Source organism: Cavia porcellus, unplaced genomic scaffold, assembly GCF_034190915.1.
Source record: "Cavia porcellus strain 051 isolate PalLab524CR breed Dunkin Hartley unplaced genomic scaffold, mCavPor4.1 scaffold_12, whole genome shotgun sequence".
NCBI classification, from domain to species: Eukaryota; Metazoa; Chordata; class Mammalia; order Rodentia; family Caviidae; genus Cavia; species Cavia porcellus.
In genome coordinates, this window is record NW_026947495.1 from 76,521,149 (window position 1) to 76,592,425 (window position 71,277).

General features: G+C 44.3%; 1 protein-coding gene and 2 long non-coding RNA genes across 6 annotated transcripts; 1 reads left to right on the forward strand and 2 right to left on the reverse strand.

Annotated features, from left to right (window-relative positions):
• Nucleotides 1-25,855: 25,855 nt before the first annotated feature.
• On the reverse strand, nt 25,856-27,148 carry LOC134478337 (uncharacterized). 2 transcript variants are annotated; one of them, XR_010050932.1, is made up of 2 exons: nt 27,010-27,148; nt 25,856-26,390 (listed from the first exon to the last, which is right to left on the reverse strand). It is a non-coding gene; the product is annotated as an uncharacterized LOC134478337 (long non-coding RNA). The 2 variants fall into 2 exon arrangements; XR_010050933.1 differs by having other exon boundaries at nt 25,856-26,395; nt 27,010-27,147.
• A 13,897-nt stretch (nt 27,149-41,045) lies between these two features.
• Nucleotides 41,046-44,153, reverse strand: LOC134478338 (uncharacterized). Its single transcript, XR_010050934.1, has 2 exons — nt 43,340-44,153; nt 41,046-42,566 (listed from the first exon to the last, which is right to left on the reverse strand). It is a non-coding gene; the product is annotated as an uncharacterized LOC134478338 (long non-coding RNA).
• Nucleotides 44,154-44,178: 25 nt separating this feature from the next.
• On the forward strand, nt 44,179-52,010 carry Nabp1 (nucleic acid binding protein 1). Of its 3 annotated transcripts, XM_063259464.1 has the most exons (7): nt 44,218-44,333; nt 44,512-44,698; nt 44,887-45,025; nt 47,502-47,597; nt 49,155-49,230; nt 49,649-49,715; nt 50,707-52,010. In XM_063259464.1, exons 2-7 carry the CDS (start codon nt 44,608-44,610, stop codon nt 50,874-50,876), a joined length of 639 nt encoding a protein of 212 aa, XP_063115534.1. In that variant the 5' UTR covers nt 44,218-44,333; nt 44,512-44,607; the 3' UTR covers nt 50,877-52,010. The 3 variants fall into 3 exon arrangements, with proteins under 3 accessions (XP_063115537.1, XP_063115534.1, XP_063115536.1); XM_063259467.1 differs by lacking the exon at nt 44,512-44,698 and having other exon boundaries at nt 44,179-44,333; XM_063259466.1 differs by having other exon boundaries at nt 44,234-44,698; nt 47,526-47,597.
• The last annotated feature ends 19,267 nt before the right edge of the window (nt 52,011-71,277 follow it).

Genomic DNA, 71,277 nt, shown 5'->3' on the forward strand with positions numbered 1-71,277 from the left:
CTGACCACTCTCTTCCCGCCTCAAAAGTCTTGGCCAGTTCCAACCCAAACCTTAACGTTTAGTCATCTTGGCATCTGGACATAAGTGGTGGGCAAAGCTAGTGTTAAAAAAACAAAGCCCCGACTAAAAGGACTGTGTTGAAAACAATAACCATAACAAGTGTTGTAGATGTAGAAAAACTGGGTCACTCATCACTTGCTGGTGAGAATGTGGAATGGCATCCTGTTTTGGAAAGTACATGACAATTTCTAAAATGTTAAACCTAAACTTGTTAGATGACCCAGAAATTCTGCTCCTATATGTCCTCCCAAGAGAAATGAATGGGTATATTCCTACAAACACAGGCAAAGGACTCTTCAGTGCAGGTTTATTTATAGTAACCTCCAACAGGCAATTCCATTTGTCTATCAGTTGGTGAATGAAAAACCAGAACCGATGTACCCATTCACTGACACAGCCTACAGCAATTGTAAAGAAGTGCTGATACATGAGATAGTCTTGGAAAACCTCAACAGCATTGCTCATGGAAAGACGTCAGACACACAAAAGAACTACATATTGTATGATTCTATTATTTATCTGAACTCTCCATGAAAGGCAAATCTATAAGAGAAAACATAATAGCAACTGTTTGGGGGCTGAGCTAGAAATAGAGAGTGGTGGTAAACACACATGAGAGATGTTTTTAAGAGAGATGGAAATTACACAACGGTAAATTTACTAAAAATCATTCACATGGGTGAATTTAGTGTATGTCACTTATACCTCCACAGAGGTATTTTTAAGAACAAAGCAATAAAGGCCCCGGTTAATTCTCTTTGGTAGCAGGAGCTCTTTGACTACAAATCCTGAAGGGTTACATGTCACCCAGTCATATCCTTTTTAGAACTGGTATTAGAGGTAGGTGAGGAATTTGGTCAACTCAGAGACAAATCCAAAGACGGCTTCCCAGACTTTTCCTCAGCCTTGGTCACGTGGTCTGCAGGAAGCTGTGGGCTTAATGTGGAGTTGTGCCCTGGGCCTCCTCACCTTCCTCTCCTGTGGTTGGCTATCTCTGAGAGGGGTGCATGCTCTGGTAATCATACACATTTTGGGAACTGTAAGGCACATGTTATGGTTTATGTCTGGATGTCCCCCCAAAGCCTCATGCAGTCATGGGGGTGGGCTTGTACAGTTTGTGACTGATTTATGGTCCAATGCTGGGGCTATGGGGTGAGTGCTGCACCCACCCTGGGGTGGGTGGCCTATATATAGTATAACAGAGGCTTGCTCTCTCACTCCTCCATGTTTGCTCTTGCTATTTTGCTGTCTTTCACTGCCATGAACTGTTCCTCTTCTGCCATGTGCTGCCTCTTGGATCTGGCAGATTATGAACTAAAACCTCTACAAACTGTGAGCTAAATAAATCCTTGCCTCTTTAACTTTGGGTGTTGGGCATTTTGTGTCATCAGTAAGAGAAAAATAAGTGTGTAAGGAGCTATAACATCCTGACCCTTGGATACAAAGACTTGTTTAACTAGGTCCTATCTCACTTTAAAGGATGAGATCATTGCTTTCTAAAAGACATACTTTTCAGACCACCTTCTCCCAAAAAAGGATAGGGAGCCCACAGGGACTCTTGTGATATTTAACTTGGTCTTTTGATTTTGCCTTGGAAAAACACTGTAAATCTAGATCCAAAACACCCAACTATAAGATGGCAAGGAGCCCGTGAGTGTCTCCCAGCCTAAGCAAGAAAGCAAAATTCTATTTTTTGCCTGGCAAACTGGCAAACTGGCACGATTAGAATGTACACAGTGTACTGAAGGGAGCTGTTGAAGCTGGTGATTGAGCACATGGTGGGCGGGGGCTGGGGCTAAAGCAAAGCTAGCCCTGAAAACACAGAGAGCCCAAAACAGCCATGTAAACAAGATGTTCAGCTGAAAGAAGGCAAGGGGCCCAGGCCAGCGAGGCAAATAAGTTGCTAGGCCTGGGTTTGCAATTGACATCCTCCTCCTGAGAGTATAAATAAATGTGGTACAGTGGTTGAGCAGTTCCTTTCCTTCCATCGGGAGGGTAAGGGCTCCACCTGATCCCAGCTTTTGTCTCTTTTCTTTGTTTTCTCATCCTAGCACCGTCCTTCCCTTGGGAACATCTAGAGCTGAGGTGGTCACTACAGTGTTCTAACTTGGCCTACTTAGAGAACGATAGTCTACACCAGGCTGCTTGATTTGCCTCCGGCAGGACCTCAAAGCTGTGTTGCCCTGATGGTCTCATTCTTCTTCTCTGTCTCCTGCTACTGCTCAGTGGATTGTGTGCATCTGATAGTTTAAAAAGATGCATTCACTCTTCCTTTTTAACTTTTTTTTTTTTTTTTTGTCTTTTTCGTTTTTATCGGTACCAGGGATCAAACTCACGACTGCCTGCTTGCAAGGCAGATGCTTATGCCGCTGAGCTAAATCCCCAGCCCCTTAACTTCATTTTTTATAATGTGTGAGGAGTATGTAACATGAGGTCTATCCTCCTGACAATATTTAAAAGCATGATACAGTACCATTAACTACCAGGCATTATGTATACACCAAGTCTCTGGAACTCGTTCACACATACCCAAAACTGCATACTATTGAGTGGCAGCTCTTGATTTTCCCTCCCCCAGTCCTTGGCAACCACTATTCAGCTTCCTGTTTCTGAGTTTGACTGTCTCAGTTACTTCATGTAAATAGAATCATGCAGCATTTGTTAGTCTGTCCTTAGCTTATTTCACCTAGCATGTCTTTCAGGTCTATCCATCTTGTTCCAAATGGTTGAATTCCCTCTTTTTTTTTTTTTTTTTTTTTGAGAAAAGTCAGCACCTCCCAAGAATCCGCCATGCTGGGACTGGGAGGATCCAAGGAGAAGCCAACCAGCCAGCCTTTCTGGGAAGCCATGCAAGCCATGAGGCTTCCAGGAAGAGAAAACTCAGTGCCTCCCATGAGCCTGCCAGCAGGCGACCTGGAACCAAACTCCCACCCATAAGCAACCTGCTGGTTTGGAGGACAGGCTGAGTTGAGAGCAACTAAGACACACAAAGCAACTAAGTGCTTGTATTGTTTGGTTGGTTTTGCAGGCCTGGGGCCAGCAGTCTGAGCATCTCTTAGGAGAATGACAGGATGCAGTATAGCAAATATGGGGGATTTCCTTCTGTCCTGTCTTTAAAATCCAATATTGTTCTCACTGTTTTGTTTTGTTCTTATTGTTTTGTTTTATTCAATATTCTGTTTTGATTGGTTTTCTTCTGTTTTGTCTTTGGTTTGATTTTGCTATATCTGAAGGAATGGACCACTATTGTAAAGGTAACAAGATATACTATGGTAGCCATTGTTGTTTTCCCAGTGTCCTTTTTAAAGTATAAATTTTGCTGCTTTGTTTTGATTGGCTTTGTTCTTTTTTTTTTTTTACTATCTTTAAAATAAAAAAAAAAAACAGTTCTCTCTTTTAGTGCTGCATAATATTTCATTTTGTGTCTCCACCATGGTCTCTTTATCCACTTATCCACTGGTGGACACTTACGTCATCCCTATATCTTGACTATCGAGTGTTACTGCAGGGAACCTGGGAGCACAGCTGCCTGATTAAGATCCTGATTTCACTTGTTCTAACTCCATACTCACGAGCGAGATTGCTGGAGTGTGGTAATTCTATTTTTAATTTTTTCAAAAGCCTCCATACTCTTTCCCATAGCAGCCATACTATTGTAACTTCCCATTAATAATGCACACAGCAGGGCTGGGGATTTAGCTCAGCGGAATAAGCGCCTGCCTTGAAAGCAGGTAGTTGTGAGTTCGATCCCCGGTACTGATAAAAAGGAAAAAGACAAAAAAAAAAAATGCACACAGGTTCCAGTTCCTCCCTAGTCTTGGTAACACTTACTACTTAATTAATAAATTAATCTTATTAGTGCGTGCCTGCTGTACATAGTGATTACTCTGCACACACACAAAACTCATCGCTAATCTGTTTCATCGCCGTTCCCTCTTCTCCCTCCATCTCTTGGTCTTCCCATCTGAGAAAGTTGTCTTCCACTTCCTTTTAGGCATCTTTTGCTTTACTCCTTGTTTGTGATTTGGGTTTCTCATAGAAGAGAAACAATGGAAAATCTTGTGTGTCTGAGTTACTTCACTTAACATTATGGCCTCAAGATGCATCTGTTTTCCTACAAATGACTCCAGTTTATCCTTCTCTATGGTAGAGTGGTACTCTATTTTGTTCATTTTCCTTATCATTCATCTTCTGATGGACATCAGACCCTGCCAAGATTTAGCTGTTATGGACAGCACTGCTGCGATCATAGATACACACGTATCACTGTAATACGATGCCTTTAACATTTTCAGGAAGATGCCTCGATGGGGAATAACTAGGTCAAGTGGAATTTCTAGTTCTAGTTTTTTGAGGACTCTCCAGACTGATTTTTTAAATAATACCCATCTTAAGAGGTGTGAAGTGATATCTTGTGGTTCTAATTTGCATTTTCCTGGTGATTTATATCGACCTTTCTATTACAAGGTCTGGCAATGTTTGGAACCCAGCAGATAGTTGCTTCATAAGCAACTCCGTCTTCGGTGTATGACAAAAATTGATGCTGTGTGGATTGGGGGAAGGGAAGGGGGGTCTGTGACACAAAATCAGAGGTCCTCAGGCTGGTGAGACTTCCCTCTTTTCATGTTAGAAGTCTACTGAAAGTGGCTGGGACCTGGGGACTTCGCATACACTCACCACAGTGGAAGGAGGTGTGTTTTCTGAAAGAGTGAAATTACGTTCACCCAGGTGCATCAAACATTAAATCTCACAGTTCCCTGTCCTGCAGCCAGGGCATTCTGAGGCACAATGTTAACTCTAAAGGGCTTGAGGGTCCGGACCCTACAGTGCTACTACTGCTTGTGACCCTCACGGCTTCTTCCTTGGGCGGGCTTTGCTCACTCCTGCAGCTTTCCTCAGATGTTCTAGGTTCCTGGCTTCTCCAACATCCCGGGGTCTCCTCTGAACTTTTGGCTTCACTCTCACGGTTCACTCTTAGGCACACAATGTGTGCTATCCCTGGCTTTCTTCTTAAATCTGCATGGAATTTGTCCCGTCCCAGTCTGCGTGCACGTAAAATCAGCACTATGTGGATGACGACAAGGTCTGCCCTCAGTGGGAGCAGAAGACGAACGGCTTTTCATCTTTCAGTGGTTGCAGAGGCCTCTGAGTACACAGATGGCTGAGGATGGTATACTGGAATCCTGGAGTCCAACTGTCAATGCAGTCCTTCTTCTGAGCTGGAACTTCCCGAGCCTGGGCTTTTCCAAATGCATTACTGTTCACATTTTGGTCTTCAGAGTTCCAGCTAGAATTTCCCATCAAGCTCAGCTCACATAATTCTAGTGCTGCTTCTTAGCCCACATCTCTGAACCTTTCCAGACTCCTGTGCAAGCCAGTTCCCAAGGCAAAGTCAGGCAGCATCACAGTAACTAGTGCACTTCTCTGATGCCAGAGCCTATGTCTGTCAGTTTCTGTTCACTGAGACATTACACCTCACACCCAAAAGTTGAGAAAGAAGAGGTCTATTGGGATTTGCTGTAGAGTTTTGGTTCATAGCTGGTTCCATGGCAGTGGGGCATGGCAGAAGCAGTGCTACAGAGGAGAAAGAGCTGATGATGTGGTGCCAGGAAGCAGACAGAGGGATCTAGGACAGAGGAGGGAGCTAGACCCTGCCAGGCCATGTCCTCAGTGATCCACCTGCTCCAACCAGGTTTCAGCCCCAGATCCCATTTAGCTGTAAACTCATCAGAGGACAAACCCACTGATGAGAATCTCACTCTCATGCTGTAAGCACCTCCCCAAAGCCCCATCTGTTGGGCCCAGGAGGCTTTGAGGGAGGTCTACATGAACCAACAACAATCCAGGATGGGAAGGCCTTCTGCCAGGCGTGGGGTGGACAGTGGTGAGAGGAAGACCTAAGAACAGGCGGAGGCAGGGGCTGGAGAAGAAGTGATGGTAAAAACAAGGCAGGTAGCCTGCCAGGTGACCTGTACCCAGGGTGGCTGGCCTGCCCTAGGACTGCTATGAGGACTTGGACCCTTATGTAATACCCTCTTGCGTCCAGTCCCTCCAGCACGCGAAGTTCCTTCTAGCAGCCCCATTAGGGGCTGATTCCAAAGCTCCTTCTTCCAGAGGGAGGAGCAGATCTTCTGGGGAAAGAGCAGGACAGCGCTGTGAGCCTAACACGAGCACAGGCTCACTCTCTCCTGCCTCCATCACGAGCAGAAGGCCCTGACAAGAGGACTGAGTCCAAGAAAGGGGACCATGGATCTTCAGCTGGAGCTCAGGTACTCCCACCGGGGCCACAGCGGCTTCTTCCCCATCTGGGGCTCACCTCTCATCCCAGGCCCTAAGATTGTCCATCCAGAGTGTCCTTCTGTGAGACATGGTAGGACCTCAGGGAGGGAAGCAGGACAGTGTCCATCAGCCTGGAGGACAAGAAAGATAGAAAGAGGAGGCAAACAGACTGTGCAACTTTTGCTACTTCTTGACCTTACTTGGGAAGCCCGGGCCTCCTCTCCCCTTCTTTACCAACTCAAATAAAGAAGGCAGTTGGTGGTGTTTGTCCATATGCCTGTGTCCATATCTCAGAGCAACAGCTTCTCTTACTCATTTTAAAACTTACTCACCTTGGGGCTGGGGATTTAGCTCAGCAGCATAAGCGCCAGCCTTGCAAGCAGGCAGTCGTGAGTTTGATCCCTGGCACCAATAAAAAAAAAAAAAAATTACTCACTTGAGTCTTTTCTTTTTTAGCCTTGGCTAAGAGCTATGAATCTAGGTCTATCACCTCCGCTTGTCTGCCCTAGCATTTGATGGTTTAAAGCCATAGAAGCAGACAGGTTACTACTTCCTAAAACATTCTTCACTCCTCCCCTCAGTGGGCTTTTTTTTCCCACTCATAGAGGAGAATACTTCTACAATCTTAAGTACTACTAAAGTTGATGCTTTGCCTTCCCTATCCACCTCCCCAGGGTCCTGCATCCTGGATTCTTCTGCGGGACATTATTTTATTTAGAGTTAATGTGGTGCTAAGTATTTAAACACTCTATTGCTTCTCTTCATGTTGGGAAAATTGTAGGAAAAATTGCCTTACATCTAACTGCAGAGACCCCTTTGCCTCTCTTCTTTAACAGACATTTCTATTTTCACAGATATCAATGTGGTTCTTATAATAACCATACATCTTTTTTTTGTACCAAGGATTGAACTCATGACCTCGCGTTTGCCAAGCAGGCACTTATGCTGCTGAGCTAAACCTCCGGCCCGAGCATACTTCTTTTTTACTATGGCATAACTTAACTATAGTTATGGAAAACCCCTAGAGCACACCCTGCTGTATTCTCTTCTCTTCTCTCTCTCTCTCTCTCTCTCTCTCTCTCTCTCTCTCTCTCTCTCTCTCTCTCTCTCTCTCTCTCTCTCTCTCTCTCTCTCTCTCTCTCTCTCTCTCTCTCTCTCTCTCTCTTGTCTGTCTCCCTCCCTCATTCTTTGTATATTTTAATTTCTCTTAACTTGGGAAAAAGGTTTCTTTCCAATGCTGCTTATATTTTAGGATATGTTTGTTGAACATTTTATTTTTATTTTTAACTAATTCTTAAATATTCTTCACCTGGCTTCCCTTATCGTTCACTTTGCTCTGTTAAATGTATTTGTGAGAGTCCCTGAACACTTCTTTGGAACAGAATGTCACTAACTAGACCACCCAGATGCTGTGTGCCTCGGGACAAATGGGTTGGAAATGACTGAGCGACATTTCAGTCATGGTGGCATTGAAAAGATGACCGAAATCTTCCAGTGATTCGTTCAAGGGTGATTTGGGCTGGAGATTTAGCTCAGTGGCGTAAACGCCTGCCTGGCAAGTGCAAGGTCAAGAGTTCGATCCCTGGTACCAAAAAAAGTGATTTGCTAACAAGATGTAGAGATCACAAATAATTAGCAAAACAAAAAAAAAGATAGTGGGTTCCATCCTCAGCACCAAAAAGGAGCAATTATTACATTTAAAGAAAAATACTCAAGATACACAGAGAGCTCTAACACTACCTCCTCATATATACTATACATATATACGTATATACCAGAGTTCCAGCCTGAAAGACCCAATGATTATGTTTACTTATTTCATTTACAAATTATTCATGCCAATTGGTCTACCAACCAAATTACTTTAAAAATCATTTTTAAACTGAATTACAAATGTTTTCTATCTGGTCAATCATATTTGATGAAATTCCATTTGGCTAAATCATTTTCAGCCAAACAGCTGGTGTAATTTGTGAAACTGGAGAGACCCTTTTGCTCCTCTTCTTTAACAGACATTTCTATTTTCACAGATACTGGCATTTCCAGTCAGGGTTTGACGTGCTGATGATTCACGGAGTCCAAACATGGGGTGCAAACTGGATGCTCCCTTCCATCCCGGTCCCCAGAGCCAGGGGCCGCTCTGCTCTGGAATCTTTACTCCGTGCAGCGTGGCTGGTCACTGTGATCTCTGGGGAATGACCAAGAGCTCCTTGTATTCTGCATAACATGTCACTCGGGTAGGAACACAGTCAAGTGAGCACTGGAACAAGAGTCAGCCCTCTCCCCAGCATCTACTTTGCGTGATCAGTTAGAGCACTTGTGTGTGCTAAGTCTGGGGAGGGAGGGGACTCTGCTGAGTGTAACAGAGACTTACCACCTGATTCTAACCCTGCAACATTATATTCTCACTGGGATCTTATAATCTTGCTTAAATCAGAAGCGACTGTGCTCTAAGAAGAAAGTAACGAGGATAATCAAAATACGTGGTGTTTACATTTTAAAAATATTATTGTAAAAAAATTCAAGACAGGTCCCCCTCAAAGTGTTCCCCTTTAATATTAACACTCTTAGCCCAGCATTCTTGACACTTTCTGAAGCACCTCTGGAAGTCCTCTTTCATGAATATAAGACAGCACAAAAAATACAGCGAAGCTCCTGCTGAGCGCTGTCCAATGGGAAGGCAGCCTCATAAAAAAACAGTACCGTGAGTCTTCAGCTGCCCCATTCACTAGGTCAGGTCCTTGTGACTCCCAGCCCCTCCTCAAAATCAGAATGACCAGGATAGGCAGGCATTGTAAGGTGACTCAGACCAAGGTGGCAGCTATCCGCAGCTAAAGATGCTCATGAAAGCAGACTTCCAGGATGGCTTTGGAAACCGGCAAGGATGGGACAGGCAGAGGGAAGAAAGGACTATTTTGAGGGGGATTCATGTCAATGTTTTTTTTGTGAAACAATTTTTTAAGAGCAGAATATATTTGAGAAAAAGAAACCTTCTATCTGGGAGGGGGGGTCCCCAGTGGGTTGCTAGGACTCTACCTTTTCTAGGGACTTTATAGAGCAAGACCATGAGATGAGCCAGGTCCACGGTAGGGAAAAATGGAAACTTTTCACAAGGTGGGCATGAGGTGGGACCAAACTATGGTCAACCAATAAGATTAATTGCACAGGTAAAATTGATTAAATCAGGGACAAATGGGGAAGCGACTTGAGTAGCAAGTGGGCATGACAAAGAGCAGGGAGCAGTAATATAATTTTTAAATTCAAATACTCACTTTTAAAAAAATCTCAACTTGTATTTGTTGCTGGGACATTCCTGTCCCTCCATACACTTGATGACAGCTGTTTGAAGGGCATCCGGCTTCGTGAAAAGCCATAGCCGTCTCTGCCCCTCTGCCCCCTGGGCAGAGTCTCCCCTAGCATTTCCCTGGTCCTGAACTGTGCAGCTGTGAACCGTTCAAGTGTCAAGCGCTGACACCGAACCCAGGGTGAGCTTCCTCTCCTTCTCCTGTACATTCACACCACAGTAATCTTCGCTAAACGCCCCTCGTTACTAGTTGATTTTATCTTAAAACAATACTTCATTTCCTAAAGGGGATCTGTTCCAACTGTGAACTAATTACAGGCACAGATTCAAATTTAGAAAAACTACTTTTAACAAATCAAAAGTATCCGATTCCAATTTCGGCACATGTTGCTGTTGGCTCCCCGGGGTCCACCTTCCCCTGCATTAAGAGTATTCCGATTTGTTCCAGGATGTATGCTAATGAGGCCAAGCCAATTACAGCATGTTTGCACCTGTAAGGAGTGGCTGGGACAGGAAAGGGCAATTACGGGCCTGTGGGGGAACTCCGCTGGGGCACCTCTGGAAAGCATTTCCTTCTCCTCACAGTGAGACACAGAAGACGATGTTATCTGTCCTTCCTTGGAAGCGTTTCTGGAGCCACAGCAGCCATGTTGGCACCAGCCGGAGAAGGAAGCCAGCATGGAAGCCAGAGCTGATGGCATCATCCAGGACTAGAACAAACTGAAAGTACCATGTCCAGACAGCACAGGGAGAAATGAGGGTCTTTACCGTGGCCGCGATGAGGCAAGAGTTCCAGTTATTTGCATCCCAAATCATTCAGACTCATAGCCAAGTGGGCCCAGAAGTTTATTCACTTGGCTCATAAAACATTACGTCAGGCCCTGAAATCCAGTCTTAAGCTAATTTCCCAGTTCTGGGAAACAGGCTTATCCAATTTCCTAGTTCATGGAAGATTAGAAATAGCAAGTGAGGTGGCGGAAACAAGGACAGCTGGTCAGGGAAGGAAAACACACAGAAGAGAAACTAGAACACAAGACGTGGCATTGGTGGCCAGCAGATGTCCAGGCACCTGACCTCCCCCTCTGCAGATACAGACAGTGACTAAGTCACACCCCCGGCCCTGTGTCGCCAAAGGAAGCTGGATTTCTTTCTGTTGTAGGAGGGGGATGAGGGTGAATAATGTTTGATAACGCTGCTGTGTAAACAAGGGAAAGGTTAACCGATTAAAAGAATAAATTTATCTGCTGTCACACGGAGAACAAACTCTCGGCTAAGCTCAGCCAAGTGCGGTATGCACACACAGACGCGTGCAAGTGAGACCTGCTGAAAAGCCATCCAGGGAACAGGAGGGACAGCAGGGCAGGCAGAGGGCTGACTGCTACCTGGAGCACCCTTTCCAGGGTCCACTCGGGCAGCCCAGCCTTGGAGAAGCCGCACTGGAGACCCAGGACAAGACTGTGCTCTTCAGCCAGTGACTTGATTGGGCTCCAGTGGCTCAGGGAGCTGCCAAAGCGCCTCCCTCAGAAGCCTGCCAGCGGGGAATAAATGAGCTGCCTGGCTTTTCTTGGCGGAAGGAGATTGAGCACTCCTAATTAAATGTAAATAATTCTCAGAGCCAAGGCTTGTAGACAAAAATGACTGAAAAGTCTCCAGCCACTGAAACTGCACCACGCAAAACAGGTTCTGAGGTCTCTGCACAATCTCAGAGCCCACAGATGCTGGAGCCATTGCGGGAGAAATCACCCCAACTGAGTCACTTGCTGCCATGGGCCAGAAACCAGGTGGCTGCTTCGCTCTGATGACGCCAGGGTGGCTTGTTTACCAAGGATGTGGGCGCACACAGACAGCACTCCATGCCCCCCAGGTCCTGCCCAGGCTCAGAGGGGAAAGACGGGCCATGGGCACCCCTTCCCCCAATCAGTCTCACTCTGGTTTTAACACAGAAACTTAGATAATTTGCAAATCAAGGTCAATAAAAACAAACCTTTTCTGATTACTAACACATTTGTGTGTATCTTACACACAATTTTTTTGTACTGGGAATTGAACTGGTGACCTCGTGCTTTCCAGGCAGGTGCTGTGCTGAAGAACTATATCCCGGCCCTTAAGCATAATTATTAAATGAATGGTAAGTGATGCTCTAACCTCAGTGTTATTTAAGGAAGATCTGTAAACAATGAAATACGTTTACCAAGAATGAAGCCTAACTCTGTTTGGATTAGTGGCTTTTAATGGTCTATTTTTTCTTCACACAAGACTATTGCCACCTCCACTGAGGCTGGGCTACTAGTAAATTATGATTAGTATCAACAACCTATTATTAGCCAACAATTTGCTGGCATAGTCCTAAATGGTCTACATTCATTACCTTACTTTATTGTTATCATAGCATGAGTACAAGTATTAAGCCAGTTTTACAGATGGAGGAAATGAGGCTTGGAACTGTAATTTGCCTGGGGACCCAGCACAAGGACAGTCTCAGGGTCCCAGTAAACATAGACCCGTGCAGGGGGAGAAGCTTAATCACTCCACAGTTACCACAGTACGTTCATACCGAGTATGCTGTTTCCAAGACTTCGCTATTACGAGTTGCCCTGCCGTAAAAGCATTTGGTGACTCTGTAACACGATGTCTTCACTTCTTGCAGTTTGCCCACATTATGATGGTGTAGAGTGACATCAGCTCAGTGGCCACCATGTTTGGAAATTTGAATTTTGATGGCAGCGTATGTGGGATGACAGCGTTTGGTGACACCGAAGGACCCCAATCCTCAGAGACCACAAGGTTAACAGTTTCCGTGCTGTAACACGCTGTGATCCTGTAACACCTAAGAACTGCGATCTTAGGTGAGCCGGGCGTGTTCAATGCTTTTCCAGCGTACAATGCACTTGCTAAGACATGAGGCCTTTGCAGGAGGGGGATCCTCTGTATTTTGTGGGTGGCTTTGTCTTACACCCTTCAGACACCGTGTCACTTCCCTTGGTCTAAAGTGCATGGACTGGTTTAGTGTCATCTACTTTGATTCCATGGACATAACCTTGTACCAGGATCGGTTGCATATATTGTCCATGGGCTGCTGTGCTTAGTTATTTTGTTTTTATGTAGAAACACAGAACGATCCAAAAGCTGTGTCACTGCTACTGCAACTTCACAGCGTATCTTTCCTACTGTAAATAACAGGAGAATGCTAGCTACAAAATAATACCAACATCATCCTTAATTGACCTCAGACTAAAAGATAATATTCTACACAAGACAATGCTTGTTAACTTGGGGCGTACATTCACAACACTTTGGCACCGTGATGTGCCGATGCCTTGGTCTGCACCCCACAAGAGCCTCTGATTTAATTGGTCTTGTGTAGGATACCTCCAGGAGTCTGTAAGGCATATCAAGGTTTGGCAATCACTAATATGGGTAAAAACCATTGTTAGACACTCTGCTGAGACCAGGCCAGTAGCTGTCCGTTCAGTCTGCACAAGTGAGATTCCTTCTCCATGCCTAGCCCACCTGGCTCCAGCGAGATTGGTCCCATTGCCAGCAACTGGAATAGTCAGGCTCACAAATCTGGCCAATGCGGGTGCTCTATTCCTGTCCAAGGACAGGCATGTGACCCGGCTGGCCCAATGAAAATCCGCCCTGAGATTTCTGAAAAACTCATCAAAGCGTTGTTCTTTTTTTCCCCTAGAAATTGAGCTTCAAGGTCAATGTAAATCTTTAACTTCCTTTTGCCATCATTAGCCAAGAGAATCTTAGAATAAAGCTAAGGGCAAAGAACATCGGTGAGAAATGGAAAGAGCAAAAACTGTATCTTAATGGGCCTTTTAGCGGTCCACAGTGCATACTTCTTTCCATCTGAATCAGAATGAATGGGGGACAGAGAGATGGAGAAGTCAGGTAATTGGAGAAAAAGTAGTTTTAGCCCTGAGGAGCTGACTGAGCTTGTGGCTTTAGATCCTTCCCCAAAAGAACTGCTTTGCTCTCTGCCCCGGAGTTCACCTGATTTATAACCAGTCACGGGGTGGCAGGGGTCTGTGGACCTTGCCCTCCAGGCAGACTGCTCAGGGAAGGGAGGAGGGCAGACTGCAAGTGGGGAGCCTCTGACCAGATGGAATACAGAGAGCTAAACCAAGCCCACCACGAGTGCCTGCTCATGTCCCCAAGGGCCATCGCGGGATGGTGAACTAAGCTTCTGCCACCTGGGAACCTGTCACCCCCTTTCTGCACCAAGGCAGAGTGACCCTCTACTCTCGAGAGGGACAAATGGGGGATGACAATGTGAGGGTTCCCCCAAGCTCCTTCACCCCAAGAGAGAAAATGGAAAAACTCGGTCTTCTTTTCCTCTCATTGGAGCCCATGGGTCCAGCTGTGGATGCAGCCAGATGCACTCTTGAATTTCCCAGCAGTGATCAAATATGTTTTCTTTCTTTGTTTAATTAATTTTTTAGGCTTTTGTCATTTGTAACATTTGTCTATCTAAGAGACATTAACTTTGAAAGATTATTTTTTCCCTGAGCCATAAGACATAAGAACACCTAGATAGAAGTATTAGCGTCCCTCAGAATTTTCCAAGTGGTCAGAAGACACTTTCAAAAGCTCTTACTCAGTCAGCGAAAGCTGTAAATTCAGTTTTGAAGTAACATGCGAGGAAGGAGTTTGAGATTAGTTTTCGCGCGTGGGAGAGGTTATGAGGTGCTACGGTTTTCGGCGTACCCATACCGTGACTCCCGGACAGGCACCCTGCCTCCCTCCACTCTCTCCCCCTTCCACCAAGGGGAAAAGAATCTAAAATGCTCTCTGTGGTCTCTGTCTTTTCCTCTTCGCACGTGTGCTGATTTCATCTGACGTTAAATGAGCACCATCTGCGTTTGAAACCAATGTTTAGTGAGGCCTCGTAGATGCTGCCAAAGTGCTGCTGAGGTTCTTGTAGCCTTGAAGTATAGACATTCCACAGTTTTGGCTGCATCGCAAAACAGCCAATGAGAAAACATCGTGGGAATAAAGAAACACTCCATGCACGATAGCACCTCAGGACAGAAGGTATTTGGGGGGGCCTTAGCAAGACATGAGCTAGGCCTACGTGAAGACAACTATGTAACTTTATTGAGAAAACAGAGAATGCAAATAAAGATAAAAAAAAAAAAAGCTGGCATCTCTGCATTTCCACTCAGGACCTGTGGGCTGTGCTCTGCAGGGTCACCTACTCCCCCACAAAGCAGAGAAGGAGCAGCACAAGTGGCCCCTGTGTGGCTTGGGACTTGGATCATTCGCTGACCACCTCTGGGGTTCAGCATCAGCATCTATAAAACTCGAAAAGGGACAGTTCGTTCTTCCCGAGATTCTGGAGTGATTTCAGCAAACCACCACGAACAAAGTGCTTAGAACAGAGGCCGAAGATACCACGCCCGAGATGGATTCCTGGTTTTCACCATCTCATGAAAGAGCCCCTGACACAGGCAGCACTGTGAGAACTGTGTTAAAGAGGAGAAAACTGATTTCAGAGAAAATGATGTCATCCAGGAATGAAGTGCCAGAGATTCCTAAACCCACTGTCCAACTGGACAGCTGCTATTCCCTCTGCACTTTTAGATAAGAAGGCAAGGATGTGTGTTTTGACATTCTGTGGAGTAATTCTACAGTTTACCTAAAATAAGTAAGAAAGGTTTTGCTTAGAAAAATAGAGAAATAGTAAGTGATAAGTGATTGCATCAAGAAGGTAAACACTTCTGTGTTAAAATAGAAGGAAACTGGGGTGATACAAGTGTTCTTTATCTTGATGATGGTGGTGGTTACACAGCATTAATTGTGGCCAAAATTCTGAAAAATTTTAAGAGGACTGAATTTTGGGTGTGAAAAGTATTCTGCCATAGTAACTCAAGAAAAAGATAATTATAATTAAAAAGAGAAGAAATCAACTAAGTGGAAATATGCACAAAAACAAGATGCTATTGCACCAACCAAAGCCAGAGAGTCATGACCTCTGACCGAGTGATTCTAGCCTGAGTGTTTGCTGAGAGATGAGCATTTGTATCTGCCAGGTGAAACGGAAAGACTGCCTCGCTGGCTTTATTGGTAATGGCTCAGAATTACAACCAACCTTAATTTCCACCAATAGTACAATGGTAAATAAATAGGGAGTAAATTCAGACAACAGAAAACTACAGAGAAATGACAAAGAATGAACTCTATGTGTAACATGGATAAATTTCCCAAGCATGATATTTAATTTGAGAAGCTTGGCTCAGTCAGACAATGTAGGATGCTTCTGTTTGGCAGAAGTTCAGGGTGATCTTGAGCTCACTTTGTAGCCCAGACTGGTCTCAATCTCTGAATGGTCCTCCTGCCTCAGGTTCCCAAGTGCTGGGATTACAAGTATGAATTTAAAAACACTGTCAAAGGTCTTGAGATCCTGAAGGAAGTGACCTTAACTTAACTATTATGGATGCAAAGACACCTGTGCCAAATCACTAAACACACAACTGCAAAGCAAATGATTTTCTGAAATTATAATACTTCTATTTGAGGAAGACGAAGTTAGGAGTAACTCCTTAAGAATCATTGGCCTAAGGGCTGGGGATTTAGCTCAGTGGCATAAGTGCCTGCCTTGCAAGCAGGCAGTCGTGAGTTCGATCCCCAGTACCGATAAAAAGGAAAAAGACAAAAAACACAAGAATCATTGGCCTGGTGGTTTTCGGGAACTTCTGAAAAACAACCCAGAAAGTGGAAGAGAAGGAGGAAGAAGCTGAGAAAGAGCACAGTCAGGTGACCTTGCCTGCTGGACATTGCCTGGGTGGGAGCTGCAGCGCCTGTAGCCTCTGCATGGCTTAGCCAAGGCCTATCCTCTGGGCTTTTTTAGCCTGTAGACTTGGCGCTGGCTCCCGACAGCCGCTGACTCTCTGCATGGGACTCCTGGTTCTCAGTGCCGTGGGCAGATCTCTGAAGAAGGAGTCACCGGCTGCATCTGGTGCTGACCTGTGCCCTGGGGGGATGGGGAGCCTTCTCAGAGATTAACAGCCCACAGATTTTCTCTGTGCAAGAGAGTGAACTGACCAGATCTGTGAATGAATGAATGGTCTTTCCTGGAAATGAGCAGGTCTTCAGTAAGCTCTCCCTACACTGTATATAAAATAGGTGCTTTGTACCCAATGTTAGCAGGAGGGACCTGCAGGAGATTCATAGACAAAGAAGTGAGAAGCCAATTCATTCAGGAAGCACTCGGAGCCTGTTTAAATCCTGGAATCCGAAGCCTCAAGGCTGAGTCACAGCAAAGCATTTGGGGTGTGAAACTGAGCCTGCTCTCTGGCAGGCCTGTTCGGCTGCCGCCGCCACTCTTTTTTCTGCTCTGCACTGTTCCTTTGTGCTTTACCACATTTGATTTTCATGCTGCTCTGTGGAGCACAAAGTCACCCGTTTTCCAGATGAGTAAACTGAGACGTAATTGGTTAAATTCTTGTTTCTTAAATTTAGCCGCACATCACAAATACAGTTCTGTAAGCTGTCACTGGGAATGATGGTGCCTGAGGACCAGTTGCTGCTTGGAACAAAACACTTCCAAGGTCATCCCAAAATACAGCTGGGCTTGGGAAAAGAGGAATTATATGACATTTCCCAGTGCCAGAGGAAATAAGAAAAGCCTCATTCCTAGGACATTCATCTGTCTTTTTCATTTGTCCACCTCTATGTTTTTGCTTTTGACAGAGGTCCTGCTGAATACTAGGGATGCCATGCCAAGGATTGTCATGTCCTCTTGGGGTCCCGCCAGACGCAGTGCAAGACACCGAAGCCCTGCACTATTCCCAGGAAGCCATTTGTGCCGCCGGCGCGGGGAACTTGGGACGAGACAGGCACTGAACTAATAATTCCCAAAGTGACCGTGCACTGGGAGTGGTGTCACTGGTTATCTCCACACGCAGGCGAGTCATTGGTCACTGGTCACAGTGGCCATTGGCATTGTCCGAGAAGACAATCAAACCCTCTCTTTTATTAAAGCATCTCGGAGGCCTCAGGGAGGCTCAAGGACAGAGCTGTTTATGACATTTGCTCTCAAATTCCACAGCCAGATTCGGCTACTTAAAGTAGCCCAGAGTTTTATCCTTATCAGACAACTTGCCCAGACTCCAAACAGACACACAATTCATCCTTTGTTTCCCGTCTTCTAATGAATCAGCAGGGAGCTGCAGGAACCTTTCATTTCAGATAGGGCAGATAAAGTCTGAGTGCTTTAGTTTTAAGGTTTGAAGGCCTGGAGACAGGTATTCCCGCAAGCAAGAGTGAGCCAGGTTCCAGTCCTGCAGCCTCTGGCCCCTGCCATGGCACAGGGGGGCATCAGAAGAGTGGGGGACCTCAATTCTCCCCCCACTTTCCTTGAATGCTCTCTTGCTACCACATAAACACCATCTGCCCCAGAAAGTTGGTATTGTTTTGTTTTGTTTTGAGACAAAGTCTCACTGTATGTAGTTCTGGCTGGCCTGTAGTTCAGGGCAGCCCAGGCTGATCTTGGTCTTACACTCACAGCAATCCTCCTGCCTTGGCTTCCTGGTGCTGGGATTTACAGGTAAAATAATCATACCAATTTTTAAAATTCTTTTTTTTTGTCTTTGAGACAGGGTCTCGCTATGCAGTTCAGGCTGGCCTTGAGAATTTATAAAATTTTTGTCCTGTATTTTTCTCCTTTGTTTTTTTTCTGTTTGTTTGTTTGTTGGCTTTATTTTTGAGATGGAGTCTTGCTAAGTAGTCCAGATTAGCCTTGAGCTGGCTATGTCTCGAAGGTTGGCCTTGAATTTGTGACCCGCCTACCTCAGGTGATCCTGAGTTCTGGGATCACAGGCATGGGCCATCACACCAGGCCCTTGCATCATTTATGATCTCATACTTATCTGGGGAGGGGAGAACGGGTGCTATGAGTGGAGGTGGTTCAGTGCTAGGTTGCAGTATGTCCTCCAAGGTTCATGTACCTGAAACTCCATCCCCAACCCGACAGCTCTGGCCGGTAGACCAGCACGCCTCGGCCTGTAGACGTGGGTTGATGACGTTGATGGAATAAATTCCTGACAAAAGGATGAGTTCAGCCTCCCTTTCCTCTAACCCTCTCTTTGCTGTTTTGCCGTGGAATGACATAGCAAGCCAAAAGCTTTTGCTAGCTGGGCCTGGAGGCACATACTGCAGTCCCAATGTTCTGGGAGGCTGATGCAGAACTGCAAGTCTGAGTCCAGACTGGGCAGCTTGGTGAGTGAGACCCTGTGTCAAATGAAACACCAAAATGGTGAGTGATGTAGCTCAGTGCTAAGGCACTGTGTGAAATTTTCAGGATGGGAGAAAAAACAAACAACAAAGATTCCAAACAACCAAAACCTCCCACTAGATGCAGCCCAGCCTCAGAGCTAAGCATTGCTGCACCTCAGTTCGTCATAAACTGCCTGGCTGGGATAATGCAGAGGTGACTACATTAACTGAGCATTTAACTGGACGAGGTGTTGGAGACAGGAAACACAGTCTGTCAGGCCTGGAGGACTGGGAGAGACTTCAAATTATGGTGAGGTACGTGTGGTACCTGTAACACTAGCCGAGGAGATATGCAGCTTGTTTATTTATGTAGGTACCAGGAATCGAACTTGGGACCTCATGCTTGCCAGGCAGGTGCTTGTGCTGCTGAACTGTATCCCTGGCCCTTATGCAGCCTCTTTAAAAGGCAGTGGGGTTGTGTTTCTAAGTGCTTCTTCCTTGTGACCAGATGGAGCTTCTCCCCAAAGCAAGATGGTTCTCCTATGGTGAAACTATCTAGCTTTTCAGTAGGCACTGTGAACCGCTTTGCCTGTCCAGGGTGAGCACACCAGGTCTGGGCCCCAGGGCCCTGGGTGCGAATCTCAGCTCCAGCCCTTCTGCCCACAGCCCCACAGCCAGGCTCTTCACTTGCTGGGCTCCCTCCCGCTAGGATGGAAACACCCCCAGCCGGCTGCCCCCGGGGTCTGTGTGAGGACTTTAGGTTGGGAGGGGTAATGTGTTTCAAGCTCTTGCTGACTTGTGTGTGCACAGCGCAGACACCCCAATAATAATAGTTAATGTGATTATTACTAAATATATCTTACCATCTTTGAAGGTGGCGATCACTTCATCTTCTGCTGGGCATTGAAAAATTCAAACTCCCTTTGCAAGATTTTGACATTGTCTCACTTTCCCGTTGCACCCATCTGAGGTTATCTTGCTTTGTAACAACACGTGTGCAACCCACTCAAAAGACTGGGGAGCTGATTCTGTTACAACACATTGCCTGCAAATCAACGCGCTTGCATTGCTAACCGAAGGCTGTGTGATGGAAATGGGGTGGGGGTTTTGGCTGAGACATTGTTTTTCTTTTTAAAAATCAGCAGCAAAGGGGCTGGGGATTTAGCTCAGCGGCATAAGCACCTGCCTTGCAAGCAGGCAGTCGAGAGTTCGATCCCCGGTACCGATAAAAAGTTAAAAAAAAAAAAAGTAAAAAAAAAAAAAAATCAACAGCAAAAGAGACAATCGACTGTGGATGAAGCTCAAGTGCCTCCAGTTTGTGAACACCTCCAAGGAAATAATGAATATAAAATAAAGACAAAAGAGACAGCACGGAAGCAGGTCCTGGCAGCAGAGGGGGAGAACCGACAGAGGTGTGGTGTTCTCTGTCCTCATGGAGGTTACGGTCTGTTAGGCGACAAGAATCTTATCAAATAGTCATAAGAAAGGATTAATTAATAAGCCAAATAATGCTGTGATGAAATAAAATGTGTTTCTCTATGAGGACACTGAAAAGAATCTTGGGTTCCACCAGGCTTCCCTGCGGAAGGAGTGGGGCCCAGACCAGGCCATGCACAGGAAGGGGGGATGGTGGGGAGCACTGGAGAGGGGAGCACTTGGGGGGACAGAGTATAAGAAAAGAAGATCAGAGAGCGAGGCCAGGGCTTAGAGGCACAGGCCTGTGATGCCAGCGACTCGGGAGGCTGAGGCAGGAAGATTGCAGACTTGCAGGCCAGCCTGGGCGATTTTGCGAGCTCCTGTCTCAAAGCAGAGGAGAAAGGGCGGAGGCGGCAGCTCAGGGTCCTGTCTGGCTCGCAGGTGTGAGGCCTCAGGTTGCATCTATAGCTGAAAGGAAAGAAAGGAAGAAATGCACACAGCATCCCTGCCACTGCCACCGGAAGGAGGAGCCACCCCTGCCCATCCAGCCCTCGCAGGTTTGCCAGGCAGTGGGGAAGGGGAGAGCCCCTCAGACAGCAGCCAAAGTTGGGGAGGCAGAGGGCAGGGCGGACTCCTGTGAGGACAGGGAGGCCTTGGGGTGTGGGATGAGCACCAGCTGTCCACCGAGGGCCACTGAAAAGCTGGGGGTGTCCTGCAGCTCCCACACTTGGATGTAAGTGTTGAATTTTACTTGGGACATGCTTAGCTGGTTCTAGAAGATTTCTGGTGGAGATGGACTAAAAATAAACATACAGCCACAACCAGGCATGGTGGTACACGCCTGTAAGGCCGGCGCAGGGGAATCTCAGCAAATTCCTGGATTACTAAGAGAGTTCAAGGCGAGCCTGAACTACAAAGCCAGATCTTGTCTCAAAACAAACAAACAAAAAGCAACAACAACAACAACAAAGCCAACTGGGTGTGGTAGTCCATACTTGTAATTCCAGGGAAACTGAGGTAGGAACATTAAAGTTTGAGTCCTGCCTGGAAAACTTAGTCAGACCCTGTCTCAAGAAAATAATAAAATAAAAGGAAAATAAACAGAGTTGGATATGGAGCTGAGTGGTAAACAGCCCCAGGTCTAATCGTTGGTCCCTCCCCCAAAACAAAAAACAAACAAACAAAAAATTGGAAGGCTCTGATGGACGTTTTGTCCAATCTGTGGTCATCTCATTTCTTCAAGGCTACATTCGTGTTTGTAGAGGACTTGGCTAACTAACGCACTGGCAGCCCTGTAAGCTCTGTGGCCGGCCAGGTGACGCTGTTTGCTTGGACAGAAGCATTCAAATCTCTTTCCTCCTGGATCCAGCTCGGAGACAACAAAATGACTTTTAACAAAATGTAAATACACAAAGACAAAGGCCATGGGTAGGAGAGGCAGCAGTGACACTTAGTAAGGAGCCGCGGAGACGCAGGAACTCCCGCAGGACTTGAAGAAAGCTAAGGCTTAAGCCTGGTGGGAAACAGCCCGACTTCAGCCACAGAGCCCTAAAACTCGGAGCAAAAGGTGCGTCAGGAATTAGGAGTGAGGGCGGCTTGGGGGTTTGGTGGAACTCACTGTAAGGGCCCGGTGGACCGCGGACTCCCCCGTCTGACTGTCAGGTGGGTGCCGCCCTCTTCCTACAGCTCATTCTGGTCACAGAATCCTGGGATCCTGGCTTGTGAGGGGAAAGGCTGAGACATGGAAGCTGAAGCACCCAGAGTAAGCCTGTAGGCTGCACCCAAGATTTAGCCATTAGGAAGCATGCTGCTATAAATGTGGGGTACACAAAGTGCTGTAATAGGACACCTCAAGCTCTTTGGGGAAGATACCAAGAGGGGAGTACCTGGGCCAAGTGGGAATCTCTGTGCATTTTCCATGCCAGCTGTGCTTATGTGTCACAGACAGGCACGTGGAGAAGGAAAAGTGGCATCTGTACACAATGGAGCCACCTGAGAAGGATACACCTGAGACATGTGTAGACGTGGAGTCGTCTAGAGATGTGTTCAGTGAAACGAATCAGACTCACAGGCTTAAATACCAATGGTCTCTCTGTTGAGTAATTCAAGGATAAATAAAGAACAAAATAGAAGACTGATAAAAAGAAACAGGGAGATAGATCTCTTCCAGATGGGAAGGGAACCAAGAGATGGCGTGTGTGGGTGAGAAGGAGGCTGGAAAGATATCTAAGACGTCTCCTGTACACGTATCAACTACTCTCAGTAATCATTAGGCCACAAACCTACATGAAAAAATACTATCCATAATAATAATGATAATGATAAATAGGGAAAAGGAATCTAGAGATGAAGGAAGGGAGGCGTGTGGGGAGGAAAAGAGAAATAAAAAGAATCACTGTGAAGTACAGGTTCCCACTCCTTAAATGAATGGGAACGTGGTGTTTGCAAGCATACTAGGAAGGAAAAGAAACAGCAAATGTGTAAGCAGTGTCCTTTGACTTCCTCAGCCACTTCCTCTCCCTGCCCCAGGACTCTGGTAGCAGGCTTCGGTTTCCAGGGGAGGAGGCTGTCTCAGCAGCCTCCTTGCAGCTCCAGGGAGAAGACCCTGACACCAGTCCAGTGTGGTGGCCTCCGTCACCTCAACCTGGAGCAAAACTCGCGCAGAGGACTCTGATTCACCCAGAGCACCCCCTTACAAATGCCTTGCCTTAAAACACAACTGGGGAGCCAGGGATGGCCGAAGAGTTGAGGAAAGCCAATTATTCACCGTCAGAGACTGAAAACAGAAGAGATCAACTGGAAAGAAGCAAACTTAGCCAACAGAAAAATTAACTCAAAGGCTTTGTCTTCAGAGAGATAAGATATGAAACAATAACAGAGTTATCTATAAAAGGAGTTTTCAGTGAGCTCCAAGTAAACCTCTGCGTTAAAAATGGGACCTTAGAAATGAAAAGTGCAGTGTAAGGGCAAAAAATAAAGTTAGGAAAATCTAGGAAGAAGAGGAAAGCCAGGCGAGGTGGCTCATATCTGTAATCCCAGCACTCGGGAGGCTGAGGCAGGGGGATTGCAAGCCTGAGCTCAACCTGGACAGTTTAGCAATTTAGCAAGTCCCTGTTTCAAAAAAAAAAATTTTTTTTTAATGGGGGGCAGGGGCTGGGGATGTAGCTCACTGCAGAGGCCCTGGGTTCAGCTCCATATGTAGGGTGGGGTTCCAGGGTTGGAATACACTGATATGTTCAGCTATGATCATTTACTTCCTTTGCACTTTGCTCCTAAACTGTGTCCTTCACTAGAACAGGCACAAGCCAGGCAGAGGGAGACACAGGAATGAGGAAAGAAGACCTGAGACCATAGCCAGGCATCGAGAATCCTCAGGACAACCAGGAAGGGAGCTGCAACGCAGCCCGAAGCGAGGGCTGGAGCACAGAGGGCCACCTGGGAGCAAGTCTGTCTCCTGGGAAGACAAGGAGAGGAGTCCCCAGCGCAGCTGGCTACACAGCAAAAGCAGAGCTACATCACCAAGAGCTGCAATTGGTAGTATGCAAATGAAAGAAAACGCAAGCAAACAACAGCAGAAAAACCCAGACTGGAATTCAGGGAAAATAAAGAGCCAGTGTACCGAAGGAAACATTGTCCCCGTGTGCGTGACCCACAGGGACTGGCTGTGAACAGCATCTTCCTGCTCCTGACAGTGCAGACACCATTAATATAATGATGATTCTGGTGTTTCCACGGGGGATGACGGGTGGAGGCCATGCGTGCACGAGTGGGGAATGAGAGAAAAAGAGGCTGCACCCTCACTGCTGGAGTGGCGTGACCCTAAGGCAAGCCTCGGGCGGGAACCGCTGAGTCACAATTCCCTGCAGTTTTCCTAGCAACCTGGAGGGAAATACTTGATGAATCAGAGGGGCAGGGTGGGGCGAGTAGTTGCCTTAGGGAGTAAGGAATGGGGTGGGGAGAAAGGCTGGGAATGGTTGTTTTCAGAACGTTGTAGACCTGTTTGATTCTTTAAATGATACGCATGGGTAACTTCAGGGCGACAAATCCCAAGCCAATAAAATTAGGTCTCAGAAGTGCCTGCTGCCAAACAGACCTAATTGCTTACACTTCCTAATCAGATGATGTTTTTAACTTCTTTGGACATCAGTTCCTCATTTGAAAAAAAAAATGGAGATGGTAATGTTTCTGGATGTCTCTGGGGGTGGAAAAGATGTCACACAGTGAGTGCATGAGGCCTTAGCACCACGCCCGTCCACACTCTGGCATTTGTTTTCTTTGCGTTTTATTCATTTGCTTTCATCATGCTTACGATCAGATCAGCTTCCCCCATAGTACAGCCAATTCACTTTGTTTGGAATTCTGGGTGCTATCAAATGTTGAAAGATGGTAGCAGTATCTGATTTGTGGCAAGAACAGACACAGCACACTCCTGTCCCTCTGTCTGTCTCTCCTTCTCGGACATAGTTGGAAACATTCACCAGGAATTAGAAGGAATCTCACTTCTCACTTTACTGTCCGCATTATCTGGGTATTTAAAATTTACTTGTACAGTGGACAGGTATTACTCTCTGGGCACAAAGAAAACAGCCTTTAAAAACTTTTCCCATTATAAATTTAAAACTTTATGATTTTATTTTATTTTGGTTTTGTTTTTTAAAATTATTTTTTGAGACAGGGTCTCACTGTGCAATTCAGGCTGGCCTTGGGCTAACTGTGTAACCCAGGCTGTTCTTAAACTAGCAAGGATCCCCCCTACCTTAGCCTCCCAGGTGCTGGGATTACACGCGTGAGCCACCATGCCCAGTTTATTTTTTTTTAAAGGTGCCTTTTTTTTTCTGTTTCTGTGTAAATTTTACTAGTTTGCCTCTGTAAGAACCAATTTCTCACCAAGTGCCTGGTGGCACCCCACCATTCCTAGGGGCATCCATAGACTGCTGCCTAGGTCGCTCCAATTTGCCCATAAAGAAATTCAGGGTCACTGGCTGCTCCGGTCGGGTCTCGGGTCTCAGCCAGGAAGTGTCAGGTTAAGATGCAAGTCCAGACTTCCTCTTTCTAAGCCTCCTGTTCTTTCTACCCCAGGAATTGGCATCGGTGAATAACAATAATATCCCAGGGTTCAAATTTGTAATACAAAGGTGTGGAATAGGGAACCTTTGAAATCCAGCCTGCCCTAGCTTTCTATGAATTACTGCAGTCTAGGACAAAATTAACACTGTATCATTGACGATATGTATTCAAGAGAGATATAAGGACTATGGATTCCCCAAGTAAAAGAGTTTTGCCTGAGAATAAATTACAGAACATTATGGCAGTAATCCAACAGGGTAGAAGGCCAAACATCACCTTGTACCCCACACCCTCATGTTCGGGCAGAGGACAAAGCCAAACTCTTGCTGGTTGTGGGCTCCTTCTCCATGTCCTTTAAATAAAAACCTTTGTTTTATACTCTGTTCCTTTATTGCACCAGAAAACTCTTTAACACAAAGTGCCAAAAAAGTCCCGATCATTATGAAGTCCAGTTATCTTGCTTTCGGTTTCTATTCCTGTCTTATATATAATTACCAACACCCAAAATGATCTTGAGTTTTATTTTCACTTTTGCAATCACTTATCAGTGCTAAGCAAGGGATCTGGAAACCCAGAAGGCTGCAAGCTGTGATATTCACTGGGCTCGGAGCTTCCCGAGAGAGTGGCTGTGCTGGCCGAGACAGCTGTTTCCATCGACTGTTCCAGGAATTCTCAGAAATAACGGGGAGAGGCCAGGGTGACGGTGACCTAGCCCATGCTTCCAGGCAGGGCCTGCTTCCAGGGGCTGCAGATGGGATCCCACAGGATCTTCTCCCTCGACCACAAACAAGCAAGCTGTACTCAGCTGGGCCAGTCCATCAGGTCACAGCCAGCAGTCACCGAGTGGCCCACTTCCCTGGTGGACTCAGAAGGAACAAACACCAAGTGACTGCAAAGGGTAGAGTTCAAACTGAATAGATATCAAAGAGATAGAGCCATGTGGCCTTTTACTTACCTCTTGGCTTGAGTGTGTGTGTTTACCTGTGTCACATCCACCCTGTTGCCAGTAACCCCTCATGACAGCTGCTCCGAGGTCTTCTCCCTGCTCTCAGTGAGAGTAAAGCCTGTTGACCGGACAGTCTTCTTCCATGATTAAAGACCCAGGACCCCATCTCAAAAGACTTCTTTTGAAAGACAGATGCTTATGAAACTGGCCTGAGAGCTGATTGTGTTTTAAAAGGCACGCTCCCAAACGCCTCTCCTAAGAACACTTGAGCAGCTTCTGAGGACTGTCTAATGCACTGATTACCAGTTTCTGGCCCTTGAGCACGCTGTCGCTTAATGAACCATTAAACAGAGCTAATTATTATCGATACATGGCAACCCTCAAAACCCTTCCTGGTCTTTGTCTTGCCACGTGTACTCTTTAGCAAAAGACAGGTGGGGACAAGGGATAGAGGGAAGAGAAGGGAAAGAAAAAAGAATTAAGGTGTACATGTTATCAACTCCCCATGAGGAACATAGGTTTTATGTACTTCGAACATGTACTAATAAAAATAAAATTAAAGGGCCGGGGATTTAGCTTAGCAAGCATAAGCACCTGCCTGGCAAGTGCAAGGTCGTGAGTTCGATCCCCAGTACCAAAAAATTAAAATAAAAAACAAAATCAGAGAGGGCTGATGCCATCCCAGGTGCTGCCCTGAGGCAGACTAAGCTCTTACTTGCCATCGAGAGTCTCTTTGTAAGTGGCCTCTGTCCCAACCCTGCAGCACATCTATACAATTCTTTTTTCTTCCTCCTCATACAATTTTTAGCCTCCAAGGAATACAGGGAAGTTAGTCAAAAAGGTGTGGAAGACTGGTTCCCGTCGGTGTTCCCTCTTTTGGTCATGTTTCCATATTTGTAGCTCTTCAAACAAATAAGAATGTCTTCAGAGTTTACTTTGGGGGAGGGCATTCGGGGAAAAGAGGTGAGTGCTCCTGGCTCCTAGATGTAAATCTGCAAAGGACTGAAATCTAAATGGTATTTATATACAACGGAGTACAACTATGCCATAAAGAAATAAAAATTTAAATCATCTGTAGGATGATGGATGCACTTTGAAACTATAATGTTAAGTGAAATAAATCAGACACACAAGCTTAAGTATCACGTGATTTCTCTTATATGAGAAACCCAAAGTATAAATTAAACAGAAAATGAAAAGATAGTAATAGCAAAGGGAAAGATAGATCTTTTGAAAATGGGTAAGAGACCAGGAGATGGAGGGGAGAGAGGCAAAGGAAATGAAAAAAGAATTAACTTATACAGACATGTACCGACTCCCCACAAGGAGTAAGGTCACTGTGTTCTGCAGACATGGAGTTTTAAAAAGAACGTATCTAAAGCTCTTAACCATGCTCGACACATCGCCAACACCTGTTAAATGTTAGTTCTTACGTCATAGTAATTTTATCATCGTGGATTCCATCACTTTGTTGCTAGCAACAATGACTGAGCTTCCATGGCCAAGTCACAGGGCACCGTGTAATCCACAACGGATTGCACAAATTGCTCAGTGTGCACCGGCCTCTAGGACCCGGAACTAGAAAAGAATGCATTTAGCTTTCCTGCCTCTTGCAAAGGGGAGTGAGCTGAAATAGCCCGGAGATTACAGTTTTAAGAACTCTGATAGGAAATATTTGCAAAATTTTGGACATTCACAAGCTTCCTGAGAAGCCACAGACCCAGGGACTTTGCTGAGCTGTCAAGTGGAATTGGGAGGAGGGGGGACAGGAAGTGAGTTGCTCTGCTCCGCAGGGTGGCTGGGCGCCCCAGGAGCATCTCCTCTTCCTGGCGTGATCAGTGGGATCATTATTTTATCTGCGCCCCAACTGTTACTTCCAGTCACACAAATAAAGATCTTAGAAAGCAATTGTTCTCAGTGAGGAAGTCAAGGTTGTCACAAATCATTGTATGTGATGTGCAATTTGGAAGTAGTTTCAGTGCCACGAATGATTCTTTTATATTAAACAAACAAAAGGTGCTAAGGTGAGTACTTTTACCCAATGCAACAGGGATTCTTGCAGTGAAAATGGAACTTTGACGAAAGCTGAAAAGGTAGTAATTGCATCCTGTGGATACTTCCTACACCTGTGGAAGTACTTTTCTCAGCTTATACATTACAGCATCGCTTGCAGCACAAAAGACTGGAAATGATGTCCACCAATGGGAGAGTAATAAAATAAATTACAGAACCATCACTCAAATAAAGGACTTCTATCTGGAACATATAGAGAACTGAAGAAAAAAATCAGGGCCGCAAAATTCAAAGACCCAATCCAAAAATGGGGATCTGGGATGAATGCACAGTTCTCAGATGCAGAAATACAAATGGCAAATAAATATGTGAAAATATGACCAGTATCACTGGTCATTTGAGAGTACAGATTAAGACAACCCTGAGATTCCATCTCACTCCAGAAAGAATGGCCAAGATAAAGAAAACTACCACCAACAAATGCTGGAGAGGCTGGGGGGAAAAAGGAACTCTCCTGTCCTGTTGGTGGGAGTGCAACCATTGTGGAAATGAGTGTGCAGATTCCTCAAAAAACTAGGATTAGAGTTTCCATTTGACCCAGCTATCTCCCTTCTGGGTATTTGTCCTGAATTGAAAACATCAAACCATAGTGATATATGTGCACCCATATATACAGCAGCATAATTCGTAATAGCCAGATCTTGGTAGCAACCCAAATGTCCATCAACTGAGGAATGGATAAAAAAGATGTGGCATTTTTATACAATGGTGTACTACTCAGCTATAAAGAAGGATAAACTAGAGGCCATTATAGGTAAACTATAGACCATACTCAAAATAAATCAGACCTGCATGTATAAACACCATATTGTCTCTCTACAGAAAAGAAAATATTGTCTCTCACCACACTGTCTCTCTATAGTAAAGAAAAGGCTGTGTTAAGTAGGGTATCTGTCAGTGAAATACAAAGAAAGCCAAGAAATGGATACAATGTTTCTGTTTTCCTGAATCTTGGAACTTCAAAGGTTTCTAGAAATACTTTTCAGAAAAGTCAGGCAATTATGGTATCATGAACATCGCTGGCCGTTTATCCTTAGGCAGATCTGTGATAGACATTCTTGTCTTCCCGGAATTCCTTCTCGTGCTGGGTTAGCAAAGCCTGCCTCAGAACTCCCCGCTCCCCGCATGTCCCTCCAGCACTGAGCCGGCCCCACTCACGGGTCAGCTGCTGTGCTCAGTTGCCTGTGGCTGCCGGGGTTGGGAGACCAATCTCACAATCCCACCTCCGTGGCCAGTATTTCATTGGCTGTCAGGCACCAATCCAGAAAGGACATTAGACAAAAAAAGGAGCTGGTGACAAATGTTTCCAACTAACATCAGATGTCCTGTAGTGGACAACTGGTGAGGAAGTACATTGCAAACTCTGTATTGATCTTTGCGATTTTCTGTAAATGTAAAATTGTCCAAAAGTTAATAGTTTATGCATGCATGTGTGTATACAGAGATTAAAATTAAGTGCTTGTTATTACCAACTCAAATGTATTTTCAAATTAAGAGAAAATTCTTTGAAAGTTATTAAAATTTTTTTTACTGAGTTATTTTAATTTTGGTCTTTTAAAAACTACTTTCAACTTTTATTATTTTATTTTTTGTGATTTTCCAGGCTTTCTTCTGTATTACTTTAGAAAGTCAATGATCACTCATAAAACCAACTTGGTTAATGTGAATTCAACTACCTTGTAGTCCACAATTGCTAGTGAATTGTTCAAAAATTGCCATTCAGAGTTTCATGTTGTCTGTTTTGTTTTGACAAAAATCAAATAAAGGACATGGATATATACAATACGGGTGTGAAGACTTTTACATCAATTAAACTCATTTATTCTTTTAACTCACTTAATGCATGAAAGATGCTAATAGAACAAATTGATTGAGAGATTGGTGATTGAATCTCCCAAACTGAACATTTTCCATTATCTGTTTTTTGTGTTAATGTGAATCCTCATTTTTTTTTTTTTTTTTTTTTTTTTTTTTTTTTTTTGGTACTGTGGATCAAACTCACGACCTTGCACTTGCCAGGCAGACGCTTATGCCACTGAGCTAAATCCCCAGCTCATTGGCCTTTCAGATATGATCACAACTAGATGACCACCATTCAGATTAGATTCATAATGAGGCAGTTTTGAATTCAGAATAGCCAGTGACTGATTGGTTACATTTCACAACAGCTATCTTGTCTAGTTTTTTCCTTACATGTTTTCAGTTATCATGAGCCTTTGAGAATATTTGATGAGATTCCTTGATGGGTAATAGATCAGGCCAAGGGGAATTGACTCCTCTTATACAATATGACTTCCAGGCTGAGGCCGAGTAAGCAGATTCTCATGTGCCCACAAAATGTATGGTTTCCAGTGTCTGCTAGACCTTTAATTTATCTTCCCGGGACAGCTCTAGACATTGATCAACGAAGATTCTATTCTGTGTACTTTCTGGCACACTTTTCCGTAGAGGGTCAAGTAGTAAATAATGTGGGCTTTGGGAGTGGTGCTGTCTCTGTCACTACTCAGTTCTGTCCTTGAGGCTTGCAAACAGTCATATATGACAAATGGATCTGAGGCTGCAATTTGACAATTTTTGATCCCTGTTCAATTTGCTTTGTTTTAAAATTTAATCTGTAAGCACATCGTTCCATTTTGGGGACAGTGCCCAGGATAACTTACATTTAATTAGAACTGTTTATGCTGACTTGTGTGATACTGACTCAGTTTCCTGTATCATGCAGTAGCGACACACACTTTGGAACCAGAGACATACGGCTGGAATTTTAGTCCTGCCCGGCAGAGGCCATGTGATCCGGAAGCTTCCTTCTCTCATCTGTGGAATGCGGATAATAACTCCTATTTAGAGGGAAGTTGCAATGATTGAATGAGAATGGATGCCACGCACCTGACACAGAGAAAATGCTACAGGAAACTAGTTTTCTTCCCCAACCCTGTAAGAACACCCTCCTCTACGCACGTGGAAAGTGGAAATCCTTTCTCAGGTTTCAGAAATTTAAAATGATTTCAAACAAACTTTAATTTCAGATGATGCTATTTTTAAAAACCTGTCCCCAATTTCTGGGAACCCATTTTGCCTAATTCTTGCAACTTCTCACATGTTAACCACAACCTGTCATCAAAGTGTCCGAAGCCTTTGATTCTGCTAATTCTCTAGGAAGTAAAGCCAAACTAGAAAAATACAGGGCCAGATTTGCAGCAGCCACAGCGCAGAAGAGATGTTAGAGAAAACAATTAAGATTTTATTTGAAGCATGCTGTGACCATATCCAAGCTTTTTAGAACTGGCTTTATCATAAAACTGCTTAGGGAATTTTCTTCCAGTGCCCTAAGTACTGGGTAGTGAAAACAATATACTTGAAATTATTTCACTTTGAAAAATGTAATAAAATATATACATACACATGTGAAAAATTAGTAGTGAGAAGCATGTTCATCGCTGGAGTGTGAGATGATGTGTTTATTAACTTGTGTAAACATACTTAGATATTATAGAAATGGGTTTAGCATTAGACTTTTATACTTGGAGAATATGAATTCCTTCTGTAATTAAAAATACTTGCTTCCTCACTTGGAAAATTATTACCCTCAATACTAACATGGCTACTTAACATGTGCAAAGCAATAATATCTTCGGAGAAGTAGTGTAGTACAAAAGCAATACAATTTAGAGACATAATAGCTCCCAGAGCTGGAAGCTATTATCCATTCTCCTGAGATTTGAGGATGGGGTGCCGGTCAGGAAGTACAGTCCTGGACTCTTGGCCTCAGGGCTCTGATATGTGACTCACCGTATTTGCTTCTGGTTCATTTATTTATTCATTTATTCAATTATACATTTACTCTGGAATGAAGTGGTGTACTAAGGGATTGGAAGATATTTCGTTCAGGGGTAAACAGATGAACTGATTACACTATGTTTTCTAAACAGTGTGGTAGAAATATGTACCAAGAGCTCAGAGCGATAGGGAGGGCTGTAAGCTACCAGGCCTGGGTAAGTGTGTGGGAGGCCTCTCAGAGAGTCTTCAGAGTCAGAGAGGCTTCCCAGGGCAAATTGTGCTTGAGCTGGGCACACAAGTCCCCGATGGTGTTCTCAGGATGCAGAAACCAGGAATTGTAGACAGGGCGGAGCGCATGATCCAAATCAAAGCAGCACGCGAGTGCACTTTGCATCTGAGTGTATTTGTGAGTGGGTTGACGTGGCTGAAACATGGTGGTGTGGTGATAGTCAGTGGAAATTTCATGGCCTAATAGGTCTTGGTCTTTCATCTAGTTGGCCAGTGATTTCTTGTCTGTCATACTAGGTTTTTTTCTTTAATGTCTATGTTTTCAATGGCCAGAAATCCATATACATCACTGGTGTGTTTGTACAGACATGCCTCTTACCTTGGCTGATCAGAATTTATAAGAGTTCTAGGAGGCTGAGGCAGGAGGTTTGCAGCTTTGAGACAAACCCGGGGAACTTAGATCATTTTTAAATGAAAATAATAAAAATTTTAAAAAATAATAATTAAAAAGGGGTGAGGATACAGTTAAGGACTGAGCTCCCTGAACTCAATCTGGACTCAATTTAGTGCCTAAATAAATTAATTAGTGAACGAGTAAATTAGGGACCAGCACAGGAAGTATTTTAATCCAACCACCAGGCCTCATTAGAACTGGAGCTTTGTCTGTTCATCTCAGGGACTATGTAGCTACTCTGGTGTCCCAAAAGCAACCCGGGAGTTGTCACCAAGTGGAGCTGCATCTCTTCTTCCTGCCTGAGATCCCCTTCCGTTCCTTTCGGTTTCCCTCTTCCCAGCTTCTCCCTCCTGCTGTTAATTTTGTCCATCGATCACAAGTTTGTCGGTCCACTGGTCTCTGTGTATTCATTGCTTCTGCTTATGGACACTGCTTAGCTGCCCAGTTTCCTGGCTTCTCCCACTCTCAGCCTTGTGTGTGCCTGTCTACTTCTGTGCAGAAGAGCACTAAGCAGCACCCTTGGGTGCTGTTCTTACATCTGTTTGCCAGGCCAGCATCTGGGAGCCCAGGGTTCAATGGGGCTCTGGCCATTCACTGAATGGAAAGTCGGCCACTGTATCTAAAAACGGTCACCAAGTAGAGTCCACGCAAAATACCCGGTCTCCTTCAGGCAGCCCCGGGTTTTGGAGTATACCCCAAACAGGTGCCCATGTGTGTGACCAGCCCTGGACACAAGCCCCGGGCACTGAGTTTGCAGTGAGCTTTCCTGGCAGGCTGATTTCCTGCTTGTTGGCACAGCCTAGTGCTGAAGGGACAAAGTGCCTTTCGTGGGACCGCATAGGAAAAGACTCTTGACAGCTGGACCTGGCTTCCTGAACTTTGCCCTCCATGCCTTTTCCCTGTGATGTTTCTGCTGTTTCCTGTCACTGGCACGGCCATATGGAGGATGATACATGCCGAGTCCTGAGGGACCTTCTGGCAAATCCTCAAACCTGTGGATTGGTGGTGAGCCCTGGATGGCAGCTTCACTTTGGGACTCCTCAGGAAAGCCTCTCTCCCTCACAGTACACTGCTGTCACAGTTTGTCTAGATGTCCCTCAAAGCCTTGTGTAGTCTTAGATAGGGCTTTTTCAGAGGTTGCTGGATCCAGAGTGTGACTGATTCATGGTGCACTGCTAGGATTAAGGGTGGATGATTCCTTAATCAGCCCGCTGATTGGCTTGGCCCTGCCCTAATCCCAGCAGCCTGGATATATTATATGGGGCAGAAAGAGGCCTGTCTTGCTCTCCTATGTTCTGTCCACCGTGAACTGTTCTCCTTTGCCATGTGCCAAATTGAGTTAAATAAACCCTTCCCCTCTTAACTTTGGGTGTCGGGTATTTTGTCTCAGCAATGAGAAAAGTAATGAAGACAACTTAGGCCCTGTCATGCTCTGATATCTGGCTGTCATCATCATCTAATATCACCCCCTTGACACACACTTCTAGTGATGCTAGATTCCTGGCTGCTCCTCAATCCATGAATGTCCTCATTCAAAGCATTGGACCTGCATTTCCCTCTGCTTTTGCTCCCCAATAGCTGCCTAGTAGCTGTTTCATCTGCACACATACCTCCTCTGTTCTCCGTGGAAATACCAGGGCACTGACTGAAGGCTTGGCACACGGCCCCCAGCAATAAAGTCCACTTGCCCATGTCCCTTGCTGATGGCTGTGGCTTTGTGACTAAGTGCAAGTCAGTGGCAGGGAAGTGGGAGCCAGGCTTTTTGGTCAAGCTCAGCCAGGAGCTTAAGGTGGCCCTAACCCTTCTAATGTAAATCCTGATCTCTCCTCTCTTTGAAGACAGCTACTGAGTAACCTCTGTAGAGCCTGGTACCCTATGAGCCCCATTTTGCGGGCATAATGGGGAAGCAGACACATAGACTATTACCCCGTGGGAAATCTCAGCTGTGGAAAAGCACTGTAGTAATGCCCTCCAATGAGTCACGTCCTCTGTGTCCACACATGCTTCTTTGCAAAACAACAATTTTTATCTTCCAATCAAAAGGCAGAGATAGGAGCTGAAAAGAAGCAGCAGAGGATATCTCTTCACCCTGTGAATCAGAGTGGGACTTTGTCCCGCAGGATGAGACAAAGGTGACATTGTGTTAGTTCTAGAACCAGGCCTTAAGAGGCCTTGAAGCTTCTCCTTATCCTCTTGGAAGCCTAAGGTTATTGTGCTGTGAGGCTGGTGAATCTTAGAGGGCCTAAAGACCACATGGAGAACCCTACAGGTGCCCAGTGCCGAGGGCAGAGCTGGCTCTGTGAGTGAGGGATTCCAGCAGGCTTTGGAACTAAGATGGCACCCACCCTCCCCAATCCTGTGTCCCAAAATGGCGCTTTTGGAAGTGACTAGATCCTGTTAGCTCATCAGCGCATTAGCTTGCTGCTTGACTTATTTGGAACTTGATGGCTATTGAGAGGAGGTGAGGATTTAAAGGTGGGCCCAGCTGAATGGAGTGGGTAACAGGACGTGAACTTATGGATGGCCGCTTGTCCCCGAACCCTTCCTCTCCTGCTGCTTCTTGGTCTCTGTTTCCCGGCTGCCCTAAGGTAAGCAGCTTTCCTCCGCCTGCCCTTCTGCCGCGCTTCTGCCTGGCACAGGCTGAAAAGCAATGGAGACAGCTGACCCTGGGCTGCAAACTCTAAAGCACCAGCCAAAATCCATCTTTCCTGCTTTCAGTTGTTTTTCTCAGGCGTTTGGTCACAGTGATGACAAAGCTGAGTAATGCACCTTCTCAGACCTCTGGCCTCAGGCGCACTGTCCGATGACGAATGCCCCGAGCCGCATGAGTGCTTCCACACAAGACCACAGGAGCCACTCCCAGGTGAGCAGCCTGCAGGAGTCTGAGAGCAAACAGTTGCTGTTTTAACCCAGTTTTGACAAGGTTTTTCGCATAGCTGGTCATACCTGAGGAAAAAAAATCTGAAAGAGCAATTTAATTAGGTTCTAAAAGGAAATACACAAGCTTTAACTATCTTTAACATTTAAATTAGGGAAATGAATATTCAAGAGTAATAATTATTATTATTATAATAAGAAGAAAGGCAGTAGGATAGTAGAAGAAACATTGGATGAGAAATTAGTAGAATGGGGTTGTGGCCTTCCTTTCATCAACTAGTTTAATGATCTTGAAGGAGTTGCCTGGCCTTTCAGTGTCTAACTTCCTCAGGGGTAGTATGGACCACTCCATTGTTCATTCATTCATTCAAGAAATTTCCATCAGTCCCTACCTTTGGGAACCATTTCATGAGGTCTAAGATGATGAGATACTTTCTATGTGCACTTTCCTGCATAATTTGCTTTTTAAAAAATGTAAGATTACCTTCATAAGCAGCAGCAATAATAAAGATATTGTTAGGAAGTCGAACTGCATCCTTCCTAAAATCCGTATGTTGAAGCCCCAAATCCTCAATGACTCTGAACAGGACTATATTTGGAGACATGGCCTTTGAATTGGTGATTAAGCTAACATATGTTCTAAATTAAGACGTTAGGGTTGTCCTGATCCACTATGACTAGTGGAGTTCCTTTTTACTTTGCTTTTGAGACAGGTTCTCACTATGTCATTCAGGCTGGCCCCTGGATTCACTATGTACCCTACCTGGCCTCAAGCATGTGGTGATCCTTCTGCCTCAGCCTCCCAGGTGCTGAGACTGCAGGCGAGTACCCCCATGCCTGGCATGGATTTCCTTGTAAGAAAGGAATCTGGACACAGAGAGACCAGGGGCCCAGGGGAAATGGCATGTAAAGCCATGGTGATGTGGTGGCTCCTGGCAAGCCAACAAGGAAGTGGTCAGAAACCCAGTCTACTGCCACCTTGATTTTTGGCTCCTAAGCTGTGGAACGGTGAGGAAATAGATTTCTGTAGCTCATGCTGCCCATATTTAGTATTTTGTTGTGGTGCCCCTGGCAAACTAATGAAGACTTTTTCATATGGGAAAAGAGCTAATGTTTTTAACGAGGTACTGGTCCTTACTGCCCTGAGCCCAAGTTCAAGAAAAACAGCCGTAGTGCACCCTGTACGTGGCCGAGCTGCGGTCATGGGGACGTGAGTGGAAAAAATGCCTAAGCTGAAGTTCTGCGTCACTTCTGGGCCATCTCCACCTTAGGCTGTGAGTCACCTGCGTGAGAGCCCTCTGTACTCCGAGCACGGACAACCCCACTTTGACCACGTGGTCACCCCAGTGGCAGGTGGGAGCCATCTGGGTTCTTGAATGACTGCAAGGAGCGGAGGCCCTCCGAGAGCCTGCAGGGCTCCCTCGGGGCTGCTCCCCTCGGGACTGTAACAGGAAGAGGGAGGTGCCTCCATCTAGTGCAAGCCTCTGCTCAGAGCTGTGTGTTTTTCTGCTGCTGTTTCTCTGGGCCGCTGCCCCTTTTCACTCTGGCGAACAGGACCCATCTCTCCTGTTTTCACAGGGTCTGCCTGCAAGCTTACCCTGCAGGGTGTCCACACCCCTCCTGTTTATCCCACCTGGACACGACAGCTGAGCTGGTGGGTCAGCAGAGGGGTGTATGGAATACTCTCCCTGCTAACGGTGGAACTCCCCTCGAAGGAGAAGCCAGTCAGCTGTCACTGCTTCCTGCCTGGTTTACCCCATGGGTCACTGCCTTGTCCCCTCCGCTCTGCTGCAGACGGCAGTTCTGGGGCCCTGCCTTCGTGGTTTGGCTGTCTGACCCATGGGCACGGCTGCCCTCAGGACTTCCCACCTATCTGTCTCACTTCCTTTCCTGCCTTCGGAGACACCCTTGGCTCAGAAAAAGAAAAAATTCTGGTAAAAGCTTTATACAACCTGGAATGGAAGCTGGCATTTGCCTTACTAGATGCCAAAGAATTATAAATAGAAATAAATATACAGTACTTAAAGCATGGTATATACGGAGAGGAGACAGAGAAATCAGTAAGTGAAAAGTAAGTGAAAAGTGAAAGATAATTTGGAACTAGGTTTTTTAAGATAAAAAAGGGTAAGATTTTAAATAAACTACAAATCTGAGGAAGTGTTATTTTTTAAACTAGGTAACGGGGGAAAATAACTTTCTGATGTACCTTTTATTAGAGATTTGCATCACATTATATTTAGTGACTGATTAACAATTTAAAAATTTAACCATAGCAAAAAGGAGATGATACAGTGGGAAGATACTATCTCTTTATGAGGAAGGCCTACCTCAAGCAAAAAAAAAAAAAAAAATTAAAAATTAAAATAGGAAAAATAATGGATTTGCAAAAAACTGGGTTACTATCACTTGTCAGATTGCAACACCGGTTACACCCAACTCTCAGCCCATCCTCAACCCTCAGTAATGGGCATATGTGGTGTTAGATGCAAAATCATAAGCACTTAACTTTACACTGGCTGATTGCCCTTCAAGTGAGACGCCAGCCTGCTTCCAGGACGTAAGGTGTTTCCCTCGTCCACTGCTCTGCCATTACTTCGTACCTCCTCCTTAGCTTTCAGTCTAGTGCCTCCTGCCCATCCCAGCTCCATGCTGGTGATCCTGATCCGGCTATGGCACTGGGACCAGCAGCCATCAGTCTCTGTCCCCTCCACCCCGCCAGGGCTCCAGCTCCTGTCCCTCCTCCCTACTCACGGCTGAGGATGTGTCTCCAGCAATCTGACCCCACCCCCATCATGACCTTCGGCTACTGTCATCATTTTTCGTATCTTAAAAAAACTGCTCGTCAAAGTCACCAGTGGTCTTCATTTTTGCTGATCCCCAAGGTGGATCCGCAGTTAGAGCTCCCCTGATCGTTCAGCAGTCAGTGATTTACTTCCCTGCCCCATTGTTCCAGAAACATCTGATTCATTCCTCCTCCAGCTGTCACTCTCCTTACTGTGTTCTTCCGGCCTTTTGGTGGCTGAAATTGTCCTTGTCTTTCTACCTCTCTACAAACTACTGTGCACAGTTATCTCCCCATTTCCACCGATGACAGCTTCTCACTGGCTGTGCATACCAAGACTTCGGAGGTCACCCCTGTGTCTTCTTGTCCTGTCTCATTCAGTCTAGGTACAACTTCCACGTGGATCCAGGTGCTGATGACACTGCCCCATGGTGACAGCTCACCCTGGCATGGGTCACCTGACTGTGAGAGGATTAATCCAACAACTCTTGGTAGATTTCCATGCTTTCATCCCGCTGCTTTTCCCCTCCATCCTGGAGTCCAGGGACTTTAGTCAGGCTAACAGGTTGCACAAAAAAAGCCAGACCTGCTAGTGCCCTCCCGGCAGGTGTGTGGGACTGCCTAAGCTCAGGTAGGTGCCGTAGGGTTCGATGGGCCCACCTTTGTATCTTTACTCTGGTGTCACCTTCCCTGACCACTGTCTGCAGCTCTGGCTGTGGAACCTGCACCTCTTCCTTGTTTTATTGGTACCCATCATCTGTAACACTGCCACTTCTAGCACACATTTTATTTATTTTATTGTCTACCCCCTTACACTACAAGCTCTATGAAGTCAGGGAGTCTGGGATTTTTTTTACTGAGACAGCCCCAGCGCTGCCACACCATGCACTGTTCAAGAAAAACGGGTCAAATAAACAAATGGGTTATGTTTAATACCTGTAGGAAAGGAAAAGGGGTATAAATCTCTTCAAACTTCCCTGTTCGATAATACACATTAGCAGAAGTCTGAAATACGCACTCAGTCCCACACCCAAGAAATGTATGCTTCCTACTACAGGGCACGGTCCCAGAGTATTAATAGGTAGAAAACAAAGAATATTATTTTGAAAATAAATATCTTCATCTGCTGTGGTTCTCAAAGTTGATTATACATTGTTAAAACTTGGAGAGCTTTTTAAGAAAATTAAGAGGGGCTGGGGATATAGCTCAGTGGCACAGCACCTGCCTGGGAAGCACGAGGTTGTGGGTTCCATCCCCGGTAATCAAAAGAAAAAAGAAAAAAAAAAAAAAGGCAAAAAAGTGTTTAGGCCTTAGGCTGATTCCACTGGTGTGGACCAGCTGTCTCTTTTTCCACGCTGTTAGCAGCCTTTGGTGATTGCCCTGAAAGCCATTACTTCATTAAGGGGTAAAGGTGGTAATCCTGTTAACGGCTCCTGTTTCTTTTTTTTTTTTTTAAACACAAAATGATGGGTTCAAGCATATTTTCTGTAAGCACCCTTCCGAGTGGACCACTGTGTTCGTGAGAAATGCTCTCTGTTAGGGGTGAATGTGGGCATGTTTTCTGTTTTCCCCTGGTGACCTATCGCTGTGTGTGCGCTTGCACGGGTGGAAGCTGGGTTCTGTAGTCACTCAAACGCCAGTGTGTCAGACACAGTGCCATGAACTCACACGCACTTTTCTGGACTGATTAAGGACAGCAATCTGCAGTTGGGTGAGCTGGGTTTTCACCCTGATCTTCTATTGTGTTGTATCCTTTTTCATTCATCTTTGCATAGGTCACTGGGAAACCTCAACAAACTGGTAACTTTTTTTGAGGATTCTAGCCATATCTCCTAGATCATTAGGACTTCTGACTCTACAAAAGCCTTCTCCACCTTCTCTCTTTTTTCCATGTGAATTGTAGAATTTCCTACAATATCCCTTTAAGGACGTGGACCATTAATATTTACTCTAATTAAATTAACCTCCCAACAATAAAAGCTTTAGCAGTCTCTAGCTCAGCTGGCAGTAGTATTGTGGATTTTTTTTCATAAATAAATTCAGGCAAACATTTAGAGGCATCATGCACTTTAAAGGTTTTTACAAGTGGAAAGTTGTTCATTTTATCTACAGAGCTGGGATTTAAAATGCATACATACACGAATTTGTTCTTAAATCCCAGCTCCGTAATTTACTATAAAGTGAGAACAATCACTTCACCTACATTATAAATACAGTAAGTGTGAAGTACTTATAAGTGTAAAATTCCTGGAATATAGCAGGCGAAATTCATTAAGAATCATTTACTCTCCCTCCTACTGATACAATGACATTTTCTTTAAAGCAAGCTATTTGTCCTAAAAAGTGACTTTCTCTGTTTAAATGCTTAATAGGACTTTTGAATGCATTGTAATCACGATTTGTGTGGTTACTGCTTTCAGTTAAATCTTTTTAAGATTAAAACCTTTTTTTGTTTTTTATTGACCGTGCCATTATGTTACACAGTGGATATCTCTCTGTGAGAACACTGTGGTTCTTATTAATTTTTTTATTGTTACATTTCACCACACAAACATTGGTCTGGTATCAAGCATTCCTTGGTAAGCTGTTTTATTGGCGGTGTAATAGTTTTCAATAGATGGATAGTGCAAACAAAGTGAAAATGAAGTTGATAAGACCAGAAACCTTGAAAACGTTGGAGTGTGCATGGGTTCTGGGCGTTGGAGGAAATTTACTGAAAAGCTTTTATGAAAGAAAACCCAGACAACCAGAACCTTCTCTGTCCAGGACATTCTGGTGTAAGTCCTTCTGTAGTGCAGTATATTGAGTCTCACTGAGCAACCTTAAGCAGCATTGTGGTGTTGAGATTCATTGCATAAACAAGAGTCTTAGACTAAGTTTATGTTGTGGCCTTTAAAAAAAGAAATGAAGAAGGCCCAAAACAAACAGCTTTAGAAGAAGTCTGAAGAGTAACCTCACCCATAGTCCAACAAAGCAGCAATGCAATCACTGTGCTCTCATGGGCGGGCTGAGCCACATTTGTTTCATTAGAGAGAAAATATTTTTATTATGTGCATAGTGAGAGTTCTCCTGAATCCCCTGTTCTGTCTTTATCAGCCACCATCTTTAAGGAGTGTCTTGAGAATAGCTGAAAGTATCTAACTGGAGCTGGAGAGCTCCTGCACTGGCACTGGCACTGGCCACACTCTGGTTTTGCAAGGTTGTCTTTAGTTTTGGAGGAGGAAGCACAGGGCTGCCATTTCCTTTCTTAGAACCGCAGAGTCAGGAGGGAAGGCAGTGGGCGTTCAGCTGAGTTCTGGAAGAGGGGTAAATCAGGCAGGGCTGGGCTGGGCACTTCCGCTTCTGTAAAGTTTTCTGGTTCCTCTTTATAGAATACCAGTATAACTGTTCTAAGCAGCATTACCTCATCTTCTTTCTGGAGAAAACCAGATTTCAGCATGGTTACATTTTTTTTGGTCCAAATTTGGCCACGAGTCTGTTCCACATTCTTAATCGGCTTCCTATCTTATCTAGTCTTCATCTTTTAAAAAATGCTCTTCAAACCTTAACAAGCTCTGGTTTAAAAACAGCTTCTATGCAAATATTTTGCCTACATTTAAAACTGTAGCTCTGAAGACAGTTCAGTGGAAGTGAGCTGCAGACAACCATTGTAGAATCCCAGGTTCTTTTATTTTCTCCTTTTTTTTTTTTGTCGGTAGCAGGGATTGAACTCAGGACCATTTGCTGACAAGGCAGGCGCTTATGCCGTTGAGCTAAATCCACAGCCCAAATTCCAGGTTCCTATTTGGATTTGAAGATGGGGGCCAAGGCTGCTGGCCTGTAGCCCTGCTAAATGCTGTTTTTATTTCATGTTGAAATTAATCTCATAACATTACCTTATACCACATTCCAGTATTAAATCAATGTCTTTGACACTCAGGGCTTGCCTATGAAATGAAAATTTCTGCTTCCTTAAAAATATCTCGTGTTTAAAAAAAAAATCTCGTGTTTTATTTATGTTGGGATTGTTCTTGAAATTACCTTCTAGGGCAGTAATATACTTATGCTCCTTGTCTGCAGATATTTAGAAGTGGTGGTTTATCTAAAAACATTTAGAAAGAAGAGAAATTTAGAGACAGGGTCTCCTTATGTAGGTCTCCTTATGTAGCTGGCTTTGAATTCGTGGTTATCTTCCTGCCTCAGCCTCCTGAGTGCTGGGATTACACACACATGCTTTTGACAAACAAAATTCTCTGACATTCTTCCCAACATTTCCGTGACTGGGCAGTTAGCCTGAGGATGTTTTAAAGCCGTATTATATATTCTGCTGCTATTTTATCTCTTCGATCTATTTTGGACTCCTAAAAATTCCACCACTGCAATTTGAGTTAGGGTTCGCTTACCTACCCTGGGGTAAAGAATATCTAGATTCAAAAATTCAGGCTGGCCCTTCTCAATATATTGTCTCTGGTGAATTTCCTCACTTACAAAATGGAGATTAAAATTAACATTCATTATATAGGTTCATGGGAGAACTCAATCACAAATTTTTTCCTTTCTTTTTTGGTCTTTTGGCGACAGAGTCTATCAGTTCAGGCTGGTCTTGAATTTGCAAGATCAGCCTTCCAAGTGCTGGGATTACCCAGTGCGGTAACATGCCTGGCTACTCTTTTTATTTATTTATTTACTTATTTTAACTTTTAATCGGTACCAGGGATCAAACTCATCACCTCCTGCTTGCAAGGCAGGTGCTTACGCCGCTGAGCTAAATCCCCAGCCCCCTCCTGGCTACTCTTTTACACAGAAAATTAATGAGGATTAAATACTGTGCCCTTATCTACTATTTGCTAGGGGTCAATTAGGATCTAATCTCACCTTCTATAAAGCAGAGATCCTAGTTTCACTTTCCAGGTGATTAAGTTACACAGGAAGGCTAACCAGTTGTTCTAATAGTTGAACCCCACGTTTCACTACAAGTACACGAAATTTTCGTTTTTCTTCAGGTTATGCCGCAGGGTCTCTCGACGTTGTTGTATGATTAATTCCTTTTGGTTGTATTAAAAATAGGTGCAAATTAAGAGAAAACTCCCGCGGGGACTGGGGAAGGAAAACCGAAAAACCTGCAAAGGAAGTGAACTAACTTCTAGTCTACCTACTCAGTATAACCGAGTGGTTGATCAGTGTTGAAGACCTGCCTCTTTACGACCCTCTCTTTCTGAATCTCAACTTAAAAATGCCTAAACAGAGAAGCTGAACTCGTTCCCAAATTCCCTTCCAGCCCGAAAACAAAAGTCCACTCTCGCGGCCCCGGATCTCTTCACCATCCTGCCCTTTTCCGTGACCCCGAGCCAGCCTCACGGTTCCCTACTCGACCGCAAACTTTAGTACCCTCAGAGTGCCAAACGCCACCGATCCTCGTGACCACAAGATAAACGGTAGGGGGTGCGCCCCCGCGGAGGAACAGGAAGAAGCCGCGTCCGGGGTGACTGGAGACGCCAGCCACACTAGGAGAACGGGGGGGGGATGACGTCACGCAGCGGGCCCAGCAGACAGCGGATTGGACGGTTGAGAGGGCGTGGCCCTTTCTGACAGCCCGGGGAGGAGCCAAAACAGCCGCACAGGCGCCGTCAGTCGCCCCGCCCTTTAGTTTCCCGACCCTTCGCCGGGCGGGCGTGGCGGCGGGCGTGGCGGCGGGCGTGGCGGCGGGCGTGCCGACGTTCAGTGACGTCACAATGGGCGGAGCGTCCCAGGCGTCCCTCCGCCGCTCCAGCGCGATCGGCAGTCGGCGTTTGGGACTCGGTGTGTGCGGTCGCTGAGTCTTCGCTCCTGTGCGGCTGTCACAGTCGGTCCTTTCCCAGACTGGGACAGGGTGCGCGCCCGAGTGTGTGTGTGAAGGGGACTCAGGACAGAGGGTTCCCCGCACTGCTTTGGTTTTTTTGGGGGCTTTTGTTCGCTAGCTGTTCTCACTGGGGAGCGGGGTAACTGGGCGAGTGCTGCGTGTTTTTCTTCTGAAATATTCTTTTTTTCCTTCCGCCCGGGGCCGCCAGGGTTGCTTCCCGGTCCCCAGTAACTGCCCTCGCCACTTGGCCTCCCCTGCCCCGGTCCCCAGGCCCCCCCGCCCCGGTCCCCGCACCTGCCTCGCTATGAACGGGCTCGGCGACCTACCCATTTTCATAAAAGATATTAAGCCCGGACAGAAAAACTTAAATATCGTCTTTATTGTGCTGGAGATAGGTAAGTGGGGTCCGCAGCGCGCCCCACCGCGCCCCGGCGCGCCCGGGTCCTGGGCGGCTCCCCTCCCCCGTCCCTCCCCACCCACGTGGCCCGGCCATCCCACCTTCCAGTTGCGGAGGCGTGGGACGCACGGCTGGACGCCCCCCTCCTCTAACGCACCCCTCCTCTCGGTTTCTCACTCTTCGCAGGACGCGTGACCAAAACCAAAGACGGCCATGAAGTGAGATCTTGCAAAGTGGCAGATAAAACGGGCAGCATCACTATTTCCGTGTGGGATGAAATCGGAGGCCTTATACAGCCCGGGGATATTATCCGGTTGACCCGAGGGTAGGTGTGCACCGAAGGGGGAGGAGTGTGAGTGCAGCCTGGGCTGGGCCGGGAACCCCCTTCCTCCCCCAGTGCCAAGTTCTGAAGTTCCGTGCCTTCTGAGGCCACCCAAGTTCTGCAGTTCTATGACTTCTGGGGCCGTTGAAGAAGTTCTGAGTTGTTTGGCAGTGCTGGAGTGCTGCACAGTTTGGGGACAGTATCAGGCACCAGATCCACCCCTCTCACAGTTAACAAATCATGTGTTTAAATACCCTTGTGGGAGTCAAGTCTTTAATAGATTGATATGGTCCATAGTTTCTCTTTAATAAGTCGTTTAATTGAGGGTGCTTAGTTCTTTTCCATTTCCTTTTTAATGACTTTAGAACCTGCCAGTGTTTTATTCGTACTTGCATTATTTAGATTATGTGCACGTGGATGTAAACTTGCAGAATTTAGCATTTTCGGCGAGTGTCAAATTTATGCTGAGAAAAAGTTACGGCTACCTGGAAGGCTCATTTCTTGAAAATGATTTCTTGTTTCCTGTTACACGTGCACTGTCACCACAACGAATGACACCCAGAAAATGTTTGGCAGAAGGACACCAGTGGTACCTGCCCATCTAAAAGATTTAATTGGCAGATTAACAGCTTTATGAAATAATTAGCGCTTTTGTTTGATAGACTGATATAAGAAATTTCCCAAATTATAGGAAAAGATCAAGAAGAGATCTTGAGTATAGAATCCGAAAGTTTCTTTGATCAATAGGATCATCATTTATTCATCATAACTATGGGAAAAGTGGGTGGAGCTGATGCTGGTCTGAGAATCTGAGGTGCCTGGCTGGAGGAGCTCACAGCTGGCTGATGCTATCTCACAGGCCTTACCACAGTCAGGAAGTGAAGCAGAGAGTCAGCAAAGCAGGAAATGACAGTCAGGACTTAGACATTTTATTTTCATACACTGAGTCATTATGACAGTAATTATGTCTCTTAAACTTCCACATCTTTAACTTACACAAAAGAGAGTTTCCACCCAGGTGGGTGTGGTGAGGATTAGCATAATTGAAATTTTCTTTTTCCCAGAATTATCTTTTCCCCAGAGATCTGGTGATTAAAAGTATTTGACGCTCTATGCTGGGCATGGTGGTGCACGCCTATAATCCCAGCACTTGGGAGACTGAGGCAGGACTACTGAAAGTGCAGAACCAGCCTGGGCTACAAAGTGAGTTCAAGGTCAGCCTGAACTGCATAATAAAGTCCTGTCTCAAAAACACAAATGCGCGCGCACACACACATATTTATATTTATCACACACTAAAAAATCTCCTTTCAAATATTTCATATTCTGTAGTATTTCCATTTAAAGATTTGTCAAAAAACTGATCCTAGTAGCTATAGTATTTGAAGAGTACAGATAGAAAGGATCACAACTTTTTAAAAATTCAAAACGGAAGCAGCTGTTTACCACTTCCCTGTAGCTTTGGGAAGTAAATACACCTCCATATTTCAGCAGCTACTTCTGTAAAATGGAAATAAGTGTACCTTACTTAGAAGAACACACCACTTTTAGATTCTGGCTAAATAAGAAAAGTAGCTTTGAAAACAGGCATACCCAACATCTAAGTGATGGTTAATTTGGAATATTGGCGTGTTTGTAGCTCCTTCAAAACTGATCTCAGCAGTCCTTAATTGACAGTTAAATGTCTGAGTTGTAATTGTTCGAATATTTTTCCCAAAATGTGCATTAATATTTAGTGAGGTGAAATGTTAATGTACTTGTTTTCTAAGTAACTTTGTGTAACTTGAGATTAGTGAATAGCATCTTTAATAACCCTCACTAACAAGAGAACTACAAATGTAAAACTAGTGAATTTTAAACTAACCTATGTTAAAAGGCTAACTAACGCTGTCTTTGGTTGTTACTTAGCTATGTGATTTTAAGTCATCAAGTTACCGTGGTGGTTACAGAAAAACCACTGAAAACCAAACCTTAGGCTGATTTTATAACACTGACTTTCAGAGTAAACAGTTATTCAGCCTGGTTGGTATTGAAAGTTGCCAAGTTGGAAAGGCAGGTGGATGAAGGGTGGCTCCCAATTTTTTTAGCAGTTTGCTTGAATTCTACCAAATTTGCAGTACCCTGCAGAGGCATAAGGAAAACTGTTACATTGATATCAGTCTAGGCCATGCAGAGTGTAAGAGTAATTACTAAGGTACTGATTTTCTATATCCTGTGGCTGAAAAACTTAACATAACTTCATACATTTCTGCAGTTAAAAGCTCTTTTGTTAATTGACTGAAGATGTCACCCGTTTATAACAGTACATGTATGCTTTGTTATTTTCTAGGGTTATAGCTTAGATAGTGGTGTCATGATTTGGCAGTGGAGTTTTCTTAGCAAGTGAATCAAAGCTGGATGTATTACATTTGATTTACCGTAGTAAACAGCTTCACTTCCGGTTCACAGCACTGTAGCCTGGAGTTTGACTCCCCTCCAGGAAACTCGTATTTCTTTCCTCTAGGTACGCGTCCATGTGGAAAGGGTGCCTGACTCTTTATACTGGGAGAGGTGGCGAACTTCAGAAGATTGGGGAGTAAGTATTAAAATGTATTCCCTATCATGGAGTAAGTCGCAGTTAATGTCTGCAGGATATGGGTAGGTACAAGCTATAAACTGCTTCCTTGGCCTTTTTTTTTTCTTTTTTTGATATCTATACAGTTTGACGGCTTTGTCTTCTGAGTGGGTACTAGTTGAGCAGCTATCAGTACCACTTCCTGTGGCTTGTAATGTCAGTTTTTCCTGGCAAAGAGCAGTAAGGAGCAGCAGTTGGCACCATGCTGGTAGGACCATTTCTGTAGGTGTTAGGGACATGCACCTTTCCGGTGATACCTGGAGTAGAGTCTCCCAGTGGTTAATCAGAATAGAAAGCAGGCATAAGTTTTGGGCCATAGAATCAAATTTTCTTTTTCTTTGTGCATGAGTGAGTTTGTACTCTGTGAAGAGGACTTGCGGCCATGAAAACTGAAGTCCTCTGTTTATTCGCAGGCTAGGTGTGGTGCAGGCAGCCGCAATGCGAGCTTCCATACACTGCTACCCTGCTAAGATCTCCACCCTGGCCTGGAGGAGCCATCCTCGCTAGGGGTGTAAAGGTAACTCCCCTCCATGTAGTCTAGACCTTTGGTGTCAGCTGTGGGCCAGGCCATTGGTGAATGAATGCCTGTCACACAAAGAGGATATTTAGAGAGAGAAGCTACAAATGGCACCAGTGTAATGGGGGAGAGAGACTTGCTCTAAGGGAGTTTTTACTAATAACTTTGCAAGCTTTAAAGATCAGAAACTGATCCAGCATATTGTTCTCATTAGACGGAAACTCAAGGTTTTTACATAGAGTATTGTTATTGGAGTTGTGTGCTGAAAAGATCTTAGGTCTTTCTGACTAAGCCTGTCCTGACCTTGTGTACACCAGGGTTTACATGATGGAGGTCAGTAACATCGCAGGAGGTCCCTCAGTTCCTAATGACTGCTCTTTGTCAGGGTCAGTTAAGGATTTCCCCAAACTGGTCCCAGTTTCTTATTGGTGGGGTGAAGCCCTAAGGAAATGCCTCCCGAAAATGTGGTACACATCCTGTCAGCAGCCTTTGTACGAAGCTGCAGGATAAGGTGGTGGTATCGTGATAGCCAGTGGTCTGCCAGTGTCACCAGAGCCTGCTCTTAACCTTGGATGATTATCTTTGCAGATGCACAGTGCTGGGTCCCGAGGGACAGGACGAGCGTGTGAGTGGTCAGTGTACGTCCATCACACTGCTGGAGACACCTGTCTGGAGCCCTGCGAGGTTCCCTGGCATCAGCCTGTGTGGAGAAACAGACAAAGACGTGTTACTCAGTCCTTGATCTCTGACATGATTTATATTCTGCAGGACTAAAAAGAAATTCAAATACAAAATAGAACATATTAAGTGTCATAGTCAAATATTGGATTTTTTATGGATATAATTATTTAGAAAGTATTTGTTATGAATAATGTTCATTAGCAGGTGAAACTATGTTCATTCTTTCATGACCTAAATTATTTCCATAAGGCAGGGATGTTATCTATAGAAAGGTTGATTGACTTCAGAAGTCATTTTATTTGTCCTTTATTTTCTTTCAGGTTTTGTATGGTTTACTCAGAAGTGCCAAATTTCAGTGAGCCCAACCCAGATTATCGAGGACAGCCGAGCAAAGGGGTAACTAACCAAGATGTGCAGCATGTTTTTAGGATCAGGCAGATTTGACCAAATATTTTGATTCTGTGATTAGACTGACCCTGCGGTGTCCTGTATAGTGAAGGCAATTATCAGAGGAGTCTTTAGTATACATATGTCTGAGAGTCTGTAGGTGCTGTGTTATGCCATGGTTACACAGGTTATGGGGCATACAGTACTTTGTGTCACACACAGCAGTGTTAGGAAATAGAAGCTCTCACAGGAGCTGGGGAAGGTTGGGAAACAACCCTGACTCACTCAACAGCTGGTTAGACTCAGATTTTTAAGAGAAAATTTGTTAAAAACAAATTTTCATATTACAAGAAGATAAAGTAATAGTAATACAAGTTTTATAACCATATAAAGCTTCATGTGGTGAACTTAATCTTTTTTTTTTTAGGCCCACAATGAACAGAAGACAAATTCCATGAATAGTAATGCGGGTACAGGTACCTTTGGACCAGTGGGTAAGATTTTTAATTTTGCATGTTTGTGAATCAAAGTGTAGAAATTAAAGGAGTTATGAAAGACCTAGAGGAAATCAGGTGGTGTACACATCTGTAATCCCAACTACTCAAGAAACTGAGGTGGGAGGGTCACTTAAGCCACTGAGTTAGAGACCAGCCTGAGCTGTACAGCATCTCAAAAAAAAAAAAAAAGAAAAAATTCAAAGAGGAAAAAACAGTGACTGTAGGTAGAAAGCAGTCCTAAGGCTGAGCTATTAGAAAGTAGAATCCAGGTAAACTGATTCTAGAAGGCAGGTATACATGCAAACCAGTTTATGGATATTAAGCATTCTGTATTTAATATTTGGGTCAATTTCTGGGAATTCACAAGGTCTGAGTTTTGGTGGTCTCTGTGAAGAGGTGAAATACTATTTTTTTCTTAATAAAATTTCTATAATCTAGTGATTCTCAGTGATTGGTACACTGAGACTCTGTGTTCAGAATAATCCATCTGGAGAGTAATAATGAATTAATACCTTAAGTTGCGTGTATTATCAGCTGTGACTGACATTTTTGGTGGCCCAGTGACATGGTTTGGCATAGTTGATACCACATTGTGGGAAACTGCCTGGAAAGGGTGAGGTTTACATTGTGTGTTTGGAAACAGTAATTTGATTTCAGCAATGTTAGCAGTTAACATTTTTTGCCTTTTTTTTTCCTTTTTAAAACTTTTACAGGCAGCACACTGCCTGTAATCTATTTTTCCCTTCTCCAGCATCTATTTTTCCCTTCTCCATCTCCAATTTTTTTGCCCATTTTTGGTTTTTTTTCTCTGTCAATAACAGCATCAAGTTGATATATGTAGTAGCAATACATTTGTAAAGACCTTTTTAGCATAAAAATGTGTTTTTCCCCTAATACCCATCAGTATTAATAATATATGCTGGAACTTCTAACTGGTGTACTTCTGCTGCTTCTCATAACAGTGATGGTGTTTTGTATTCTCTTGTAGGCAATGGTGTTCAAGCTGGCTCTGAATCCAGGAGATACCAGCTGTCATATGCCAGTAGAAGCAATGGCCGGGGACCTGCCAGTCCGCAACTGCCAGCGGCAGCTAATAATCAAACAGTCACAACCACAATAAGTAGTGGCAGGGATCCTCGGAGAGCCTTTAAGAGATGACCTATGCCAGACAGTCACATGTAGTTTTTAAACTACGTTCCCTACTTGAACACTTACTGCACTTTTATTTATTGTTAACTGTGAAAAGACGTCTGTTCTTTGTTGGTTTCCTTTTAGATGTTTATTTGTGTGGTTGGATTTTATAGCAAGTGTTAAGCTGCTCAGTCTCCTAGTGAAGAATGGGAACACTCAGAAGAGTAGGGGCATTTATTTTTTGAGCAAAATATTACTAAATATTCTCTCTAAAAATCCTGCACCCATTTCTAGGGTGGAGTTACTTAAGACGCCAGCTTTATAGCCTCTATGAGTCTGTCTTCTGTATAAGTTTTGTAACATTTGACAGTTAGACTTAGTGGAGATGTTCTTGTGTTTTAAGTCCAGATATTGCCGGCTAAAGCAATAACCACCAAAAGATAGAAACAAAAACCAGAAACTCAGTCATTGCTAGTTGCAGTTTCTGAGTGTGTGTGACTCCAGGTGTCACTGACTTTACTGAGTGACTGTCATTTAGACTTTCCAAGGACCGAATCATCTTGAATTCTTGTCTCATTACCAAGAAACAGATTCTTTGTCACAATTATGGAACAGAATGTGATCTGTACTGTAACCAGTCATTTTTAGAAGAAAGCCAGGGTTCCTTTAATGTTCCTTACTTAGCATTATAGATTACACTGAAGGGAACTTACAAACTGAGGCCTTGAGTATTTTCAAGATTACCATGTTGAAGTATAGTTGGAGTACACATAAAATGACAATCAGCACTGTTCTAATTATAAAAAATAATTGTGGTAGATAGACATTATCATGAAGATAATTCAAGTTGAACTCATGTAGTAATACTCAGTCTCAAGTCACAAATCTTAAGTATGGATAGGTCCCCAGCCTGAAATGAAAATCCTTGGCACCTCCTGTAAGTGGGGCGCCTGTGTGCTGTTGGTCTTGAACATAGTTTGATTTTGCAAAAGTTAAATGACTCAAATGATTACAGCTTTATTCAGAAATGTTGCAGTTTATGTGTCATCAGTGGTACCACTTCTACTTTTTATTGTAGGATGGATAACTTGCAAGCTTTTCCTTTGTTAGAATTCATGTTTTTACGTATTACCTCTTGAATAAAACTTGTGTTCATGTTAACAGATCTCCCAGGGGTTTGCTCTTTCAGCGTCTTAGAATGAGAGCCCAGTACATCTGACTGCTCTGTTAGGACAGCTTCAGCGTGGCAGTGACTTAGCGCTGAGTTCTCTTCCCACCTGTGTAGTTTTCTTCCCACCTCAGGTCATAAAATGATTTTAAGTCAATCTCGTTTGGATTTCCATAGCATTTGAATACAGAGGTTTGCCAGACTTTGGGGGGGGGGTCTGATTCAGTGTATCTTACAGCTACTTAGGTGCTCCTGTGTTAGGCACTGTGGGAAGAGTGTGAAGGGATAAACGGAATAATAGGAGCTTTACAGGGTTTATCTGTGAACTGTAGTTCTGAGTTTTTGTATTAAGGGGAAGAAGTTTTTTGTTCATACATTAATGATTACAGTTAATTTGGCTTTGTTACATTTCAGAATACCTCAAAGCTACTGAAGGATCAAAATAGATGTTTTTCAGATTACATGCATTTTGAATAAAAAGCTACAAATTACCTCATTGTTAAACTAGAGTGAGAGGCACCACCATATTTAGTAGTCATTTGTGGGGAACATAGTGTGGAAGGTGACTGAAAGAATTTTGCAGTGTGGAAATACTAACGGACTGCTGAGCTGCCAGTCCTGACACCTTCTCGCCTCATCCTGGTAACGTGATGCCTGAAAGTTACTAGGCTTGGAAGTTATCTATACCTCAGCTTTTGCAGCAATGGGAGGAAGAATGCTGCTTCTGGAGCTGTGTAGGACCTCTGAGTAAGTAATCAGAATGATTTCTGGTAATAATAAGCAGTCACACATCATCTAAGATAAATGAGAGCAAGAAAAAGATTCGCAACTTTTTTTTCTTTTTTTGGTACCAGGAATCGAACTGAGGACCTTGTGCTTGCCAGGCAGGCGCTGTGCTGCTGAGCTATATCCCCGGCCTCCTAACAAAAAGAATTTGGTGTGGAAGGACCATCCTCCTTTAACACACGGAGATTAACTCATTACTTTTGTGATTGACACTTGCCTTAATAATTTAACCCTGTTCTGTGGTTTATTATTAACAAGTTTCTTTTTTCTTAAGGGAAGCCTCCAAAACCAAAGCCGAGTGAGTTGCAGTTGGTAAAGTTGCCTTACCGGCCTGCTTGGACAGCACTCATCAAGAAGTTAAGAGGAAGAAAGTTTCCACCTTCATCCCCGGCGCTTTCAGCTGGCGACCTTGAAATAAATGTAAACAGTGTCCAGTGAAACAAAAAACACGTACAGCAATGCACTCTGCAAGAGCTGGGCCCCATTCTGAAGGGCACCAAAGCCTGAGCACAGCTGGCTCTCTGGCTCTGGGCAGGCCCTTGACGTGTCCCGTATTGGAGTGGGAAGCTGAAACCCAGACAGCACGGAACCGAAGGTGTCAGGGTGCTTTCTCACCATGTTTAAACACCTGGGGGTTCCTATTTTGCCTCTTTCCTATAGCCTCTGAATTCAAGGACAGCCTTGATTTGAGCATATTCCTGATACACATTCTGATCCTTGTCATTTTGTACCATTTTAAATGAATGTTTAGTTGCTTGGTTGAGTGATGCCAAAGTGATGCTGCAGAGACCAAGCAAATGTGAGCGGAGCGAGCTATAGTTTCTGTATGAAAACTGAAGGTGAGGGAGGCGCTTGGCAGCCCTGACATGTTTTCCCAGGAGGCGCGCACAGCTCTATGCTGATGCAGACGCCAGTTTACATACCGTACAGGGATCTTCCAGCCAGCTTGGGTACTAACGTGACTTCCCTTTTCTGATGCCGTGAATATGATGGCTGTTTGTTCCGAGACAGTTTGGGCTGCAGGTGACTCTTGATTTCTTTGATGCAACTGGAGTTTTCAGGGACAAATGCGATGTCAGCAGAGCACCTCCCAGTGCAGCACACGCTGTCCCTGGCTTTAACCCTGAGATTCCTTACTACTGCTAGTTACCTCTAGTGATACGGTTTTTTCTCTTTGTCAGATAAGGGTTAACATTTTCAGCAGAAAAAGGTGGTTAGTGATCCTCTAGCATGGGCAGTGTGAGGACATTAGTGGCAGAGGACCTTGGCAAAGGTGGGAACCTGTGTGCGTGTGAGGTTTCCAGCCGAGGAGACGCTGGAGTGATAAACAGCCCCACGTTGGGCAAGGCAGTAATGAGTAACAGTTCAGGTACTAATTGCGACCTTTGGAAAACGCACTGACCTGGTATTACACTGAGAGGGAGGCGCTTGAAGCATTTGCTTTCCAGGTACTATAAACTCTGTAGCTGCCTCAGTTTGTTCTACTGGAAATGTTTTACCAGAGTGTGGATTCAGATACTGTAACCAAATTACTCCAGGCTTCTAAGTTCATTAATAGTTCTCAAAACACAGGCCACAGGCTAAGGTACACACTAGAGAAAAGTACCACTGACAAGCCTTTGACAGGCCCCCTCCTGCCCCCTTTTGGTGATGCTGGGGATTTAACCCAGGGCCTTAAATTTCCTGGACTGGGTCTGAACCTAGAACCCTGTTCCTTCAGTCTCCCAGAAAGCTAGGCAAATTACCATTTTCCCACTTCAGATCCCGAAAGACTGGAGCTTTTTAGCACTTCAGCTGTTACTTAGAATGTTTGAAAGGTTACAGTACACAGAGAACACAATTTCATTGCAGTTCTCTAAACTTCTAGAACAACCAGTTCAAGACTCAGATTTGCTGTTGAAATGTAACAGCGTCATTCCCTTGAGAATGCACTGACACACCAGACTCACTTGATGCTTACTGATCTTTACTGAAAATTAGAGCCGCCTCTTAAAATTTCTGGATGGGAATTCAAATAGGTTTTATGTATTTTAGTCATCAGTGTGCATCTGGATAGGATAATTTCTTGGTCCAAACACTGAATATAGAATAATAGATATATGCTAAGTAAAACTAGTTCATAAGCCACTTTCATGAGACGCTCTAGGAAGTTGGTAAATGAACTCTTTGGACCTAGTTGGTCCTGGGAGAACCTGTCTGGGCCAGCTGCACTTGAAACGCATGGAATGACTTTGTTCCCTGACCCTGAGATCTCCCTTTCAGCAGTTTGGATTAGCTTTGAAATTGTGTTTTCTGTTTCCGTTCCCTATGTGAAGCTAGAAAATACTGAACTTTTGGTTGCATAGGGGTAACGGTGTTTTAAAAGCTGTACCCCTAAATCACAGAATTGATAGCAAGAGCCAATCTAGACAAGAGGTTGAGTACAGCCTGTGAGTGTATGCAGATTCTGAATTTGGTTCAAATAGAATTATACAATAACGCCAATGCCAAAGTTGGACCCCTAGAGTAAGGTCACGTGGTTTCAACAACCTGTAAAGGTAAAAATAAACTTCACGGTAGCCTTTGGTTATCAAACCTAAAACAGGTTTTATTGTATGTCTTAGCAAGTACATCTTTGTGGCACTTGTGCTGTCTGTCCCTCAGTTCCCTATTATGGGAAGGAAGGTGGCCCAGTGGGATAGTAGCTGGGCTGGAGGCAAGGTAGATACTCATGAGCAGTCTTCAACTTCCTTACAGATCTTTGTGCCCTTATGTGCAAAGAAGCAGATATATATATACGTTTTCCACAGTGTGCAAAGCATGGTTTGCTTGCCACAGGTGCTAGTCTTCAGATATTTATAGCCCTAGTAGGAGGCAGACCTGAGCACTGCAGTATGAAAGACAGTCAACACTGGTGCCATCTACTGGGTGATGGCTGCATTGTTTATGGTGAGGGTAGAAAAAGTTCTGTTCTCTAGGATAATTTTTGATGGCAACAAAGGCGATAGAGAAGACCATTAAGGGGATGTTTAAATTTAGTTTGAAAGTAACACCCAGTGACATTGAAGTGAATTCCCCCCCCCCCCGTTATGCAGATTAAATCCTGAACTACCCCAAAAGCTATAAAAAAATATGGTAAAAGTTGCCAAGTTTTGTATTCTCATATTTGTCAGTATTACTGGTGGTAAATGTAAACTGTTAACAATTGAAGGTTATGAAACTGCCCTTACACACTTTATTCCATTACCCAGTGGTATTTTATAAAATCTTGGCCAAATGACTGCTGTGTGTGAGCTTTGCAGAATATAGCAAATGTCACCTGCTTTGGTGACAACAGGGTTTCGAGCTGAGGAGCTGTGGGTTTTCATTCTGGACCTGCTATTTACTAGCTCCACAAATGTCATAAAATAATAATGGCGTAATGTACACACCGGGTTACTAGAACTACATCAGCCAACGTGTGCCGAAGATCACTGTACCTAAGGTGCAACAAATGTTAAACTCTTTTTGGAGATAAATACTGATCTTTTCTCCATGCCATTTTAAAAGAATTTGTCATTTTAGAATTAAAGATTTAGAACATCTTAGGTTTGAAATTTGGAATACTAAGTAGTTTACTTGAATTTTTTCTTAAAGAGTCAAGTTTCAGTCTTCTCTGGGCATAAAAAAGAACTTGGCATGAAAGCATGTGGGTTTCAGTCTTCATTGCAAAGTTCTGCCCATTAGCTAACCACCCTGTCCTATCCTTGCATTTACCTTTGTCCAGAGGGTGAGGACTTGATTGTGAAACCCTTGATTGTGAAGAGAGGCCAAGGTCTGTGCCAGAGAGGAGGTCTGGCCAAAGGGAAGGCAAGGCATCTGGAAGAAATTATTTCCTGATAACTTTTAGCATTGCTGTGCTGCTCGCTTTTCTACTACTGGGACAAAATACCTGACAACTACAAGTTAAGAGAGGAAAGGTTTATTTTAGCTAAGTTTGTGGAAGTTTCAGTTCATAGTTGGGCTCCAAGGCAGGGCACTGTGGCTGGGTGGCATGGCAGAGGAGAAACAGTCTGTGGCATGGTAGGCAGGAAGCAGCAAGCCTTCCTTTCCCTTTTTATTCTATCCAGGCTACAAGTGTATTGGTTGGTGCCAGTCACACCCAGGCTGGGTCTGTAAGTCCTACCTCTGTAAGTTCATCATCCACACCCAGAGCTATGCTAAACCCATCAGTGGACTGATCCAGTGTGACCCACCCATGATTCAGTCACTTTCCCAAAGCCTCACTATGGGTCCATGGGGTTTTGGAGGTTCATCTAGATATTACCTATAAAACTGCATCCTGCAGTGCAAGGTAAGTTGCTTCTGATAAAAGGTGCTTTTCTCAACATTTTGTGAGTGTTCAAATAGCAATGTTGAAAGAGTGCTAGGGTTAGCACTTTATCCTCATCACCATTTTACCATTAACATCTAACTTTGCTTATCAAATACCCATCTCACTAACATCCATTTTAATACATTTCAAGAATATATCAGAAATTTTGTTTTAATTTCAACCTTCACTAAAATCAAGTTACTTCCTCTTTTGATAGTACAGTTTACAAAGAAACATCTATTTCATGTATTTCAGTGCCCAAGTCAGCCTGTGAGACTCAAGCCCTAATGAAAATGTAGCACACTGCCACCTTCTATAAAATTTCCTCAAAAGTCTTCTGAAGACATGTGACCCAACAATCATTTTTTATATTAATGAAGAAATTTCACATGACAAGGTCATCTCTGGCTTTACATTCTGTAAGTCTAATTTTACCCATGCCAAACACTACTCACTCATGCATTTCATCAATGGAATTCCAAGACCTGGGCATTTAAAAATTCCATTCCATCCCCTTCAATTTACTGCAGCTCTTTTTTTTTTTTTTTTTTTTTTAAACCCATCAACATTTACATCTGGAAACCCAAACTCTTGAGGCAGAAAGTGCTGAATTGAAGACCCGCTGAGCTGGGGGACTTGCAGGTCCAGGCCTGGCACTTGGGAAAGGGGAAGGGGCTCTTGGCTTGCCAAGAGCCACCCTGAGAGGTGGGGCCATGCAGCAGGCATGAGAAGGCTTCTGGGGTGGAGAATCAGGAGGAGGCGGGTGTACACTGGAACCTCAGTGTTTCAGGAGTTTAGCGCTCCAGGTTTTTAATTCTCAAATTCTGACTTCAAATCTTAAAGTATAAGCTGAACAGAAATGTCTTCTGCTTTTTGGGATTTTGTCTTTCTCCTAGGCCGGGCTTTGGAGCTGGCAGACTGGAATGTCTTGTTTCCCAAGCAAAGACCACACTTCCTTTTGATCTGCAGGGGAACATCCCTGAATGAAGCAGACTAAGCCACTACTGCGGCGTGTGTGTTCCTGGTGTGCGCTCACACACACTATGCAGGGTGAACACTGTCACAGTCAACGGGCGGCTCTGCTGTGAGCTCTGTGTTTCCATTCACATGCATGTCGGACATTTCCCTTTTCTTTCTTACCCCTTGCTAAGTGTTCCTTTTTCTTTTTTTTTTTTTTTTTTTTTTTGAGAACTATTCATATACCAAGTGCTCATAGTTGTCCATATTATTTACTTTAAAAATAACCCTGTGAGAGGAGGTTTGGTATTCTTATAGAAGCATTAAATTGCATAGGAGGTGACCAAGAGTCACACTCCCAAATTTACATGTTTAACGCTGAGAGACTGGCCTTTGAACATACTGGGCAGGAGTTCTGGGAGAGATGGTCAGAATTGTTTTGTTTGTATTTATGAATTTATCTTTTTGAGACACGGTTTTGCTATGCAAGTCAGGCTGGCCTTGAACTCACTTTCTAGCCCAGGCTGGTCTCAAACTCATAACAATCCTCCTGCCTCAGCCTCCTGAGTGCTGGGATTACAGGTGTGCGCCATCATCCCTGGTTTGGGATTGGTTTTAAAAGGAAATGTAGGGGCCAGGAATTTAACTCAGCAGCATAAGTGCTTGCTTGACAAGTGTGGGGTCATGAGTTTGATTCCCAGCTTCAAAGAAAGTGTAGGTTTAGTTATAGGCAGAGGTGAAGATGGGTAACAGAAATGTAGAATATGCAAAACATTTTTATCTGGAATCAGCCATACTTTAAAAATCAATTGAATACAAACCAAATTAGAAATTTAAAGTACAGATAGTATCTTAGATCAGTGGGAAAATGGATTTTTCAGTAGTGGAATAACTGCCAACTCTCACCAACCCTCATGTAAACAGTAAATAAACCTAAGTGAGTTATTCTATTTTTAGAGAATAGAAAAAAGTCTGACAATGGCTCAAAACCTAGAAACATTAAAAAAGATTGATAATTTTGACTACATTTATGTGAAAAACTATAAAAGACAAATGAGAAATGTTAAACTGGGAAGTATTTGTGTAATTTATTTCCCTGCTAATATTCCTAATATATAAAGAGCTTATAAAAATAGAGAAGACCAACTAGTCTGGAAAAATGAACAAGAAATATGGACAGTTCTCAGCCCTGACCTTTAAGCATATAAAAAGATGCTCAACCTCACTCAGATGTATATTAAAATTTCAGGGAAAAAGCATTCTTCACTTTTAGATTGGAAAAAAAAATGAAAGTCTGAAAATATACTCCTGGTGATAAGGAAACAGGCACTTTCATTTTTAGCCAAAGGAAATGTGAAACTATACAGTGTCTCCAGAATGGCCTTGTCAGTGTTACATGTGAATGTGTTCTATGACCCACAAGCCCGCCCTTGGCCTATCGTTCCCTGGTAGGTGGTGTGCAAGTGGCTGATAGGAAACCTTCTTCCTGTTTGTTATGTTGCATTGCCATCTTCTTCCCCAGACACAGGACTTCTCCCTATGACCTGTATTGGCCAAAGGATCACTGCAAACCTGACGTCCGCAGAGACTGAAAGGTGCTTGTGTGCTGGGCCTTCTCTCTCAGTGTGCTTAGGGTCCTGAGAAAGCGGCAAGGATGTGTGAAGCGGCACTAGCCTGCTTCCTGAAGGATGTGTGGCCACTCGAGGACCTTGGCTGACAGCCTGACATCCTTTGGACACACGGCTGTCTTGAACCATCCAGGTCCAGCTGGCTTGCTGGATGGCCTGTCACATGAGAAAGTCACAGAGAGACATGACTGGGTTCTGCCAAAGATCTGACCTGCAGAATTTTGAGTGAATACCTGTTGCTTTATGTCAGTAAGTTCAAGGTTATATGCTACACTGGATCTTAGCTAAAAGGCCAAGAAGCGATAAAGGTAGTATGCTATACATAGCAAATGCTGTCTGACACAACAATAAAGACCCATGGCAAAAAATGCAGAGCAACGCCTTCAAGAGCTAAAGACCAGAAACAGCCTACTTGCCTGCCTGTTCAGGAATGGCTGAATGAACTACAGTGCATTCACATAGGAACAGGGAGACAGTGCAGCGTGGCTAGGATGCTTGCTTTGATGAGATAATCTCCAGGATGCATTGCCAAGTGAAAAGAACGGGGTATACTACATACAGTATCCTGCTGTTCCTTTTATGAATGGAGGATGGTATGCATTTTGCTTTTATTTTAAAAGTGAAGAATTAACAAGAAATTAATTATAATGATTTATAGGGAAAAGGAGAGGTCATGCATAAAAACTAGGTACAACTTCAGAATAGTGTGTTTTGTACACATATATTCAAGATAAAAAGTTATGTACCCAAAGCAAAAGGAAAAAAAAAAAAAAGAAAAAATAAAAATGAAGCTGCTTGTGTCTTAATCATGCTGAAAAGAAAACATTCTTAGTGGGAATGCTTTAAAGTAAAAGTAAATTAAGAAGGCATATTACTATTAATAATGCTATTATTCTGACTATTATGCACATTTTGCAGGTTAAATAAAACACAATTTTGTAAATAACATTAGGGATCAAGAAGCAGGATCTCAAAGATGCTAAGTTACAAATCAGAATTAGAATTACAAATATGAATGGGAAATGTCTTCATGAAATCATGATGTATTTCCTTATCAAAGTCACATTTTCCCAGCTCTGGCAAAGAGCAGTAATGAGCTTCTAGAACCAAATTATAGTTTCTAAATGCCATTTCTCATTAAAGGGGATGAAAGCTCCTTGGAACAATCTCAAGAAATGAACAAGATGAGTTGGAAGTATCTTGCTGGACCTGAAAGAAAGTTGTCACAGGATACGAGGCTCATTTCAAAAGGACTTATGAGTCAATTTGTCAGGATTCTTTGTTTTGAAAGATGGAAAATGTATGTTGAGACAATAATTGCAATAAATTGAAATATGTTAAAATACATGAATTTAAAAATCATACAAACTTTGTAGGATACAAGGAATGTTACTGTTCTGAAAACAGGTAAATAAAAAGAATAAAGAAGTACTTATACTACCTTTCATATAACAACAATGCCTCAGGATAATGTAATCATTATTATGTAAAGTTTCTTTTTTAATAAAGATTCCAGTTAACAAAGAAAGTAGAGAACATTATATCACCATTTCACTATTGCCGATTAAAGTAACAAACAGGAAATTACTGTTAATATCTTCTAAAATTATTTTGGAAAAGTTAATGAGGAACTTCCTAATAAATGGATCTAGTTGTCCTCCACTGATCATAAATCTCAGCTGGGCCTCAGTATCTGCAAAAACTTACTAAACGATTGAGACATAATCATACAACTGTAGATATTTTCCTAAGTTTCTCTGCTACCTGTTCACCACACTACTAAACACCTCAGTATAGCAAATTTTGGGGTCTATCTCATTATTTCTGGTTAGCATGAAAAAAATTACAAGGCATACTAAAAGGTGAAAACACATCGTTGAAGACACAGACTGTATATCATAACTAGATTGAGATATGGTAGGGATGTTGGACTTTGCAAACCATGTAAATACAAATGGCCAATAGAAACAGAGAGATGGAAATTCGAAGAAAGAACCAAAAAGAAATGTCAATAATCATAAGGCAGCAGAAATGAGGAGGGTCTTCTATGGGCTCATTACTAGACTGGACTGGACTGAGGAAAAGATCTCATTAGAAATTTTCAAAACAAATGTTTAAGGGGAAAAGACAAAGAAAAAACCCCAGAACATAATACCCAAGAACTGTGAAGACATCTATAAAAATACATAATGGAAATATAAGAAGAAAAAGGAGAAGGAAACAGAAGAAATACGTAAACAATGACAACTGAACATTTCCTAGAATTAATGTCAGATACCAAATCATAGGCCCAGGAAGATTAGAGAACACAAGCGAGGGTAAACGTAAGAAAACAAAACAAAACAAAACAGAAAAACGACACCGAGGCATGTCAGATTCACACAACAGGAAATCAGAAATAAAAAGAAAAATCCCAAAAGAGGCCAAAGGAGAAAAGCTTACCTACAGAGGAACAAGGTAAGACTTATATCCGGCTCCTTGGCAGCCATGCAAAGAAGAAGAGTGAGAGAAAAACCCATCCGTCCAGAACTGGGCATGAAAATTAGCCTTTGAATGTAAAAGACAAACGAAGACTGATAGGTTCCGCCCGCATGACACTCTGCCAGGCCCAACGTGGCTCTGGACGGCTCCTCCCTCCTATACTGACTTCCGCCTTCTTCTTCCAAGCCCCAATTGAATTCCCTGCTTTTTGCGCGTGCGCCAGGGTCTCCCCAATCAGCTGTTGATACGTCATTCTGCCCGCCCCTCAAACTCCGCCCCCTGCCTAATCTTATAAAAGCCCCACAGTTTGTTTGCCGAGGAATCCTGCAGTCTTCTGTATCCTTCTGATACTCACAGTAAGGGTCTTTTTCTGCCTTTGTTTCTCTCCCACACCAAAACGTAGACAGACTTTCTCAGGTAAGCAAATACCACAGGAGTTTGTTGTCAGTATATCTATCTTTTAAAAAATGTTAAGAAATGTTCTTATAGAGAAGAAATTGACATAGGTTAGAAACTCATATAAAGGAAGAAAGAAAAATGAAGATAATATAAAAATTTAAATTTTCGGGGCTGGGGATTTAGCTCAGCGGCATAAGCGCCTGCCTTGCAAGCAGGCAGTCGTGAGTTCGATCCCTGGTACCGATAAAAACGAAAAAGACAAAAAAAAAAAAAAAAAATTTAAATTTTCTTTTTGTCAACTCTTGTAATAGATGCATTTGTTCAAACTAGTAATGGCTGGGTGTGGTGGCACACACACCTATAATCTCAGTGCTCTGGGAGGTTGAGGCGGGAGTATTGCAAGTTCTAGGTCAGGCAGGGCATCTTAGTGACTCAATAGGACCCCGTCTCAGAATAGAACATGTAAAAAGAGCTGAGATGTAGCTCAGTGTGCAGGTTTTAGGTTCAATCTCCACTATTGTAAAAACAAAACAAAATACAAATAATACATTATTATGTAAATACATAAAATATATGCAGGATATATGTTGATGTATATGTGCAATATTGGTATTTGTCTATCGTATGTAATACACCCATAATCAAGCACATAATCAAATGGTTTCTGATATATGCAAGCTTATGTGTAAATAAAGTGAATTACAGCAGTGACACAGCTTAAGAAGGGGAGATTAGTACTATTTTGTTATAAGGCACTTGCATTAGCTTAGTAGCACAGCGTTGTTTAAAAGGGGGCTTGGATTGTTAGCTGTGAATGTATATTACAAACTCTAGGGCAACCACTGCCAAAAAGTAAGCAAGTAAATACATAAATTAACTGATAGGCTAGGAAAGGAAAGGAAATGGAATCACACAGAATGCTAAAAAATAATCTTCCGTCGTGGCTGGGGTTCACCAAGCATCGGAAGCCACACAGTACTGACAGTAGAGAAGCCCTGAGTGGGACAGGGGACTGGGTCACTGCTAAGTGAGGAGGTAACCCCCAGAGAAGAGGGGAGCAGACCGTGGAAGGAGCGGCGGCCACCTCTAGGACTGAGCGAGGGCACCAAGCCAGGGACAAGCCCAGAGCAGTCCTTGCTGGGCTGGGTGGACAGGGCCTGCTGTGGCCCATGGTGGTCCATGGACGGTGCGGCCCCGGGATGACCCAGGGTGGGAAGCCGACCCGGGAGACTTTTGCTGGCGGTCCCATGGGACTCCCTGGGAGGTGGCTGAGTTTCCAGGGCCGGTCAGGGACCAGAAACCTCCGCCCGCGCCCCAGCTGGTACTGCTCGCCACTGCAAAATCCCTTCTTCCTGCAAAGTCGCTCTGGCGCCCTCTACTGACAAAGCTTTACATCGCGCCGGCTGGCAAAATACATTCACAGATTTCTGCTCGGGTGGCTTTAATTAAGGTAGCAAAGGAGGGTGGACGGATTGCTCTGGAGCTGAGGGGCCATACAAGCTGGAGTGCCCACGGGTGAAATAACAGGATGCGAGGAATAAGGAATCCCGAGGGTGGGGGTGTAGCCGCAAGCCTGTTCATAAGATGATGATCAAGATGGGGACTTAAAATGTGCACTGACATACACAATGCGCGGATGAAGCCAAAGCTTTACGGCTATCTAAAATCACAGGACCGCGCAGAATTTGGGGAAAGCCAGGTGTCGACTTCATACAACATGAATATGCCCTACATGAGTGCAAGTGTCTGAGCACTGTACACAGTGCCTAGACTGTGTGAGGTACTCTGTAAGTGTTTGTTGTGATTCGTGTTAATGATTTTCCTGACAGAGAACATGAAGTTAACACCGCTGCTGGCCGGGCTTCTGCCAGCCCCAACTAGGCAGAGTCACTGAGAGCTCAAACTAAGCAGGACTTCAGCCCTGGGGCTCTGGAAGGATGCATCGGCTCATGCCTATTAGTGTTCTCCGCTTTCCTGTTGTTTCTCACACGTTCCTGTACACTGTGCTCACAGGGCTGGGGGCCAGAGGGTGATGACGGTTCGGGCCAGGCACAGAGGCAGGGGAGAGTTCCAGGTGTGGCCCCGTGGGCAGGGCACAGGTGCTAGGGTCCTCAGTCTGAAGGTAGCCATCTGCAGGGGTATGGGAGGAGAGCTCTCTCCCCTGCTGGTCAAGGGTAAGGTGGCATGTGGATCAAGAGTTGGAGAAGCTGAGTGACCCTTGCTCGGCGGTTTTGGAAGGAGCTGTTGACTGTCCTGATGGTGGTGGTGTTTGTGTAGGAGAATGTGTGTGTGTCGGTGCTGTGAGTGTGCAGGTGTGCAGCTGGGTAGGGGCTTCTGCTGTTGGCAGCGCCCACACTAGGCAGACTCATGCCCTGTGCTACCAGAACCAGCCTTGTATCTAGGTTAAATCTCTGAGCAGATCATCTGATATGTGCTTCTGCTCTGCCAGGAGGCTGCATTTCAGACACATTGAATTCATGACAAACAAACCAACACCATCACAGAAACTAGTGAAAACAAGAAGGAAGTGAGAAAGAGAAGACAGAAAAACCCCATTTTATCAGAGGCTCCCCTGTGGCCCCGGAGACAGCTGTCATTAGGAGTCACAATGCCCTGGGTTTTGTTTGTCTCACAGTGGAACATCTTGTTGCTCTGTGGGACTCTAGTCCTGAAAGACTTTTTTTTAAGGCAAAGAGATTGCTTTATGTAGAAAAGAATGTCAACTTTTTGAGCTCTTTTCTTACGAAAATGAAATTGTAAAAATGTATTTTGTGTGCGTCTGCTATATTAAGTGGACTCGTTTACCAGTCACATCCCATATGGTTTCGGGCTGTCTGCACACGACTGTGTATTCTTAATTATTTTAAGGGCGCTTTGAACAAATTCAGGCAAACATGGTTTTATGTTATTATATGTGGACCTGAAACCCTATCCCTGCAAAGATACAGGACTCCTCTGCATGTTTTGTGTTATACACATTGCATCAGATTAAATGCCTTGGGTCAGGGGTACAACTCAGCAGCCCAGCACCTGCCTGGCAAGTGTCAGGTCATGAGCTGGATCCCTGGTACCAAAATAAATAAACAAATAAATACCTTACTTGAATGAGATAAAATCAGTGTTTCATGGAAGGTGTGTTGAATTTCAGTTTATCATTTTATTTCCTATAAAACCAAAGTGGCCGAGGCAGGAGGATCACAGTTTCAAGCCCAACCTCGGCCACTGTGCAATGCAGTGAGAGACTCTGTCTCCAAATATAGAGGAAAAATTTTTTAAAACGCTGGGTATGTAGCTCAGTACAAAGGCCCTTGATTCAATTCTTAAGTAGCACAAACAAAGCAACACACACAGACACACAGACACACAGACACACACACACACACACAGTCCACCGGGAAACTCAGGCAGCTCCTAAGAGGAGGGTAAGCAAAGCATAAAACGTGGAGGCAAAGCCTAAATGTAGCAGCTGGAAAGAAATGGCAAAGGATCCAGGAGCACAGCGCTCATCAGCACCCCAAGGAGTGCACTTCCTGCGGGGACTGTGAGGTCTAAATCCTTCTCACCAGCCCAGGACCTGAGGCTCACAAGCTGCTTCCCGCTCTCTCGCCTCCTCTCGGCCGGCCTCCGCCAGCAGCCACTGGGCACTGAGCACCCACGATGCCCACAGTCAGCGGCATTGAGTGCCCCCCACTCCACACTCCGCCTTCCCTGATTTTCATTTCCGGACCCTTCCTTGAACTGCAGACCCACGTGGAGAGATCAAGCCTGTCTGCGTTTGGTGCGGATGAGACAGAAGACCCCGGGGCAGTGAAGCCCCTAGTTCACCACTGGGGCTTAGAGCTGGAGTCCGTCCAAGTGCAGACACCCTGAACCTGTGAGAGGGGACCCCAGCCTTCTGTGGCCGGGGCCCTGAGGAGTCCAGCCCAGCTCGGCTAAGTGTCCAGAGGGGTCTGCAGGAGGGGGCAGGGCATGCACACAGGAGGATCTGGACTCTTGCTTGCATAGTGGGGGCTCCCAGAATTCTTTTTTTTGGGGGGAACCCTTGCAGGGAGCTGGCATGTCTATATCAGCCCTCTGGTCTGGGTTATATGCAATATTAACTTTTTGGCTGTAGATTTTTCGGGAAACTTCAAATGATCCCCATTCATGCAACATGGAATTATGCAAAATCATGAACAATAGTTTTGCAGGGTGTGGTGGTGCATGCCTGTAATCCCAGCACTCAGGAGGCAGAGGCAGGGGGATCGATGTGACTGGGAGGCCTGCCTGGGTACACAGTGAGTTCAAGGCCAGCCTGAACTATGTAGAGAGACTATCTACCCCCTCCAAGGAAAAGTAGTTTCCGGTTTATCCATGTGAAATAAATTTGTTATTCCCTCAAACTTCAACCCCCACCGCCACTCCACGGGTGATTTAGACTTACTACTTTCGTGCATACACTCAAGTTTCCTAACTTTCCCACAGCATATTCTTTAGACTTTTAAGTTATTAGTGCAACTAATGTTTGAAAATAAGAAAATACATCTGATAATTCCCCAACACTTTTCAAGAGCAATTTTGGGGGAAAATTAGTTTTCTAAGTTTGCTTTATGTGATTTCCACACAAACCTCCTAAAGCAAAATCAATATGCAATAAAATCCCAGACGCTGGAACGCTGGCTGCCAGTTCTCACTAATGAGTGTGTCAGATGAGCCCCCGTGCCCCTCTCGGCTGTCACTGTGTGTCCCACTGAACTTTGAGAAAATCACATGCCAGAAGGTCCTGCAGCATGAGAATTTCCTCTTTGTATCTGCCTAACTTCCTGCCCTTCTTTGTTTCTGCTTCCAACAGAAGTTTTGCAAAGCTGCATCATATTTAAAAAATAAACTTCCGGGAAGGAAGGAAAGTCAATTTATAAGGGTAATTGGTAGTAATCCCAGCAGTCAGTAGCTGAGGCAGGAGGATGCCCATGAATTCAAGGCCACCCTGTCTTAAAAAAAAAAAAAAGTGGGGGAAAAATAATTGGTAGCTTTTGTTGATCACAGAGGAGAATAATATCACCAACCAGGGTTCTATTCCCCACCGTTTACTCCCATCCTCTTCCCTTCTGGGCGGAGTCAGGGTGACCTCCATTCCAAGAGGGCCCCCTGCCCACCGCTGGGCTCGCTAGGGGTCTGCTCCTTCTTCTGCCAAGCGGGCTTGGGTGCAATGGTAGCACCTGCCTTTCCAGTGCCTCTGGCTATCATCACCAGCAGGTTGCGTCTATGACTTCTTTCTTTCACAAACACACAGAGCACTGCTTCGAGCTTCCAGGAATTAATAAAAGAAAAGAAGACAAACAGAATAGCAAGACTTTAATTAACTTTGATACGGATTTATGTGTAAAGTTGGATGAGTCACCGATTTTTAATAAACAGGAGAGGAAATCTTAAAGATTAAGGTAATAGCTAAGAACACAAGAAGCAGAACTTTGATGCTTGCTTAATTCTTTCTCCCAACCCATGTCATTTGGAGGAAAAAAATATCAAAGGCCATTACGAAGGAGGAAAAGGAGGGAGATTATGCAAATTGGAAGTGCAGAGGACTAAATCATTACTCTTGTGCAAATGAGCTTTTCCTGCCAGCACTGCTCAGAAGCGGTTTAGGGCTGTGTTTGCGGAGGACACAGCCCTGGAGATAATGAGAAGCCCAGGCATGATGAAAAAGCCTGATTAGAAGCTAAGTGGTCTTCCTACCGATAACAAGAAGCTGACAGAAAAACAGGAAAAGAGGAAAACGGTAAAATCTGAGGTCCAGTAAGGCCTTGATCTTGTTTATGTTACTATCCGTCTTTTAAATGAAGTAACCATAATGACTTGGTGTAAACACACTTGGCCATTTCCCGTTCCCCAGCTCGGGCTCCCTGACAGCCCCTGTGCTGCTCCTGGGTCGGGGACTCTGGCAGAGTCCCGGTTTCTGACACCTAGCAGCTGCTTCTCAGGGTTAACTGCGGTGGCTAAGACCATCAGCAATCTGGGCTCCCACTTATACACTGTTCCGTTTAATAGAATATTCCAGAATTGAGCCTTGTCTAGATTAAAGAATTTGGCCTCAAGCTCCCTTTGGCCTGAAAGGAGACAGATTTGCTCGAGCGAAGACTGACTCTGAGTGCAGACTCAGTGTTCCTTTTTTCCCTACAGGATGAACTGACATCCTGGAAAATTCAAAGCAGTGCCCAAGGACCTATTGTGTGTTTGAATAACCTTGGCTGTGGATGCTTTTGCAGCTTAGGCAGCTGCTTTGAACAAACTTGTAATTTCACAGACCAAAAAAGTCATTAATCTTTTATCATCATCTAAAGTAGAAACTGACTATGTATTTACTGATAATGAGGGGACATATGTAGGTGGACATAATTTATTGATACTTTATTTCATGCTTGACTTCCATGGATAAATACTTATAAATAACATACCGAAGTATGCATCTTTCCTCACTTGTAGTTTTTTTTTTTTGTATGTGTGTGTTTTCTTAATAAATCCATGAGACTATTTTCACTGAGACGTCTGACAGCAGGTAACAGTCGTTAAGACTTTGGAGGCTAAATTCTGGTTTTGTTTCTTATTAGCTATGCAACCTTGTGTAAATCACTTAACCTCTGTAAGCTCAATTTCTTGAGCTCAAAGATGGAAATAGTTCCACTTACTTCCTAGGTTTATTCTGTATTACACGAAATAACATATGAAAATTGCTTAGGCTGGATGGTAAAGCACTTAATGCATAGCTATTGTTATTATTATTCTTAGAAATTGAATTTCTGGGGTTAGTGTATATATATTAAGTATATCTCCAAAGCTCATGTTGAATTTTGAATATAAAGTTGTGGGACTCACTACAGTAAGAAGTAATGGGCATGTCCACAAATGCAAGAAGCTGCCCTGAACGCACGCATCTGTGAAAATACATCCCGGAGAAAACAAAGGTGAATGACCTGCTGAGGTGAGAGTCTTCATGCTGTATATGTTGTTACCAATTTCTAAGAGGCCTTTCCTTTGAGAAGAATCAGAAAATACAACATTAGAAAATATAAGCACAGGGGCTGGGGATTTAGCTCAGCGGCATAAGTGCCTTCCTTGCAAGCAGGCAGTCGTGAGTTCGATCCCTGGTACCGATAAAAAAAAAAAAAAAAAAAAAAAAGCATCACTTGTGTTTGAGTTTTATCTTTGTTCATGGTGAGTGTACAAAGACCAAGACAGAGTGAAACTGAAGTGAAACTGAAGGGTAACACGGGGGCCATGTTCGGAAGAACTCTGAGTTCTGTCGAAGGCATTTGAACTGCACTCTGCATCATGAAGGGGCCTTAGTGTCTGCAATAAGAAAGCTCCTAGAGGATTAACAGGGTGAAGTATGCAAATGAGGGCAGAAGAGAAGAGAGAGAAGGCAAGGGAATTGGTTACTGGACTATTGCTACAGCCCTGCCTGAGCTAAGGGAGGGGGTCAGTGAGAATGGGAGGAGAGTGGCAGATGGGGGAGACAGCTTAGGAAGAGGAAACAAGGTTTGGCATCCCCAGCAATATGGAAAGCCAACAGAGAGGGCATTAAAGACATGGTTAATGTTTGTCTTAGTTACTTTATGCTCGTTGCTGAGACAAAATACCTGAAGCCCAAAGTTGGGAAAGGAAAGGTTTATTTCTTACACTTTTGGAGGTTTCTGTCCACACTCAGTTGGCTCCACCCCTATGTGGGTGGAGCACTGACACCATCAATCCAAGCACTATACAATGAACCATCACATATGAACAATGCAAACTCATGAGGCCTGGGGGACACAAACATAAACCATGACATTCCACCCCTGGCCCCCAGGACTCATGTACATCCTTTATACAAAACACATTTAGTCCACCTCCAAGAGTTGCCAAAGTCCTAACAGCTTCAACATTGCTGAAAAGTCCAAGTCCCAAGTCTCCTCCAAGATCTATGGCAAACTCTTAACTGTAAGCCCCTGTACAAAAGAACAAGGTTAAACATTTCTGAAATGCAAAGGCACAAGATAAACATAAACAGGGAAATATAAAACATTGGAAACAAAGCAATTCCAACATCCAGCAGGGCAAACATTAAGTCCTAGAGTTCTACACTCAGCATCTGAAGCAATCTGGTTGCAAGTTCCAAAAGCCTTGGGTGGTCCCACCCCCAGGGCACTTCCAGTGATTTCAACTCCCGCAGCTTTTCTCTTAAATCCTCTCTGCTCGATTTTTGCAGCTTTCCTTGGATCATCCACGTTCCTGGCTTTTCCAAACTTCTGGGGTCTCCACTGTACCTTCGGCTTCACACTTACATCTTCACAAATTGCCCTCTCAGGGGCACACTGCTTGGCCAGTCAGGCCCTTTGCAATCGAGGTGGAAGCCTTCTTACCTTCAGAATTTGTGCATTTTCCTTGTACCTAAAATCAGCACCTTGTGGATGCCACCAATGTTTGCTGCTAGCTGAAGCAGTAGCCAGGCTTTTCTCTCTCTTGGCTGTAGGGGTCAGTTGCCTGGATCGCAGGGCTCTGTTTACCTGATTGTGATGAAAAGCTTCTCTATGTTGCCACCTTTCTGGAACCTCACATGGCCTCTGTGGCCATTCTGGAACCTCACTTGGCCTCTGTCGCCATTCTGGAACCTCACTTGGCCTCTGTCACCATTCTGGAGCCTGGTACTCTGTAGATTTT

What these genes read in the sequence shown, in the direction of transcription:
- Nabp1 (XM_063259464.1), top strand. Translation starts at nt 44,608, where the DNA reads ATGAACGGGCTCGGCGACCTACCCATTTTCATAAAAGATATTAAGCCC. An exon ending in GAACTTCAGAAGATTGGGGA is followed by an intron (nt 47,598 to 49,154) that starts GTAAGTATTAAA and finishes ATTTTCTTTCAG; the next exon opens with GTTTTGTATGGTTTACTCAG. An exon ending in AGGTACCTTTGGACCAGTGG is followed by an intron (nt 49,716 to 50,706) that starts GTAAGATTTTTA and finishes ATTCTCTTGTAG; the next exon opens with GCAATGGTGTTCAAGCTGGC.